Here is a 72,089-nt window from a genome sequence, read left to right on the forward strand (position 1 = left end):
ATTAAGCGTCTCCAATAACTTTGTAGCAGACCTTTGCTTGGGTGAGGCTTTGGACCGGGCTGGGAGGTTGTTCTTTTTTTTTTTTTTTTTTTGTATTTTAAAAAAACTAAAACTTAGATTGCAGTAATTGTGACTATGTATGTATGCAAGCTGTACTTGTGATTATTTCAAGAATTTCAGAACTCATGAATGTAAAGTCAGTGTGATTAAGTAGCAGTTCAATAAAAAAAGTTGATCACAAAAAAACTTAAGTTAAAAGCCAGCATAAAAAAAGTTCGTTTTTAGCAGCGATTTAAAACTCTCCAGGGAAGTAGCAGCTCTGATGTGTATGATACGTGCTGCGTGTTGCTTTAGTTTCCTGCAGTTTCAGCCCTAGCGTTGCCTATGTAAAAGCACTGGTACCCTGGCATGGCAGACTTCCATATAAGCGTATATAAGGAGCTGTCAGTTGGATAATGAATGAGTGTTGGTGTTGATTTGTCTGTTGCTGTGGTCAACGGTATGATGTAGTCTCCTACCTGCTGTTCTCATACGTTATTTTAGTCACGCATGGTTTATATAGTCTGCTGCCAGAGGATGTTGTAATGAAGCTAACTGAAATAAGCAGGTTGAAGTTCCCATGCAAGAGTCTAACTTAAAATATATGCTCTGTGGTCTCATATTTGGATAAGTTTAGTCTCATCAAGGGTTATACTGTTTTTGTAGTGACGTCTTGATTGAAATAATATGGTATTTTCAATATACTATTGCTATTATGCACATTTTAATCTATTCATTCCCATGTGATCAAACACTATTTTCTGATCTATGTTATAATGTTGTTTCCTCATCAAAACATACTTGAAGTTTTGTTTTATTCACACAAACCCTGCATATTTAGGCTGGGCTCTACTCTCAAACAGAAAACACTTCTGATGTCATGTGGTACAGGAAATACTCCACTGTGTTTTAAATTCCATACACCTTCACTAGAATCATTTGGATAATTTCAGACCTGGAATCGCCATTCTCGACTAAACAAACGGTAAAAGGAGCTGTTAACTTGAAAACTACCGCTTAATGATATCGCAAAGTAGAACAGAGCATTTTGAGCTTTGGAGATGTAAACTCCAAGATAATAATAAAGGATTACTCAGACATGTGAATGAAACAAACACAACTCCAGGTGTGTTTTTGAGGGGGTAACAACATTATAGAGTCAATTTTGGATAATAAAGCACCTTTAATGTCTGTAATTATTGGGGCTATCCACGTGAAGCAAAAAATGGTAAAAAGCCATGTCTTCTCGGTCAGGAAGATGGAAATGTTTAATGTCACACCGTGGAACATTCCAAGCAAAGCAAAAACAGCCTAGGCTGATTCAAACTGTCTAATGCTGACCTTGCAGCATTAGGATTTATTTTTATTTTTTTTTCGATTGAAACTTTTTTTATTTAACCAATCGCTGCTATTTGGTCGTGACGTATGTTATGCGCTGCTAACTGGGCTAACTGGTATATTAAGCTTTTCCCAAATTCCATAGAAAGAAGGGCAATAACGTCTTTCCCCTTGATAAAATTCACCAAACATTCTCTTTGTTCCGGCTTTAAATCCTCGATCTCGAGAATCTTTGCCAACACAGAATGTATGGCTTCCTCTACATCCATCTCGACCCCTTTGTTTACTGTTGTGCTGCACCACAAAAGAGACCCAGACAGGCGCTTGAGTTTGACGTCATTGCTTCACAGCTCTTCGCTGATTGGCTGGTGCGTGGTCTACAACTTCTGGGGTTCTTGCAAACCGTCTAGTGTATTCCGATTCCTGAGCTAGTCGCTGGAGAGAAATGAAATTGAGTGGAGACACTAGGTGGCACCAGCCTGGCTAATAACCCCTCGCACACACAGAAGTTACACAGTACACCTTTTAATACAACATTATGCTCAAATACGTGTCTAATTTTCCCCACCCATCCTCAAATTAGTCTGTGTCTGTGATGCTCTGAGTGAGTGACAGGTGGATTTAACCAATTACAGCTTTGAAATTTCAAAGACGTGAGGAAATACAGGCAGATATAAACTCCTCGCTGAGACCAATACAGTTTGATTATTTTATATCATGTCTGCCTGCTGAAACCTCTCATGTTTACTCCTTCATTTTGTGGTTTTCTTTGGGACACCGCTTAATATGACACATTTGATTGACAGCTGAAAATTGGAGGATCGTGAAGAGGAATCGAGAAGAAGGAAGCGAGGAAGGAGAAATGAGACGCGGCCTTTTGTAAAGTTTCATCAAAGCGTGCGGTTCCGGCCGACCAAATAAGTAAAGTGTAATCTTCCTTAATATCACTCTGACACACCTACCCACACCTTCTCTCACATCCAGTATTCACAGCACTGTCATCCCTCCCTGACTTTTTTACACTAACCTGCTTTTCTAGCGAACCTCGGGCACAGTGGCTTGTATGTGTGAGCGCCCCAGTTCCCGTAGGAGAGACCTGGAACCATTTCTGTTTACGGGCTTGCTGTGATAACATTTTCCCCTCTGAATCACAGGCTGCGTTCTGTAGTGGTGCCACCTTCCTCCCCACTAGCTAACAGGAACCCTCTGTCAGCATGGCTCCCACACTAAAGTCCCTTTGAAATGCCAGTTTGTTTATGCTACGCTGCTAAATATGCGGCGCGCAGTTTACCGAGCCACGGGTCTGACTGGAGATGTGTGAGCGCCCCCAGCCCCTCTGTCATTTCCAGTTTAGTCCGACTTTTGCTCTGCTGTTTGCGTTAGTTTGGCTTTGGAGGAGCTGTTATCAATGTGGGATGCTCCTCTCCCTCGCCCTAAAGTTAACCCCGGATTTACTTATGCTATGTCCACACACACATGCTCAATTGGGAGGACTATTTTTAAGTTTCTATAAATGTCTCGAGTCTGGGAACACTGGTGGATTTGTGCTAAAAGCGTTTTTAATAGGTCTGTTTATGTTTGATACCAAGTTTAGGGAGCGTCGTTTAAAGGTGTATTTTTTGGTGTAGCGTCCGTCCGACGCTTTTCTCCATGGAAATGTTATTACTTTGTCTGGAATGTTTCACAGAATGGCGTTAAACCTGGAGACCAAACCAGACCAAGTTAGAAGTCAGATCTGTGGAGAGGCGACCCCGCTCACAGTAAGAATGTCTGTTTTTCTAGGTATTTTGGAGCTATACAACCACCTGTAATTGAATAACTGTGAAGTAGAGCTGTTTAATGTCATACTGAGGGACATTCCAGGCAGAGCAATGACATCTCCTAGCCTGATGCATCAGCCGGTTTCACTTTGTGGAATCCGTCTGACCTCGCAGCATTAGGATTCGTTCGCTCGACGATAGGTGGGTAGTTTTTTTATTTAACCAATCGCTGCTATTTGGTCGTGATGTATGTAATGTGCCAAATCCCGTAGGAAGAAGGGCAGTAACGTCTTGATCTCTTGATTACATTCATCAAACATTCTCTTTGGTCTGGCTTTAAATCCTTGAGCTCGGGAATCGTTGCCAACACAGAATGTATGTCTTCGTCTACATCCATCTCGACCGCTTTGTTTAGTGTTGTGCTGAACCACAAAAGGGACCCAGACAGGCACTTGAGTTTGACGTCATGGCTTTCCAGCTCTTCGCTGATTGGCCGGTGCGTGGTCTGCAACTTTTGGGGCTCTTGAAAACCGTCTAGTGTATTCCGATTCCTGACCTAGTCGCTGGAGAGAAATGAAATTGAGTGGAGACACTAGGTGTCCCCAGCCTGACTAGACATGTCCATAGAAACAAGCAGGTGACAGACCCACCACCAGAAAAGTTACACAATGCACCTTTAAGAAGATGTGCTGATAGAAAATGTGCAGTTGGCGATTGTGGTCCAAATGTAGTCATCTAGATTATACTATTATGATATTTACTTTCAAAGGTTGTGGAAAAAAATCGAAAATCAGATGCTACTCAATATTTAAACTATTATCAAAACTAGATACTTATTTGAGCAGGTAACGATACTAAAAAGTTGCATTCACTGGACAGAAATGAACTCTTCCTGAATAGCTTTAGAATTATCTCGAGCTGTATCAGAAGACCATATAGACTAATTTATCCCCAAGGACCACTATGAAACCTACCCAGACAACTGACAGATAAAGGACCACATGGAAATATAAAAGAAAGTACTACGATTTCATATTGAAAATCACATTCTGTTGATATAAGAATTTGACATTTTTAGATAATTGGAATGTGACAATAATAATAATGTTGTAATCTTGCAGTATCAGTCTTAGGGTTAGTGTTGATTTTATTTCTCCTAGTTCATGACAGTGTCTTTTCCTCCCTAGTCTGAACAGTAAAAGTAGCTAGTTGCGTAAAAATAGAACTCAGTGATATTAAATGATACAATACATTTTAAAAGGCATTTTGTTGGATGAGAGCCATAAACAAGCAACCACTGACTTTTTATCCAATCAGAGGATAAAATGTGGAAACAACTGTCTGTGATCGCAGTTTTATCTTCAAAATCAGAATGCGAAAAAGGACTAGGACTGTTTGTGTGGCTAACTCGGAAACTGAAAATTCTGAACTTCCCTCATGGCTGAATATTGCATACAGGCGCTTTAGTGATATTATATTGTGACTATATCAAATTGCAAGCTCCTTTCTTCAAATGCATTTTGTTTTGTTGAAATAGTAAAATAAAAAGGCAGAGGGAACTGCAAATGCCATGGCCAACACACATAAAAATACTGAATATTTCTACAGAATTGGAATTTCTACAAGACGGTTAGCTGTTACCATTATTATTATTATTACTTGTGATGTCATGTGGTAATACAGGAAGTGCTCCATAAACCTGCACTAGAATCATTTGGATCAATTCAGCCCTGGAATTGCTGATATACTGAACTAAAAATGAAAGGGAGCTGTTTTTTTTACTTCAAAACTACTACTTCATGACATCACAAGGTGGAATGGAGCATTTTGAGATTTGGAGATGTAGACAGATAAGATAAGAGTCACTCAAACATGCGTGAATGAAATGAAACACAACTCCACTTATGTTTTTGAGGAAGTATCAACTTTATAACATGACTTAAAACTCACAAGAGTCCATTTCTTTTAACATTGTGATTCAGTTCAGTATTACACTGTCTGGTGTAAGAGTGAATCCTTGTTTTGTGAGCAGGGGGTGTGTCTGTAGCAGTATTCCAACCCTCCCGGGGCACACCTGCTCAGGCCTCACACAAAGGCCAGGTCCTTCTCGTCAGGCTGTGGCTGTTTATTGCTGCGTGTGCCCCCGCTGTCATCGCTCCCATTAGGCCCACAGGAGGAATGTGCTGCTTCCCTGAGACTCTGGGCACCTGCCAGCTCCAATCACCACCGGACCGCTGCCTTTAGTGTGTTTAGTGTGTGTGCCAATGAGCAAGACACCTGCGCTCAGCCTACGCACCATACTACTGCTCCACTAGTCAATATTTACCGTGAGTTTTGAGGGCAAACTCAGGCTGTTTAAGGGGATCGAGCTAGTTGGGCGATGAGTGGCACAGTTGTTGATGCTTCAGCCTCAAAACAAAAAGGTCCCGAGTTTGATTCCCACGCAGGGCAGGCACTCTGTGGGTGGGCCCATGCCATCTGTGTAGGTTGCATCCAAGGGTTTCATAAATCTCTTGAAAATAGGATTCTGTTGGGACTATCCTGGTTTAAATAAAGGGTAGGAGGAGTTTTGTAGTAATTAATATGATCAATAAAACTTAACAATTTATTTAAAACAAATTCTGCTTCTAGATGACAAAAATGTTGCTTTTTTAACACTTTGTCAAAAAAGCAAAAAACAAAGGTTATGTAAAAACTACCTTCAAAACTTACAAAAAAATAAAACAAATATAATAAAAATCTAAATGTCTATAGACCGTGGGTGTAGGTGGGAAGTAATAAAGTATTGACTACAGCCCCAATACCATTATGATAAAACACACAGTTTAATTACACATTTTCAGTATGTTTGGACTTAGAAACTGGAGCAGGACTGAACCCACTTTGTAACTGATCCTTGTTTTACTTCAGAAAGAGCCTGACGCAGATGCCTGTTGCCAGTCAGGGGCATCCGAACGCACCACGGAGCATGACATAATCCCCTCGCACTCCGCTATGAAATCCAATCCTCTGCGGGCCGTACAGTACAGACGAGTTTGTTATGAGGGGTAAGCTTAGCGTGGCTGTAGGATGAGAGATCTGCAGAGTACCGGAGCTCCATAGGGACACCAGTATGAGGAATGCTGCGCAGACGTAACCAAGAGAGAGGCTGTCGTGATCTGCGTACGGCTCTCACTCAGCTGATAGATCACTGAGTTACCTAATGTGTACGAGGGTCAGCTGTAGCAATAAATACACAAGCTAGTTTTTTTTTTTTTTTTTTTTTTTTTTTGAGAAACAGCATCAATATCTCCAGAATTAACAAGCAAATCTCTAAACTGTTTAACTGTTATTTATCTCAGGTTAAATAAATTATATTTCTTCTGAATGATAGCACTTTCGAGAGGAGATGTTTTCTACATTTTTTCAGAGACACGTGCTACAAATTAGTGGTTGGACGGTCCCAAGTCCAGACCCTTCTGGATTCTAACAGAATGTAGAAGGGTCTGACTGCTTCGGCAACAGTCTTAACAGGCTTTATTCATTGGTTTCAGCTTCCTGTTATGTGCAACATTTTGAGGACTTTTTCCCATTCAAAAGGTATAATATTTGGTTTTCAATTGTTCATAACTATGGCAACTAGAGGTGTGCATTGCCTTGAGTGAGACGATATGCAAGTCATGTTTCGATGTATCACGATGTAACCTGCTATATCCCGATACTGAAACAATGGATGATATATTACAATTTATCAATAATTACTTGTATTAAAATAGTCAACTACACCTTCATGAGAACACAATTGTATGAAGTCTAGTTTATTAAAAAATGTAATCTGGAGAACAGCGAATATAACGAATGAAATTTTGGGATAAATATTAAAAAAGTGATTCTGATGTATTTTGAAAAGATTTGATAATTGTGCGATGAATTATCACGATATATCACCGAATCGATTTTTTCTTACAGCCCTAATGGTAACAGTTCCAATTTTTCATCATTACAAACCCATGGATACATAATACTAGAATATTTGTAGCCCTGTTTGCCACCTCATCAAATTTGGACCAAACCGGGACTTAACCTTGAACTGAACTTAGACTAGATCATGACTATTCCCGGACTAGAACAGGACCACATTAAGTCTACACCAGGATTAAACTAGGATCAAACCATAAACACAGTTTGATGCATTACAGGCCGCTCTTTTCGTTTTATTATTTTGTTATACACAGTTTTAAGACCAAAACTTGACTATTTAAGCGTTTCCTTTTTTGAACGGTACAGTTACTTTTATAGGTTTTGTGTGACAGAATGAGCAAAAGTGTAATTTGTTATAGGTAAACGTATTATTACCCACCTCTGGACTTTACCCGGCCTGTCAAACCCACAGCTTTTGATGGATTCTTGTGAGAAACCCACATCTTGTCCCTCTCAAAACTGTGTGATTTCCAGTGAACTCGTGTAGCTCTATTTCACCAAAAATATTTCAACTTTGCCTCCTGTATTATCACAAAAGCTAAATTTCATTGGATTATTAAGCCTTATCGATTCTGTATAAGATGTTTTCTTGATAATATTTGAAAGAGGTAAAGTCACCTGTCATGTTTTAAAAATTTTACAAAACATTATTTACATCTCTTTTGTTATACTTATTTTTTAATCAAGATTTAGACAAAGACAAACTTTATTGATCTACGTGGGAAATTATTTGGACACAGTAGCTCACACATCACAATATATTATAATAACAAAGAGCAACAATATAAATGGTAATAATAAATTGAAAATAAGTAGCAGAAATAACAAGAGACTGGTGTCAAATATGGCAAATGTATATACAGATGAAAATAAATGATAGAAATATAGTAAGACAAAAATACCTCAGCTATATAAAAATGGTAAACTTAAACATATTAAAATATAGCAGATAAAAATGCAGAAAGATACCTGTAATTAAAGCTCTGTGATGACCCTTTTAGAGTCAGATTTACGGTAAATCCACATGAAATTGTATCTGGGCCATGATTATCAGAAAAACTAGAGGTCAGGACAAAACAGGAATTTTTCTGAAGTGACGGTGTACGGGAAATTAAAATACTCAAGCCATTAAAATAGTTGGACTTTATCCTCAGAATGCCAGGAATATGACTGGAATTAGGATTTAATGTGGAGAGATAGGATCAAAATATGAGATTTAGTTGCTCCTTCTATTTTTGTTGCACTGAATTTTTGTGAATATCGTTATGTGTTTTCTGGAAGTAGCACGTCACGATTATGATTCCATGGAAAGTGGAATGACATTTATAATTATTCACTTTGTACTTTTTGCCGCCTCTGTAGGGAGGCCCCTTTGAAACTTCCTTAGAAATGATAAATTCCAGGGATGACACACAAGGAGACTAACAGGAAATCTTTTTTTTTTTTGTAACTTTATTTTTAAGAAGGTTTTAGGGCATACAAAGAATAATGAAGAAACTATAACAATCAAGCAAGATTACATGTACAATCAACAGCTCCCATATCACGATTAATCGTTCATGGATTGTATGTAACAGTCCCATTTTTCCCAATGTTTTTCGCCCTTGTGTCGTTGTGGGCGGAGACCAAATGTCATGGTTTAAACCTGGTTTAGTCCTGGTTTAGACCTGGTTTAAACCTGGTTTAGTCCTGGTTTAGACCTGGTTTAGTCCTGGTTTATTCCTGGTTTAATCCTGGTTTAGTCCTGGTTTAGTTCTGTTTTAGTCCTGGTTTAGTCCTGGTTCAGACTAGGATTCATATTTATTTCATACAATCCTTTTGTTTTATTGATATATTTAAATAATAAATTTTTTTAAGTAAATATTTGTATTGGACATATTGTAGACTCAATGTCGTGACATATTTCAGCCACTAGGGGAGCAGTGCCTGCCCGACCCCGCAAACTCCGCCTATGATCATGACATCGCAAGGTGGAACACAGCATTTTGAGCTTTGGAGATGTAGACAGACTCATAATTATTTACTCAAACATGTGCGAATGAAACAAAACACAACTCTGGGTATGTTTTTGATTGATTGTAACATGTCTTAAAGCCCTCAAGAGTCAATTTTTTGTAACGTTCAACCTTTAAATAAAAGTAAATGCAAGATAGAGGATGTTTTTGCCATACTGTAGATACAACATTCCAAACATAGCAGTAATGTCTCCATAGGAATAAACTGGTAACCCTCCTCCCTCCAGAAAGTTCACATAGTGCATCTTTAAGGAGAAGAGAGCGTTGCGTAATGCATTTGAATGTGTTGTCAGATCGTTGTAGCAACACACACCAGCGCTCATTGAGATCCCAAATATTTAACTCGATGCAGAAAGCGCTATTCAAAAAAACGGAAAAGTAATTATTATGATTTCAGGTTTCTCGATGGTCATTTGAGCGATCACCTCTGGCGGATACGTCGCTCCGAAAACAAACAGCGCCAGCGTGATGGATCATCGGGAGACTACTGACCCCCGCGTGTTTTGGAAGTGTTTGCCTGGCGCGCAGACAATGACTGGCGGCCGTCCAATCTGGCAACCCCCTCAGATACCCCCTCCCCGCCACCAGCCCCCAGCGCCGCCGCCGCCTCCCCCCCCCTCCTCCTCCTCCTCCGCTCCTCCATCAGTGTCCGACGCAGCGTGGCCAGTGCACACATCCTGCCTTTGTGGGCCAGGAATCTCCGGAATCCAGACTGCCCCCCTCGTCCACCCACTACCCACCCTCTGCCCCAACTAGGTGCACCTCTTACCCCCCGCCCCCTCCTCACCAACCCATATATACGTATACATGTAGCACCTGCTTCTGGGAAAAGAGTGTTATGGTTCAACTTTGACCTTGTGCTTTCAACATGTCACATATAGCTGAACGCGGCAGTACGGGAGGAATCAAAGAAGAAGAAAGCCCGTGTTATTAAAGAGCTCCTCGACGTTTAATACATAACGAATGACCTTGTCCTATGGAAAGATTACAGACGGCGAAATGGTCACGAATTTAATCTTACCCATAATGCATATTGAAAAGTAATGAAAACTTGGCATTTGTCCCTTTCACATGAGCTAGGAGCTGTTGAAGTGGCTGTTAGACGATCAGTGGTGGATGAAGTACTTAGTTTTGTTACTTAAGCAAAAGTACAGGGGCACACAGGGACAAAAAGTTACTCAAGTAAAAGTAAAAGTATCACATGAAAAAGTCTACTTCAGTAAAAATATTGCATTACCTGTTTAAAAATGAGTGAAATGTAAAAAGTATTTTGCAGAGATTTTTTTATTTTTTTGAACAATTACAGAGTGAAATGTAGTGATTTTGATAAAGAATTTAACTCATTTTAAGTGATTAAATTGATTTCTTAATTTTTGTAGCTGTTTCCATGTATTTGGTTTGTTCAAAGTTGCAACGGAAACTCAGATAAAATGTGCTAAAAAAGTCTCAGCCATTTCAAAGTACATTTTACTTTTCAGTACAGATCTAAAATGTAGTGGAGTAGAAAGTACAGACACACGTTCTCAAAAGTAAAAGTATCCGCTCTAAAATATAGTGAAGTAAAATACAGATACCTAAAATTTTTACTTAAGTATTGTACTTTTATGTTTATACTTTGTTACCACTGTAGATAATAGATGGTAAATAATCAGTGTTGTTGAAGTGACTCGTACGTTTTTTGAATACAAAATTTGACTAACTGTATTCCGGGACAGTTACTTTTTCATTTGGTAGTATTCAAAGTACATTTACTTCTTCTCTAAAGTTAAAGCAATACTTGGCAGTACTTGCTCATAATATTTAGGCTTCAAACTGCAGTGAGAAAAATTTTAAATACTGCTCTTCTGGTTATGACATATCCATAGAATCAGGCAAGTGACAGACCCCCAACCAAAAAGTTACACAATGTACCTCTAAATGCAACTTCTAATCAGTCAGAATACAGTACTCTGATTGGACGATGTATCGGAATATGTTACAAAATACAATTTAATGCAGGTAGTCAGTAGCCTGATTCATCAGCCGGTTTCACTTTATGGAAACCGTCTGACCTCGCAGCATTAGAATTCATTCGCTCGACGGTAGGTGGGTACTTTTTTATTTAACCAGCCAAATCCCGTAGGAAGAAGGGCAATAACTTCAGTCTACATCCAGCTTAACTGCCTTGTTTACTGTTGTGCTGTACCACAAAAGAGTCCCAGACAGGCACTTGAGTTTGACGTCATGGCTTCACAGCTCTTCACTGATTGGCCGGTGCGTGGTCTACATCTTCCAGGGTTCTTGCAAACCTTCTAGTGTATTCTGATTCCTGACCACTGGAGAGAAATGAAATTGAGGCACTATTTGGCACCAGCCTGGGTAGGTATTCAGTATTTTGTAACTAAATACATTTTCAAAATATCCTTCCCATCACTGTATATAATAGCCAATAATTATAAAAAAAAAAATGTGCTTTTTACTTTCTACTTTTAATTTTTATTACAGTTATTTCAATAAGAATGAATGATTAAATACAAGTGAGAGTGAGAGGTACTTATATAACCCCATCACTTTTTCTAGTATCAGTTTATTTAGACTCCTCATTTCCTAATAATTCAAACACAATATTTCACAGTACAATGCACAATGCTGAATTGGATAGAAGGTGTACAGTATACACATAATTCATCACATTTGTTTTCATTTGGTTCTTGCATAACAGGCTGCTCAGCTAATGGCTTCTGCATGGTACTTTTTTTTTCATGCGTGTGGATATTTGGACATTTTTCATGTTTTAGTTCTTCATTCATATTATTCCATATTTTGACCCCACAAACACACAAACACAAACTTTTCGTCATTGCATGTTACAGAGTTGTTTCCTCATATCAAACATACCTGGAGTTTTGTTTCATTCACACATGTTTAACACTGTTCCACCTTGTGATTTCATGTGGTTATACAGGAAGTGCTCCACTGAGTTTTTAAACTCCATACACCTTCACTAGAATCATATGAATCATTTCAGCCCTGGAATCTCCACTAAACTAAATGTAAAATTTTGCTGTTAAATTGAAAACTACTACTACATGACATCACAAGGTGGAACAGAACATTTTGAGCTTTGGAGATATAGACAGACTAATAATAAAGGATTACTCAAACGTGTGAATGAAAGAAAACACAACTCCAGGTATGTTTGATATGAGGATGGCTGCATTATAACGTGGTTTAAATCTCACAAAAATACATTTAGTGTAATATAGGACCTTTAAAGTTGTAAATGCCTCCTAAAAAACTTCCTAAAAAGTATCGGGCATATGTGTCAAACATATTGGCAAAATGTCTGTTAAAGGTACATTGTGTAACTTTTCAGGTAGAGGGCCTATCAGCAGCTTGTTTCCATGGAGACGTTATTGCTTTGCCTGCAATTTTATAAAGTACGGCAATTATCAGTCAATCCATAGAGACAAGCAGGAGCCGCCACAAAGCCAATTTACAAGTGAGATCTGTGAAGAGGCCACCCCACTCAAAGTCAGAATGCATGTTTTAAAGTTATTCTGAACAATAAAAACACCCATATATGTTTAATACCATATTCTGGAACATTACAGGCAAAGTAACAGCATCTCCATGGTGGTGGATTCCTAACCTGAAATCTTGGGCATTGCACCTTTAACACTTACACATACACTTAATTCTTAGTAAAAATAGTTTATTTGAATAATTACAGGTTTAGAAATTACCATTCATTTAGTATTAAGTCCTGCTGTGAACTTTAATAAGGCCAATTCAGATGTTAGTTATAAAATGTTAGAAAAGGCGGTAGCCAAAACACTGAAAAATAAACAAAAGAGTCATGGAACAACTCCTATGACTGCTGGGTGACTATTGGTAAATGAATTTATCACACTAGAGTCAGAATACTTTTGTGTGAATGTTAAATCCAGTAGTTGGCTTCTAAAAATCTCCATTTCGTTTCCTATTTGGCAGACTGGAAATGTTGTGGTGTCATGACAGAGTCCCAAACACTACTGTTGATTATAAAGTGAATTATATAGCAACAAAAAATAAATAAATAAACTGATGATTATTTGGCTCATAATTTAAATCACAATTATTTGAAATGATTAATTCTATAGGCTTACTTTCGAAATGAACCTGCTGAGAAAATATAGTTCTATATACTTTTATCACTAATGTTTTGTGACACTTGATTAGAAAAGTGATTATGAGTTTGTAAGAGTTTTGCTGTGATGGTAAAGCTAACAACAACTAGCATGCAAATTGTGCACTTCCTGAATAATGAACATTAAAATGCTGACAGTACACAGTGGACGCATTTTGACGCACATTTTGTTAACATAATGTTTGTAACTGAATATTGTTACTAAAATCACAATTTTAAATTAGACTAATGAACTCTTGTGAGTTACGTGAGCAACGTTACAGTGTTGTTACCTCATCAAAAACAGTGTTTGTGTTGTGTTTTATTTCATTCACACATGTTTGAGTAACAATCCATGTATTATTCGTTCATTCATTTTTCAAAATAAAACCAATAAGAAAACAAACACACAAAAAAAACTATTGTTTTCTTCATTATTTGCCTCCATAGCCAAAATGAAAAAAAAAACAAAAAAAAAAAAAACGGATAACAATTCCTTTTTCTGTTTTTGATTTTGTGTTTAAATAAATAAAGGAAAAAACAAATAACGGCCGTTTCCTGTTTTCATGACTTAAACTGCGATGCTGGACTTTTGCGACACATACGGACTGAACAGGACTAAAATGTTTTCAGTCCAGGTCTGGTCCCAGTTTCAGTCCCGGTCAGGTTCCGGTCTGGTCTCTGTCCTGGTTCAGTCCTGGTTCAGTCCGTATGCGGCGCAAAAGTCCGGCACACAAAATCGAAAACTGAAAGAAACGAACGTTATCCATTTTTTAATTTTTGTTTGGGAGACAAATAATGAAGAAAACTGTTGTTTTTTTTCGTTTTGTTATTTTTGGTTTTATACTGAAAAATGAATGGACGAATGATACATGGATTAGTAACCCTTTCTTATTATTTGTTTGTCTACATCTCCAAAGCTTAAAAAGCTCCGTTCCTCCGTGTGATGTCACCTATTGGTAGTTTTCAAGTTAGCATCTCCTTTTACCTTTTGTTTAGATGAGATTGGGAATTCAAGGGCTGAAGTCATCCAAATAATTCTAGTGAAGGTGAAGAAGAACTTCCTGTATTACCAAATGACATCCCAAGGTGGAACGAAGTGTTTTCCGTTTGAGAGAAAAACTCAGTTGAATATTTGGTTTGTGTGTTAAACGTGTGTAATTTAAAAAACACAACTCCAAGTATTTTTGATGAGGAAACAATATAACAGTGTAATATGGGCCCTTTAAATATCAGTAATGTCCAACACAAGTAACATATCCACATTGGTTTTCAAACTGTTAGTTATGTAATCAAGTCCCTGAGGAAAACATCCATCTAAACTACATTTCCCATGATTCCCCACAGCCCCTGTAACAGAGCTCTCCCCGTTCTCCACACTAACATGCCCCTGGCTGGACAAAGGCAGTGTACTTTTTCCTTGTTCCGAAGAATGAGAACTAAAGCTTGTGTTTCCTGGAGCGAGGCCGAGGAGGAAAGAAATGGAGAGAAACAGGAAGTCCAGAGTACAGTGGACCACAACAGCAGGAGCGGCCCTCATCACCACTTCCCCTGTTTAAATAGCAAAGTACAGGACGGGATTCCCTACGCAGCTTTCCTCCCACACCTGCTCGGCTTGAAGTTTCCCAGAGACATGATGTGCAGTAAGTTTGACCTGGAATAACCTCTTAAAGGACTGTTTTCTGATCTATGTTGTTTCCTCATCACAAACAGACCTGGAGTTTTGTTTTGTTTCATTTGCACATGTTCAACACATTTACGCTAAGTTTCTCTCATACTGAAAACGTCATGTATTAATACAGGAAGTGCTCCACTGTGTTTTTAAACTCCAAACACCTTCACTAGAATCATTTGGATGAGTTTAACCCTGGAATTGCCAATCTCTACTAAACAAAATGTAAAGGGCAGCAGAATTTTGAGCTTTGGAGATCTAGACAGACTAATAATAAAGAACTACCAGCTCAATACTGTCTTTTAATTACTCAAACAATGTGTGAATGAAAGAAAACACAATTCCAGGTATATTTTTGTGGAGGTAACATTCTGACACGGCCAAAGCTGTTTTGCGTAATATAGAACATTTATTGAGACAGCTATAGTTGTGTGCAAGAAAATGCCAGTCTGTTTTAATCAATGTCGATTTGATTGTGAGTTTTCCATGATCTAAGCTTTTCAATGTGGCAGACATCAAAAACTAGACAATTAACTGACATCAGCTTGAATCATTTTAATCAAGAGTTCAACAGACTAACTCCTGTCAGTAAAAACGTGAGCACTGATTAAAAGTCTGTCTTGTTTATATTCATGAAATTAATATTGTTTTTTATTTTGTCTACGAAAATAAAAGATCAAATCAAAAATCCAGATCAATGAGTTCCAGGGGGAAAATTTGTGATTAAAGCTTTTATATGATCAAGCCCTACTTTCAGTGTTTGTCTCAAAAGACTTAAAGGTGCACTGTGTAACTTTTATGTCGGAGGGTCCGTCACCTGCTTGTTTCTATGGATATGTCATTACTCTGCCTGGAATGTTCCACAGTATGACATTAAACAGCTCTACCTTGCATTTATTCAATTAGAGGTGGTTTTATAGCTCAAAAATACACAGCAAAAAGTGGAGTGTTAAAACTGACTCTCACAGAATCAATTTTAACATTTTCTCAGAGTTTATAGTGCTGTCTGTTCTATTGAATATTTTTGGAAATGTGAAATAAGTAACACTGGACTGAAGTTCCTGTTTAAGTCCGAAATCAAGAATTATATTAAGATTTTGAGAGTAAATGGAAAACACTTTGTAGGGTTATCCTGATTTAGCTAAACTGCACACAGACTTGTTTTATTTTTACACTTTATTTTAAATTTAAGATAAAATTATGTACAAAACTGGTTCAAACTGGTCTTCTCTCGTGGGAGTTTGAAGTGGTGGGTGAGAGGTGCCAAATTAACACTAAGAGAAGTTGAATGAACACTAGTGGAAGTTGAATTAACTTCAACCATATCAACTCCGGCAAATAACCCCAACTCAAAGCCCCATTTAAATTTCAAATAGTAAAAATAACACTTTTTGTATTAAAAACAACTCTGAAATATTTCACTCTGAAATTTTAAGTTTTTGCTATGTACCTGTTACTTGGTCTGGTTTGGTCTCCATAGAGAAAAGTTACACAATGCACCTTTAACTAAACAAAACAAAAAGCCTGTCTTATGTTATGTGCTTATTTCTTACACTTGTCAAATGTTACCAGAGGTGAAAATATGTGTAGTTTGGCTGTTTTATTATAAACTAAACACATTTGTTCATTTTCTTATTCATAAATTATTTGATTGTTTAACTTTTAACCATTTGATGTCATTGTATCTTACCATTTTCATAACTTTTATTAAAAAATGTCATTACAAAGTGTCATAACCAACTAAAAACAAGCTGTATACAGCTTTAGATTTTTTATTTGCTCCTTTGCTCCCTGATTGTAGGAAAGATGGACTGGTGTGGGTAAAGTTGTGTTTTAGTTTTTGGTTTTCCTCAAGTGATGCAGTGATGTTCATGTATGTTAGCTGTTCATTATTGGTAATCCATACTATCCCTATTACAACTGCACATCTGAAACATCCGAGCTCCTAAAGACTACACCTTTGTTCAAAACTATGAATAATACCATTTATACACAATTACACATCTCTCCTCTTCGCAGACACTTTGGGCCTGGTGATGTCACGGAGTGGGCGGGGCCTGTGTGTCCATAAGAACAAGGCAGCGTGAAGGGAAACCTCTGTGTGAAGTGAGAGTCGAGGAGCTGAGAGAGACTTTTGACTACCAGAGCAAAAAACTGACTAGACTGGTGTACTCCTCTGTGCACGGACACTCAACTCTGGATAAACTTTTACTCTGAAGGATCTTATTTAGGCACAGAGATTCCAAAATGTTGCTTTGTCTAACATTGCAGTGGATTATTTCATCTCTGGTTGTTCTTTGCAGTGCAGCTGTGTTGGTAAGTTTTAGCTCTATTTCCTTGAGTAACAATTTGTACAATTTTGGAGCTCGCTACTCTTTTTAAGCAATGCAATTTGGAAGTAACAAGACAAATTTACTGGATGCAATACTTTTTGTTTCTCAGTTCATTTTTATTTGGAAATTTGCACATTAATTGACTACAATAGACCACTCCTGAATGAATGAGGGATAATAATTTTGATTAAATTAATGTAACAGTGACAAAGTGCTCACGTCTGGTCTGTCAGATTACAGATTGCATAACCTATACTATAAAATGTCAGATTATGATAGTACTTTTATTATTATTTTTTGTATTTATTCGATTATTTCATTCGTTAAGTATAAAAAGAAATGAAGAAATGAATGAAAAGGAGCAGAAAGAAGAGTAATCTTATGTGTTTTGCCCCCTTTTCCAGACTCTACATTAACACTGATAGTTACTTTAAAGCTTTTCAAAGCAATACATTTCATTTCACAAATATTAATCAACTGCTTCACTTCAGAACAGTAATATAAAAAAGGTAACCTGGTCATTTATTTAATTTGTAATAGTGGTGATTACATGCTAATTAAAACATCTGGAATTCCATTTTATTCCATAGAAACATAATGAATCCTTACCCTGACCCTAACCCAATGAAGACTGTAAATGGCTTAGTTAAACATGGCTATATAATATTTTCTTTGTAATAATATAGAAACATATATGCTTTCTATGGTAATTTTCCTGGTTTTTGCATAAAAATTGTTCTAACTTTATTTCGATACAAAGGAATAGACTCAGTACCTATTCTGATATCACAATGATAACTAAAAACACTATAATATCATGTAATTTTTCAGCATTAAATCATAGTATTTTATTTTATATTACCATGCAGTCCTATATCTATGCAATCCCTGAGTGGTCCAGGTGGGTTCTATAGTGGTCCATAGTTCATTTGGCTTAAACTTGTTCTGATACAGCTCTTGATTATTCTAAGTATCTTGTTTCGATAGTCATTTTAGTATCAGTTATTTCTCTACTTTTGACAACCCTGCTGGTTTTAATCAGTACTTGCTTTTACTATGCTATTCCCATCCAATTACCTCATTACTACAGTGCTGTCTAGTGCAATCTCAGTAATCATTTTTGGACATTTAACTCACTTCCAGTGGTGGAATGTAGCAAAGTACTAAAGTAAAAGTACAGATTTTAGGTACCTGTACTTTACTTAAGTACATTTTACAGTGCATACTTTTTACTTTTACTTCACTACATTTGAGAACTTGTGTCTGTACTTTCTACTCCACTGCATTTTAGATCTGGACTGAAAAGTAAAAAGGACTTTTCTTTATAGTTTGAAATGCTACTGAAATAGCTGGGACTTATTTTTAGCACATTTAATTTGAGTTAATGTCCCAACTCTGAGCAAACCAAACACACAGACACACAAAAACAGCTAGAAAAATTATCAAATCAGTTGAATCACTTAAAATCAACCAAAGTTTTTTTTATCAAAATCACTACATTTCATCCTTAAATTGTTCTAAAATCTCTGCAAAATACTTTAACTTTTTTTGTTCCTAAAGTACACTTTTAAACAGGTACTTTAATACTTTTACTTATGTAGATTTCCTCATGTGATACCTCAAAAGATTATTCAGTTAAAGATTACCTTCAACTGAGTAATCTTTTGCCCCTCTATATGTACTTTTACTTAAGTAACAACATTGAGTACGTCATCCTCCACCACTGCTCACTTCTGATTGTCAGTAATTGTGTTTGTATCAGTTTTCCTTGTCTGTCCAGTCAGTACTCCTTCATATATTTATAATACATTTTTGGATGTTTAACTCATTTCTGATTGTCAATTGTCAATACCTGTGCTTCATTTACTTTTACTGTACTTCAATACTTGCACTATCACTTTTCCTAATGTTGGTGTTGTATATCTATCCACAGGCGGAGAGCGAGTGCCCAGCAGAGTGCACCTGCCCCCCCTCTCCCCCGGCCTGTGCGCGGGGGATCAGTTGGGTGCTGGACCACTGCGGCTGCTGTAAAGTCTGTGCCAAACAGTTCAACGAAGACTGTAGCCCCACAGAGCCCTGCGACCACATCAAGGGGCTGCGCTGCCACCTGGGGGCTGGAGGAGACCCACGCAGAGGCCTGTGCAGAGGTCAGTGGTCTTTTTGTTGGATGTTTGTTTATAGGTGAATTGTGTAACTTTTCTGGTGGAGGGTCCGTCACCTGCTTGTTTCTATGGATATGTCATTCCTCTGCCTGGATTGTTCCACAGTATGACATTAAACAGAGCTATTTTATGTTTATTAAATTACAGGTGGGTTTATAGCTCAAAAATACCTACAAAAACATTTAGCCAGGCTTGCGCCACCTAGTGCCTCCGCTCAATTTAATTTCTCTCCAGCGACTAAGTCAGGAATCGGAATACACTAGATCACAGGTGTCAAACATACGGCCCGGGGGCCAGATCCGGCCCTCCAAGACCTTTAATCTGGCCCTCGGCTGATTTTCTACTAAAATATTTTAATTATATTTTCTATTTAAATATTGGTAATTTTCTGTGGTGTTTCACAGCAGCGTCTCCAGCGTCTCTGTACGTGGCCCCTCCCACCAGAGCAGCACAAATGAAGACTTGTCTCTTTCCAAACGCACTTAAAGGACGATCGTTTTGACTGTTGACCGTGACACCCTCATCAGAAAAATGTCACAAATGAGAAAAGCGGAGCCGAGTGCAGGATTTTCCAAGAAAAAATGACTTATTCCTATTTGTATACAAGTTAATGTTAAAACATTATGTTGAAATTGCATTTTTCTTAAAGTTTTAATATTTTGTAAAAGAAAGAGTTCATCAATTAAAAAAGATTTCTGTAATAGATTTGCATTTCTCTGCAGAAATATTTGAACTTATTGTTATTTTTGGGGTTTATATGACATGAGTTTTCTGATCCGGCCCCTTTGGGATCAAAGTAGATTGGATACGGCCCCCAGACCAAAATGAGTTTGACACCCCTGCACTAGATGGTCTGCAAGAACCCCGGAAGTGGGAGTCCAGGTATGAGCCAATCAGCGAAGAGCCATACATTCTGTTTTGGCAACAATTCCCGAGATCGAGGATTTAAAGTCGGAGCAAAGAGAATGTTCGGTGAATTTTATCAAGGGGATACATTTTTACTGAATTTGGGAAAAGCTTAATATACCAGTTAGCTCCGTTAGCAGCGCATTACATATGTGCAGCAGCAATTGCTTAAATAAAAAAAAGTACCTGCCTACCGCTGAGCGAATGAATCCCAATGCTGCAAGGTCAGATGGTTTCCACAAAGTGAAACTGTCTGATGAATCAGGAATCAGGCTAACATACATTATGACTGAGCTGTAACTTGGTCTTGTTTGGTTTAGTACCACTGTGAAACATTTTAGACAAAGGAATAACAAATCCATTTAGGTATTTGACGAGAAAAGTCATGCACCTTTACGTAGCGAGGTGTGATGGAAAGTTTTTGGCTGTTTCATGGTCAGCTTGGTCCAGTCAGTGTATATTGACACTTTGTGGATACATAATATTTCCTACTCCTCTAATGGTTTAACTGTCATAGAAAAGCAGGTTAAGAAAAACAAACATGCTTTAGGCTTGACTGCAAGTGTGCACTGTGTAATTTTCATTCCCACTTAAAAGTACATTGCATAACTTTTCTAGTGGAAGGTCGGTCACCTTCTTTACAGGTGGTTTTATAACTCAAAAAAACTAGCATTCGTGCTTACGGGGGTATTTACGGGGTTGCGTCTCCACAGAGCTGACCTGTAACTTGGCCTGGTTTGGTCTCCATGAAGATAGAAAGGGTCAAAAGGATTAGTGTCATACTGTGAAACGTTCTACATAAAGCAATAACATCTCCATGGACAGAAATATTTGATGGACCCTCCACTAGAAAAGTTACACAATGCACATTTAAGTCAAAATTTAAAGGTGCTTAGAATTCAACTATAACATAAGTAGATCATCTTTTTACCATTTGTTCATTGTTAACTGCAATACCTGGAACAGCCTGATCACAGAAGTGGGATCATTGACTTCCTGTTCAAAACTGCCCTGCCTCTTCATATTCACATTTCACTTTAGCCAGCAATGGATTTTTATGTACTTGTTTTTATTCTTGAAAATGGCTATGTGACATTAAACTATGTATTACTCAGATTCTTAATTTTGAAAACAACTATGTGCAGGGATGTGGGCAGATAGGGGAAAGGTGAAAACAGGAACTTGAATACAGGGCAATATAGAATTACTAAATCATGTGCAAATCAATCAAAATACAACTCGAAGTAGGTTAATGATGAGACAACACTGTTATAATATGGTTAAGAGATCATACACGTTCATTTCACAAAAGATGTCTTCTTTAAACTAACACAGTAATTGCACCTTTTTTGAGAACCACTGCTACAGAAGGTACAATAAAACTATAATTATAGCAATCATGGCCATTTGCTTCCATTTATGAGATTGTACATTATCCATTTGTCTAAATGAAAGCTGTTTTTCTTTTTATAAACCAAGCTCACTCATAATTAAGAACAAAAAGTAGTATTGTTGAAAGCCTGACTCTTGTGTTATCTATAATCTCCTCTGACCCTCTTAACTCTGTGCTGTGTTGTGTTTGTCTGACTGACAGCTGAGGCCCTGGGTCTGCCCTGTGAGTTCAATGGGCGCATGTACCAGCATGGGGAGCACTTCCAGCCCAGCTGCCAGCACCAGTGCACCTGTATGAACCGCGTGGTGGGCTGCATGCCCCTGTGCCCACACCAAGTGCCCCTGCCCGACTGGCGCTGTTCTCGGCCACAGCTGCGCCAGCCTGAGGGCAGCTGCTGCGAGGAGTGGGTCTGCGAAGACAACAACCACATCAGTGAGGAGCCAGACGGACCAGGGCTAACCACTCTGCCAGACATGCAGCCCCTGCCCAACCACATCAGTCCACTGGGGCCAGACCAGCCCCCTCTGAGGCTGCCCGGAGGGAACACTTACAAAGGTACATCAAATAAATAGTCTTCCACAGTGTATGCACACTAAACCTTAATGGGTGACCACAAGTGTTTCATGTTTATGTACAAAGACAGGAAAAGACATCAAAACTGTACTGGCCAAAGTCATTTACTCAAAGTTGGTCTGGATCAAGTCCTGTTTAAACCAGTTCTGAACAAAATTTATTAGTTCAGAGATCAATCTGTTGGTTCTGTCGCCTGAATACTAAACACATGTCTCGAGATTCAGTGAAAATGTGACAGGACACATCACAACTTTATTACAGAGAATATGTACAGTGTTAGGCTGAAAAAATATGGAACAATCACAGTTTGTAATGTCGAATGTTTGGCACTTTCTGATAAATATGAATGGAGTTGTAAACTATTTGATTCATGTATGTTTGAATAATCCTGTAATTTCACCTACCCCCTGTCCCCGCCCATAGCTTTGTACTTACTTAATAGCATAGAATAGTTTGCTTTCACATGCCTTTAGTTTGAGCTGAAAGGCAGGTCAGAATTTTATGGTATAATTTATGTGTCAAAATGCAGATGTCGTGTCCTGGTTTATGGTGCTTAATATCTCTGTAATTAGTCACAATATCTGCGTGAAAGTTCTTCTCTGACAGCTGTAGCAAAAGTGAAATATTTTTTTCTATAATTGCTTCAGAAAGATGTGATTGTTCTCAGTTAAAATCACTTTAAAGATGCATTGTGTAACTTTTCTGGTAGACTTTTCTCCATGGAAACTTTACTGCTTTGTCTGGAATGTTTCATAGTTTGGCATTAAACCTTTTTATATTAATGGAGACCAAACCAGGCCAAATTACAGGTGAGATTTATGGAGAGGCAGTCACAGTCAAAATGGCTGTTTTTCCAGGCATTTTTGAGTTATAAAACCTGTAACTGAATAAATGTAAGGTAGATCTATTTAGTGTTATACTGTGGCACATTCCAGGTAGAGCAGCGACATATTCACCAGAAAAGTTACACAATGCACCTTTAATCCATGGTCATAACATGACAAGTTTGTAGAGTCAGTCCCTAACAAATGAATCTCCCATATTTGTAAACTCCTGGCCTCCATCTGAAATTATGACAACATAAAATTCAAGAATGTGAATACAAGCTATCTACTGAGTTCAGAATGATGAAAAATTAGGCCGTTACCCTCGCAATTAACGGATAAAGTCCTCAAATGTTGCATATAATATGAAGCTGAAACCCATGAATTGGAATTTTGACAAAAAAAATAATGTCTAAGTTTATTACTAAACATAACAGAAAAAAGCAAGATGTGCTCTCTTTCAATTCTGCATATTCAACACCATTGATTTCCAACCAGTTTGATGGAGAAGCTGACTGTTTAGCTATTTATTTAAAGGTGCACTGTGTAACTTTTTGGTTGGGGGTCCAGCACCTGCTTGTTTCTATGGAGATATCATTGCTCTGCCTGGAATGTTCCACAGTATGTCATTAAACAGCTCTACCTTACATTTATTCAATTACAGGTGGTTTTATATTCAATTACAGGTGGTTTTATAGAAATATCTTGAAAAACAGATATTCTGACAGATCTGACTTGTAACTTGGTCTGGTTTGGTCTGCTTTTGGTCTCCATGAAAACAAAAATGTTTAATGCCATACTGTGAAGTATTCCAGACAAAGCAATAACATCTTCATCAAGAAAAGCATTTGATAGACCTTCCATCAGAAAAGTTACACAATGTACCTTTAATTTAATTATTAAATACTAACTTTTCAAATGTAATAATTGGCAATTTTTGGAGTATCCGGAGCAAACGTCCAAACCAGATAACACACTAAAATCCACCACTATTGCAAATTCTCTGGTGCCAGAAACAGTGGCGTGGACATTAAAGGTGCATTGTGTAACTTTTCTGGTTTAGGGTCCATGAAATGCTTTTCTTCATAGAGATGTTATTGCTTTGTCTGGAATACTTCAGAGTATAGCATTAAACCTTTCTGTCTTCATGGAGACCAAACCAGACCAAGTTACTGGTCAGATCTGTGGAGAGGAGACCCCACTCACAGTCAGAATGTTGTTCTTCTAGGTATTTTTGAGCTATAAAACCAGCTGTAACTGAATAAATGTAAGGTAGAACTGTTTAATGTCAAACTGTGGAACATTCCAGGCAGAGCAGACCTATCGATAGAAAACAAGCTGGTGATAGACCAAACAAAATAGTGTACCTTTTAATAGCACAAGTACTCTAGTGCTCCAGGTACTCTAAAAAACACAATTTTAAACTACCATTTGAATGATCCAGTGCTCTCCTCCTAATGTGCCCAGACGTGACATGCCTGTGCTCTCTCCTCTGCAGAGATGTCGTCCCTGCCGAGGTCAGAGGTGCTGCTTGAACCCAGCTGTTTCCTGCACTTGTCCCCCTGGAGTGAGTGCTCTGTGACCTGTGGGATGGGCCTCTCCTCCAGGGTCACCAACCATAACCCCCAATGCCAGCCAATCAGAGAGACCCGGCTCTGCCAGATCAGGCCCTGTGAACAGCTCCCCGCAACGCTCAAGGTAAGAGTTTAGTCGTAAGGAGGCTGTGGTAGTGTAGTGTGTTTGTAGGTCATTCTGTGCTTATAAGTTTTGTCTTTTTATTTTCATTTAAATTTCTATCTCTGAAAATATATCTCAGATCTATATGGGATAATACACATTTGTTACAAGAAAATTAGAAATCAGATCTGCCACTGATATAGATAACACTATTAGAACCTCTCTTCTCCTTGTATAAAGAAAAGTCTAGCAAGACATTTCCTGTGAGAGTGATAAATTGGATTGTGGTAGATTTCAGGGCATCTTCACATTTTACACCAGAGCTTGCCCCAAGCTTTGAGTTTCAATGTGAAAAAGCAATTATCACTGCCTTTTTACATGCCCTTTTTTTCTTTGATGGAACCGTTTCACTGTTTTTGAACATTAACCATATGACAATCCAATGTTCACTGCATATAAATGACTTATTCATCTATGGCAGGCAAATGACTGTGATGTTTTTTGTGTAAAATGAACATTGTTTTGTGAAACACAGTTTAAAATGTTATAGCTGCTATATACACATGGTACCTTTTTGTGTTTGTTTTATTGCAAATTGGTTTTAGATTTCGAATCTAGGAACCCAAACTGAGGAGCTCATTCATCTATCTGAATAGAGAATTAACTTGAGAATCAAAACACACCTTTTTCATCATGTGAAATGATTTTTGTATCTGTAAACATTTTATCAGTAAATTCAGTGTTTTATTTGAACATGTTTATTTGGTGAGGACACAAATAAATCATATTAATAGAATACTTTACAAAGGTCCCATATACTTGTAATTGTTAACCAACTGTTTGTGTGCATATTCCAGAAAGGAAAGAGGTGCCAGCGAATGAGCCGACCCCAGGACCCTGTCAGTGTGACATTTGCAGGCTGCTCCACAGCCCAGCGCTACAGGCCCCGCTCCTGTGGGGCGTGTGCAGACGGACGCTGCTGTTCCCCCTCCATAACCCGCACCGTGCGCATGCGCTTCCACTGCCCCGACGGCGAGGACCTCCTCCAGAACGTCATGTGGATCCAACGCTGCAAGTGCTCTCTCAACTGCCATGTCAACCCCATCCTGAGCATATACAACGACATCCACAACTTCACACACTGAGAAACTGATTATAATAGATTGTGTTCACGACATTCTAGAAAGTTCTATCATCATTTCAGACGGAGGGCAGGGGGCTATTACTCTACGTACAGGAAATCCAGGACACGCTCCTCCTGGTTAAATAAAGGTTCACTACACAGAAACTACTAAACTACAAAAAATGGTTTTAATTGTTTATTAGAGATATGGTTCATAAACTTGCTGTAGTATATTAATCTTGTGGCTTTAAATTGTTTCAACTGACATTTGTGCCTGTGTGTTTGAATATTGTTTATCCATTTGCATCTGTAAATCATCATTGGTTTAACATTAGGCTAACTGAAAATTCCATGATGTTTGATGGCCCAATCCTAAGATCAACAGCTAATTCTACCGGAGAGTTCTGCCCTGCCCTCCAGCTCAACTATGGACACTTCAGAATGTTGTCACGTGACAACAATGTGAACCCAACCTATTGTCTGAAAAACTTGCCAACTTAAACCAATTACATTACATTTTTGGAGAGGGAGGTGGGGGTTTCTGTTCCTCCTTCCAAAAACAACCATGAAAATATGTTCGCTTGCACTTTAAGTTTCCTGCCACGAAATCGGTGTGCCTCAACTAGACGTACCCAGCTTCTAGAACGGGCTTTACTGAGGACTAAAATGGCACAAAATGACTGAAACTACTATTATTTATTTAAAACTTCCCTCTGAGTTGATAGGGGGCGACGTAGAGTGACATAAGGACAAAGATATGGACGAAAAGGACTTATCAAACGTACATATGCATCAGTGGTTTTCACAAATCACTGTTAGAATACACCTTTCTGACAAGTGTACCAATTGTACATCATGCAACTGCCAATGCCAACAATAGTGAAATCTTTAGTTTTATAGACTTCACTCTTGAATGTGGAGTGAATATATTTAGGATCACCTCATTTTTCGGGGTGTGATTTTGTGTGTTTTTAGTGTAAATAGTGCCTTATTTGAACAGTGAATGTATTCTTTCTATGTATTTATGTTATTTTTTAAGTTGTTGTGCATGTAATAAAACAGTTCAACAAGTTACATCAATTGCCATACTTTATTATTATTTGTTTTTATTCAACTATAGAATATAAAAAGGTTTAATGCCATACTGTGAAAGATTCGAGGCAAAGCAATGACTAATATTCATTTCACCGTCATCATTTCCTTTCATCATCTTTTCTCTATAATCTTAAAGGATAATTTTAAAGGTATTTTCCCCCTTTCAATCCTTTTTTTTTTCATAATGAATCATCTTTTTCTATATATATAAAAATTATGAATTCTCTGTGTTTTAAGGATTACTTTGTTTTATGTCATTGATATTTTGTGAGTTTTCTTGTCCATGAGCTCACGAGAAGCTTTCAATCCTTCTTGCTGTGAGTCTATAGCACAAACATTACGACTTGGCACTAAATTCCTCACTTTGTCCTCTGTCTCCTTCTGAGCAATGAGGGCTCTGATTGGCTGAACCATTCTTACTTCCTGTTGTGAGTTATGAATCTTAACGTTTTCGAACAAATTGTCTTCTCTGTACATTGATTTAATGGAATAGTATGTAAGATTTTCATTATAAATTTCCAATAGCGGAATGTAATGAAGTAAAAGTAGAAAAGTACTGAATTTAAGTACATTTTAAAGTGGATACTTTTACTTTAACTTCACTACATATGAGAGTAGGTATCTGTACTTTCTACTCCACTACATTTTGAACAGGACTGAAAAGATTTTAAAATAGTTTGAGATCTGCTGAATAGTCTGAGTTTTTTTTTTAATTTTTTTAACATGTTTGTAGTTTGAGCAAACAGAAATTTACAAAAATAAAAATGGCTACAAAAAACTACTGATTCAATTAAACAAAATCCAGCACAAACCTTTATCAACATCTTTAAATCTGAAGTTTCATCAGATGTCAAAATCTGTGCAAAACACTTCTATTTTTTACTCTTTAAGTACATTTTTTAATATAGTTTAACTTTTACTTGAGTATTTTTTTGCTCCAGTATCTGTACTTTTACCTAAGTATCAAAATCGAGCACTTCTTCCACCACTGTAAATTTCATAAGAATGACTTAGACATCAAGTATTGATTTTACCTAATATACATGATGGTATGCTGTTTTATTCTTAATTACAAAAACCTTGGACATGATGGCCAATTTGTTGATTATAATTTGGTGTTTTGGTTCTCACAATAATCGTCCAATCAGAAAACAGAATGAGCCTCACATGACTGTCATTTGGGTTTCCATTTTCAATTCCGAAATCTTTAAACATAAAAGAATCATTCAATCATGAGTCATCAGTGCTAGTGCAGCCTCTGCAGCTCACTGAGTGAATTGTGGAGGTTCAGAGCTTTCACATGAGGCTGGTCTGTCTGTGTAATCTCAGTACAGAAAAAGGGATAAGGCACTTGCGTGATCCCAGATTCAGATGAGATATAACAGGAGCACAGGCGACATGCTGTTTCTTTACAGGTACACTGCGTAACATTTCTGGTGGTGAATAAGATGTCATTGCTTTGCCTGGAATGTTCCAAAGTATGCTAGAATATGTTTATGCATTTAAATACTGGTGTTTTTACTGCTTAAAATACCTTGAAAACATGCATTCAGATAGTAAATTAGTTTAAAGTCATACTGTGGATTGTTCAAGACTAAGCAATAAGCACAAGCATGTTTTTTTTCCATTCAAATTCTAATACATTAATCATTTGGCATTTTTAAACTTAAATGTGCACTATGTATCTTTTTGATGGGGGTCCGCTAGCTGCTTGTTTCTATGGATATATTATTATTCTGCTTGGAATGTTCCACAGTATGACATTAAACAGCTCTACCTTGCATTTATTCAGTTACAGTTGATTAAATAATCCAAAATACCCAGAAAATCAGGCATTCTTACTGTGAACATAAAGTGAAACATTTCAAGACAAAGGAATAACATCTGCAGAAAGGTTACACAATGCACCTTTATGTGTATGTAAATATGTTTAAACGTGTGAGAAAATATTGTAATTATATTGTATTTCATTTCATCTAATTCTGATAAACATAACTGTAAATGGTTGTTAATGAATGTTAATTAATCTTCACTGAGTCTGTTTCACTTTGCCAACTTCCAATCTCCCTCAGCAGTCTCACACAACTCAGCAGAATGGTGTTATCTTTAGAACACTATAAACTGACCCTGCTCCTCCCCTACTTTGCAGAAACAGAATTAGAATCTGTTTTGACATGTGATACGAATCAAACATAAATTGGACTTGGATAAAGCTGTGATAATAATCAAGGTGACTACTCTTGACTCAACAGTGAAAGAACACAACCAGCTGCTCAGCTCTGGACCAACGCCTTCAAGAAACGAAAACATAAATAAATACATCTATTTCAAAATGCTGACTTAACAAACTTGAAGTCAGGGTAATTTAGACCATTTTGAGTGGCCAATTAACCTAAGTGCATGACGTGAGAAGGAATAGCTGTAGCAGTGGAAACATGCAAACTTGAGGCTGAGCAAAAAGTCATTAGACATCCAGCTGTCAGGGTAGTGTGCTTCATCTGTGTACCTGGCAAAAGCTGAGAGAGGCCAGTCACAATCTTATATGACAAGGTTAAAGGTGCACTATGTACCATATTTTCCGCACTATAGGGCGCACTTAAAAGCCTTTAATTTCATCAAAAAATGACTGTGCGCCTTATAATCCAGAGTGTCTTATATATGAATTTATTTGGGTGTCTTAGTACGACTTTATTAACTACAAAGCAGCACCACTTGCAGCATTACGGCTCCCGCGGAGTAATACATACTGTGATTTCTTTTAATATCAAAATGCACCTGTCAAGAGACACGCTTACAACGGCCACTTTAAACTCAAGATTATTATAAAATTAAACTGTGAGCTGCGTGGGAGCAGTGGATGAGAGAAGGTGAACACACATTCACCAAGACAGGGAGACAGCGCCGGGCGACTTATGCCACGATCTGCCAATGGATCGTGGACGCCTGGGCTAAAGCATCAATATTAACTGTGATCCGAGCTTTCATCAAGACCAGAATCATCACTGAACTGCCAGGAACAGCAGGATGCTGTAATCGCCCAACTGTTTGAACAATTATGAGTTATTGTGAACAATTTAACGCTCTCAGACAGCACTTTTTTACGCGTTACAATTGAACAAAGTTGAGAGTTATTGTGAATGCATTAAATAAAGTTTGACTGACTTATCTAACTGTTGTTTCATTTAATGCGCCTTATAGTCCGGTGTGGTTTATATGTGAAAAAAGTTCAAAAATAGACCATTCAATGACAGTGCGCCTTATAATCCAGAGCGCCCTACAGTGCGGAAAATACCTTATTTCTACGAAAATGTCATTGCTTACTTTGAATGTTCCACAGTAATGATAAGAAACAGTTTTACCTTACATTTATTCAATTACAGGTGGTTTTACAGCTCAAAAATAGTTTGAAAAACAGACATTCTGACTGTGAGCGGGGTTGCCTCTCCACAGATCTGAGCTGTAACTTGGTCTTGTTTGGTCTCCATGAACATAGAAATGTTTAATGCCATACTGTGAAAAATTCCTGACAAAGCAATAATAGAGAAAAGTTACACAATGCACCTTTAACCGTGTGTTATTTTGCATATTTACCTAAGGTCATTTTCAATCGCGCTCTCAGCCGGTTCACATGGATTCCTGTCCCGTCCCCCCGCCTCACGGGAGCCGCTGAGCACACAGGACATATATACGGCCGTTGCCATGGAGACTAATGCGCCAGTTAGCGTCACCGGCCCGGGACAACATGGGTCTCAAAGGCTCTGTTTGTTTGTAAGACTGTTGGGCGCAGGTGTCATGACGCTAGGAAATTGGTTTACAAGTGAGTCGTTAGGGTAAGTATTCCAATTTAGGGCACTTCAAATTCTCCCTTGTTTTGGTCAGTGGTGGAAAAGTACCTAAATGTTGTCATCAGGAAATATGAACACATCTGGAATAGCCCTAATAGTATTGTAAGTAGTATGTTTGGTTGAAAAGTGTTAAAGCTGCATTGTGCAACTTTTCTGGTGGAGGGTTCGTCAAACGCTTGCCTCCGTGGAGATGGTATTGCTTCGTCTGGAATGTTTCACAGTATGGCATTAAAACTTTGATAACACTTTATTTAGCATCATTGTAAATGGTTAATTTGTCATGAATTAGTATTTATTCAGCCCTCATTAATGCCTAATTTTCTATAAGGTTATTCTGCCATTAGTTAGACATTTACAAACACTTTCCTATTAATGCACTCCTTATTCCTGCTTAATAATATGACAGTAGGCCATTTTTGTCCATGAATTACGATTCTAATAAGCTTTTAGCGCAAATAAGTAAAAACTACATTTCTTGTGTAACTAGTTCTTAACACCACCAGCTTATTAGAATCATAAGTCATATACAAATATTGCCTAGTATCATATTAATAAGCAGTAATAAGGAGTGTATTAATAAGAAAGTGTTTGTAAATGTTTAACTAATAGCACAATAAGCTTATGTGGAATTAGGCATTAATAAGGGCTGAATAAATACTAATTAATGACAAATTAACAATCTACAACTATGCTAAGCAGGTAGTTAGATGTTAATAAGTGTATTCTAAAATAAAGTGTTACCAAATCTTTTCTATCTTCTTGGAGACCAAACCAGACCAAGTTACAGGTCAGAGCTGTGCAGAGGCAACCCCACTCACAGTCAGAATGTCTGTTTTTCTTGGTATTTTTGAGCTGTAAAACCACCTGTAATTGAATAAATGTAAGGTTTAATGTTTAATGTTATACTGTGGAACATTCCAGGCAGAACAATGACATATAATGACATATAAAACACAAACAAAACAAGCATGTGATGGATCAAACAAAAAGTTGCACAGTAACTTGTAATAGTTCTTGTAATAGTTTTTTTCCCCCCGACAAAAACATACACCAAAGATCAACAAATAACTTGAGGTGCTTTTTAGCAAAATTTGGGGTAAAAGTTATGCAGTGCACTTTTGATTTTTGTTTTTAGAGACTAATATAATTTGGGAACACTGACCACTATCAAACTTTTCTGATTGGTTAAGAATCCACACTGAGATTTGATATCTTTGCTTGAAAATGTCCATAGGAAGAAAGCTTCCATCTGTAATGAGGCTGACTGACCCGTCCCTGTTGTTCTCACACTTCACCACTAGATGCTACCTACATTACTGATGTCTGATTGTGTGCCAGCTTTAGTCTGACAGAAGAAGACCAGAGAGGACATGTGAGTCTGAACAAAGACCAGGTGAAGGTAGTGGAGAGGAACCAGTTTCATCTACTGGTGAAAAAATAAAAAATAAATAAACATGCAGATGGTAGCTTTAAACTATTTTTACTGCAAAAATATACAAAAAACATGGATTCTTGCTTCTCCACAGATTTCATTTGTAACACATGTCACCCAGAGGTTAACCAGTAATAATTAAAGGATTAAAAAAATAACTTTGAACCTGCTTGTCTTCATGGAGCTATAATAACATTAATCTCACACTGTGAAACATCACAGGCCATGCAAAAACATCTCAATGGAGACAAGAACATAGTGCACCTTCAGCTGTCGTTCAAATGGTCTTAGTGGTCTTCAGGCATCTTTGGTTCTCTACACTTCTCACTGACAGCACTTGGTCCTGTGAGCTCCTGCCAGTCGCTCTGCTCTGATGCTCCTCTGGGGTTTACTTTGGCGTCGAACCCAGACACAAGCTACAGGTGCCACTCTATCTCCCCCTCCTCCACTTTCTTCCCCTCATCCTCCTCCTCCTCCCTCTCCTCCCCCTCCTCCTCACAAAGAGCTGAGAGTCTGACACAGGAAGAGGAAATGTGGAGGAAACGGACAAATCTTCAGAGAGCGTCAGGTCCCGTCCAAAAGGAAGCGGCCACTTTCCCTTCAAAACAGAGAAAAACAAACTGTTGAGTTGTTATTGGCTTGTCCGGGTTTAACGGGTGGAATATTTCTTTTCAAACTGACAGGAGTTCACTGGAGCAGAGTCAACACCTCCACAAAGGGTTAGTTTAGACAAGAAAGGGGCCTGACGTCAAGAACTGTTTAAAGGGCCCATATTCCACTGTTTTCTGATCTCTGTTCTAATGTTGTTTTCCTCATTACAAACAGACCTGGAGTTGTGTTTGTTTCATTCACACATGTTTAACACACAAATCCTGTATATTTTTTGAGTTCTTCTCTCAAACAGAAAACACTCTGTTCCACCTTGTGATTTCATGTCATTATACAGCACATGAAGTGCTCCACTGTGTTTTTAAACTCCATACACCTTCACTAGAATTTTAAATTTTAAACTCTGGAAATGCAAATCTCTACTGAACAAAAGGTCAAAGGTAGCTGGTTATTCAATTTAACTTCTCCACTAGTAGTTTAGCTTGAATAAAACTTTAAATATTGAAACTACCCAAAACACCTAAAACTAGTAAAATGATCAATGCCCAATAACGAATCAATACAATATTTAAAAATGCGTATGACAGGTTGGACTACACATTTTACTAAAGCACAGTTAAGATCATTCTATTCAAGATATTACTTAACATTTTACTCTTTCTATCCCAGTGTGGACATTTTTTTCGTTTAAAATTTGACTTTCTAGTTGGAAATCATTAGCCATTCTGGCGCCACCTAGCGCCTCTGCTCAATTTAATTTCTCTCCAGCGACTAGGTCAGGAATCAGAATACACTAGATGGTTTGCAAGAACCCTGTAAGTTGTAGACTGCGCACCGTCCAATCAGTGAAGAGCTGTGAAGCCATGACGTCAAACTCGAAGCGCCTGTCTGGGTCCCTTTTGTGGTACAGCACAACAGTAAACAAAGCAGTCGAGATGAATGTAGATGAAACCATACATTCTTTGTTGACAATGATTCCCGAGATCGAGGATTTAAAGAAGGAACAAAGAGAATGTTTGGTGAATTTTATCAAAGGGAAAGACGGGATTTGGGAAAAGCTTAATAATCCAATTAGCCTTGTTAGCGGCGCATTACATGCGTCATGACCAAATAGCAGCGATTGGTTAAATGGAAAAAGCCTACTGCCTACCGTCGAGCGAATGAATCCTAATGCTGCGAGGTCAGACGGAAACCAGCTGATGAATCAGGCTAGGAAATCATGACATCAGTAGAGTAAACCAAAACTCGCCTAAAGTAAACAGAGATAGAATGTCTCTTTTTAAACAGTGTGGCTTTCCTTTCCATAGAAAATTAAATAAGGAAGAATCAAATACTTTTATAACGTCTTGTGGTGTGGGAAAAGGGATATTTTATTTTATTATTCTGATAACAATATTGATAAAAACATATATTTTTACATTTTCTCATTTTATATGGAAAATATTTTATTCATTGCAACTGTCAGTGGAATAATACCAATTCTAATATCTTTCAATTCAAATGCAATCTACAATATTATTTTAAATCATTAGAAAACCTTCCAAGCTAACTACATGCCATCAGGTTATCAATCTGGATCATTTAACTACCACTATGTCTGTACTTGTCAAGTATATATATAATACATTTTAATGGAAATGTACACAGGAATTATTTGACTAATAAAATGATGAGAAAACACCTTTATTTTGTTCAAATCATGTTTAAAGTATCAGGAAAATAAGTTTTGTAAGTTTAAATTATGCCTAAAATTTGGACTGCCATCAATATGACTCTCTACTTACAGTTATTTTCAACATATTTTTAAACTGTTCTTCACACATTGCTTCTCGATTGGTGTAAAACTGTAATTTATATTTACAACAGATTATACTTACACCAAATTACCGGTAAATAGAAATTAGAGAATCACCAAAACCTGTCAAACGCACATTAAAAGGATCGTTAGCTCCATAAACTGAAACACTGTTGGAGATTCTAAGATTCTAAGAAGTCACAGATGTCATAACAGTGATTATAATCCAACAAATACACAGGAATAGGTTAACATAATATTTTGTGCTCAGGAAGTAAAATTTCAATAATTATTTCCTTTACCTCACAAGAAAGTATAGCACCTTGTGTAGCTCTGTTACTAACCACAGATTTCCAAACAAAACTCTGAACTAATCACATTTCAGCTTCCAGTTTATAGTCGCAATTTCAAGACAGATTATTTTGTTGTGAATTGTTAATTACTATGGCAACAGTTCTGATTTGTTGCACGTATATTATAATGTTTCCTCATCAGAAACATACCGGGAGTTGTGTTTTGTTTACTTATTTAGGCTGAGTTCTTCTCTCAAACAGAAACTACTGCAAAAAAAAAGGTAAAAGGTAGCCATTACGTCACAAGGTGGAACATTTTGAGCTCTGGAGATTAAAGGAATTACTCAGGCATGTGTGAATGAAACAAGACACAACTCCAGGTATGTTTTTGAGGAGGTAAGCACATTCTAACATGACTTAAAGCCCACAAGAGTCTAAAATAAACACTGAATGCATTTATTTTAAGTAAAAAAAATTGACATCATATTTGGTGGAAGCAAAATTAGGTTTTAATAATTATTTCCTACCTCACAAGAAATTAGCACATCATCTTGCTATGCATGTCTGTTGCTAACCACAAATTTCAAAACAAAAATCCAAACTAGTTACGTTTCAGCTTCCACTTTAGAGTCGCCATTTTGAGGACTTTTCACCATTCAAAAGATAGGACATTGTGTTTTGAATTGTTAATTCCTATGACAACAGTGCTGATTCGCAGTGGTGAAAGGTAATGAAGTACAAAGTAAAAAGAACTTTTCTTTAGTTATTTTTAGCACATTTCTTCGAGCAAAACAAACACAAAAATACACAAAAACAGCTAGAAAAATGAAGAAATCAATTTAAATCACTTAAAATCTGCTAAACTCATAATCAAAATCACACCCTGTAATTGTTGTGAAACTCTCTGCAAAATACTTTTTACTCTTTTAGTAAAATAAATACTTTCACATAAGTATATTTTTTCATGTGATACTTTTACAATACACTGTTTTGGGGGAAAACTAAATGAACTCATTTACAAGAGAAGATTAAGGTAACGCGGCTTTAAAGGTTTTTGGTTGGGGGTTCGTCACTTGTTTCCGCAGTGTGACATTAAACAGCTCGCCCTGTAATTGTTCTGAAACTCTCCGCAAAATACTTTTACTTTTACTTGAGTAATCTTTTGCCTTGGTGTCTGTACTTTTACTTAAGTAACAAAACTGAGTACTTCATCCACCACAGCTGACTCATAGCTTCTAGCAGCACTTTCTTTCTTTCATTCAACAGTCAATCAAAATGTCTGGCAACTGTCTGTGAGCTGGGGCCACCAGAGCAGTCACATTACATAAGAGACCACACTGACAGCAGAGACTTGGGGTTTGAATCATTTGGATCATTTCTGACTCGAGCTTTACCTGAAATCTGCCTGAAGTGACTGACTGTTCACATGCGCCAACGTCAGACCGGAGTTTGTCCAAGTCAACAGCCTGCTCTCTGTCATGGAGGGAGGCGTTACTGCGTGTCAACTTTTGGAGGATAAAAATATTTCCACGATGAAAAAAGGTGTTAAAAGTGTTTGGCTTCGAGCTACGTGGGGATTTTTGTATGGGCGGCGGCGTTGATACTGACGTTATGTAAAGGTGCACTATGTTATGTTAACTTTTCTGGTGGAGGATATGCCACATGTTTGTATCCATGGAGATGTTACTGCGTTACTAGTATGTTCCACAATAAACTATTAAACTTATCTTTGGCCATGGAGACATGATGTCACCAGGCCAAGTTACAGGTCAGCTCCTATATGGATGATTATACTGAATAGAGATTTAATTACACTCTTAAATGGTTTGTAGATCAAAATAACAGAAAAAATAGAAATGCAATACAGTCAGGATTCTTAATAAAAACATTACAGCTTACACCATATATGGAGTAACTTACAACTTATTCTTGTATATAAGATAAACTGCTAAATGGTGCCCTCTACTGGATGCCACCTGGAAATACAACACAAGAAATAATGGTTCTTTTCTTTTTTAGACAGACAAATATTGCTTCTAACTTGCATGCATACTTGTCAAGATTACATCCACTCTTACAACAATAGAACAACTTCAATTTGACATGAGCTCCTACAGATATGTTCCTATGCCCTTAACATGCAGCTGAATAGGTTGTGTGGGCTTGTTAACAATGTAAAACAACGAGTGGACACGCGTGTATTTATGACATTGATTGTAAGTGCCCTTAATGCTACGTTTGGCTCTTGGTGTTCTGGCTGCAAAACAACACTAAATAACAATGTACCGTTCAAGTGTAGGTGGGAAAAATAGACGTCTTGCCCTGATTGCATTGCTTTGGTTTGGAGACTTCAGGAAAAGTTTGTGATAATGTTTTTTTTTTTTTTTTAAACTGTTACAATAGCTGTATAGTTTACAATAATACTGTAAAAATATGAGATAAACAAACAATATAGTTCTGCTGGAGGTTGCACAAGACAGTAATATAGATTGGCCCAGCTGACAAACAAAAGAAAACAATGAGTATACAGAATTTTAATTAATATATGCTATGTGATTAAATTACAATTTCATAACTTGTTGTAATCTATTATGTTTGTGTCATCATTAAGTAACTGCAAGAATTTCCTGATAAAAATGTCCTTGATTTGAATCTGACCTCCAAAATGTATTCTGTTAACATTATACAGCAGTTAACATTATACAGGAGTAGGGTCAAATTCAGAGGACAATATACCTAGACATAATTTTCTTGTAAATAAAAAAAATGTTAGGCTTTGTTGTTCAGAATTGAGTTTGTATTTGAATCAGTCAAAATTGCAATATTAATTTTCACAATCCCAAAAAGCGATCTGATATTGATTTTTGAGACAGTCCTGAATTGTTTTTTAAGATGCTTGAACGTGACGATGATGACAAATCATTGTCACGTTGATTTGGTACCAGATGGGGGCAAGAGACAGTTTTTCCAATTGATTACATTCTATTTTGCCATGAAATATCTCAAAAGTAAGTTCACCCATTTTGATACGGATCATTTTTTAGTCACTAGAGCCCAGAACTCACTGTATCCCCACAGAAAGCTGCACTTTAACAGTATTTATTTACCTGCACCCATCTGTATTAAATGTTATCGGCCTATAGAATGTTGTGATGATGATAGAAAGAGCCAGCTAAATATTTTGTCCTCTATTAGTTATGGTTAAAAATAAATAAATAAATGGATAAACAGGTGAAAAAATAAAAAAAGTCTATTCAGTTTCCAGTCTAGTCCTACATACCGAAGTACCATTTTTGTCTAAATGTAGTAACAGCACTTGGTCTGGGCATGGCAGCACAACCCACTCTTTTGCCATCTCTCCCCTTGACTTACACAGTGTCAAAGTATGTCAAGTATAAATCGCGCCTTGTAGCCTACTATCATTTGTTTTTATAGCTGCTTTCCATTTGGGACTCGCACACGGACACGTTGTGAAAACATGTGGGCAGCTTTTTTGGGAAGAGCCGTGAACGCGCACATTAATAAGCCACTACAAACCCATAAATCATCTTGACTCTGGCCGCGCCCCCGTCGGCTCCCATTGGCTACGGCGCGCCTCAAGTCCGCTACGTCCCTTCTCTATAATTTAAATAGCTCCTTGCGCAATTTGATGAATAGTGTCGCTGACTGTCAAAGGCGCTCGGAACATCTGAAGGAGCGATTGTACGCGCAGATCAAACAGCGATGCGTCACGAGTGCTCTCCAAAGCGACTTGTAGTTTTGGGTTTGTTTTAAGCGGGATTTTCAGGGACTTTTATCAACTATTGCCCCCGATCTCCGTGTGTGCTGGTTTTGCTGCTCCAAGACCTACGAAATGCCGAGTTTAAGCGGGGTTTTGAAGCTGTAAACTGCGGTTGTTGTCGTGATATCGCCCTCGTTACAAACTTCACCGCAGGAGCAACACGTTTGGCTCGGAAAGGTAACGTGCCAATGTTTTTTTTTTCTCTCTCTCTCTCTCTCAGCGCGCGCTTTGGCAAATGGTTTTCCATGTTCTTTTTACGCACAGCTTGGCCAATGCACGCGTTATGAGGAAGCGTTTTTGGATCAAGTTTGTGCAGTCGTCCTTCATTTTTAATCAAAACTGCATTTTCATTTCATTATTGGCATATTTCCAAAAGTGCCATTTAGTGACTTTTTAACCCAATCTCTTTGTAAAACTCGTGCATCTTTTAAGCGCCAAGTTTGTGCTCATTTTCAAGTGCATAACTTTTAAGTGCGTAAGTACAGTGATGAGTCTGCACCGCATGTTTGGTTACACCTATTAATCACCCTTTGTTTATTATTTTTCCACCTCTGTTCGGGAATTGAGTATCTTATTCTGCCTTCCTCACTGCTTTGTGTGAGAGACTAGAGTGGCAAGCAAAGTTACCCCAAAACTGCTCTACTGAGAAACCAACCTTAACAACGTGCCATAATGATACAGCAACATTATAGAATTACTTAGTAGAATTAGAAGAATATAATTAGTAAACCTATAACTGCATTAAATTGGCAATATTCAAAAATTAAAACGCGTTTAAACAACCCAGAATCTAAAAATACCGCTTCTTACTTGCATGCGTACTTGACAAGCTTAAATCCGCTCCCACAACAGTAGAACAACTTCAATTTGGCACGAGCTCCTACAGATATGTTCCTATGCCCTTAACATGTAGCTGAACGGATTGTGTGGGCTCGGTAACAATGCAAAACAACAAGTGTACACTCATGTGTTTATGACACTGATTGTTAATGCTACGTTCTGCTGTTGGTATTCTGGCTGCAAAACAACCCTAAACATGTAATAACAATGCACCGTTCAAGTGCAGGTGAGAAAAATAGATGTTGACTGCCCTGATTGCATTGCTTTGGTTTGGAGACTTCAGCCAAAGTTTGTGATAATGACTAAACACACACACACACAACACACACACTAACAAAAACAACACAACTTGGTTTGACTTTATGTAACAGTAAGTAATTGTATTTAAAATAGCCAAGATTTAAACATATTCCATTGTTAGAATGGCTATTTACAATATAAGGTATGGAAATGTGAGATAAAACAAACAAGATAGTTTTGTGCTGGAGGATAATAGTCTACATTGCACCAGTTGACATGTACTCTGCATTTTTTTTTTTTTTTATAATTAATACTATGATTGTGTAAACAGGTGTGCAATTTTGAAATAGTTGTTGACTCGAGTCACAGGGTTATTAGTCACAGAGATGTCAGTGCCAAGTTTTAGTGAAGATAATTACAGTTTTATTTATCTGAAATTATAATAATTACTTGTATCGTAGAAGGAAACACTAGTAAATGTTATGAACAACTTTAAAACAAGTTGAGCTGTTGAGTTTTTCCTGTCACTCTGCCTAAAACAACCTTTGAAACTATCGTGACGTTTATAATTGGAAGTAATAGCATCCAAATTAAAATTTCTACACACTCATGCAGTAATAATTATGAAAATATTTGTTTTCATGCCAGGTGCCCTTCCTGTTGACATACTAACCAAATTAAAATGGCCAGATTGAGCAATGTGGGTGAAGTGTCTTGCCCATGGACGCAACCTCTTGAGCAACCTTTGAACCTGCTAACCTAATACAACGCCGTCTGCTCATCTACGTCTACAGCAGCGTAAAGAATACAATGTCTGGTAACACTTTATTTTAAGGTGCACTCATTAGAATCTAACAAGCTGCTAATTTGCACTCATATACACGGTTAAATCAATGTTAATTAGTATTTTGGTCTTATAAGCTTATTCTGCTGCTAAAAAGACATCACTAACACTCTCCAGTTAATAAACTAGTTACATAGGGGTTTGCAATATTTACGTGTAGAAGCATTGTGGACCTAGCCCTTAACAGCACCCCTACCGAAGCCTGTTAGGATGATAATTCATGGTAAAAAAAAAAAAGTCCCTACATCATTCTATTAACAATTAACAAGGAGTTTAATGACAGGGATGTATTAGCCACAGAATAAGGTTATACAGACTAATACAATTGTGAAGCCCAAGTCAATACTAAACACCGAATGAACTACTAATATGTGTGTAAATGAGCAGCCAGCTAGATGATGAAGTAAAATAAAGTGTTATCAAATAAGACTGGAAAATGAATCCAAGTACCACCTAAACCTAAGTACCATAATTTCCTCCATAAACAACAAAATACCCTGACTATTTCTGCATAAAAACGGCTAACCCTCTAGTTTAGATCTGTACAACATGATCTTTGTATTAGTATATCAGTTCATGTTTCAGCCTTTTTTGTCAATTTTCATGTTTAAATTTTGAACTTTGAAAATAATTGTATTACTAAAACATAAATCGCAAGTCTAATGATCAAAAAAAACATTGGTAAAAAAGCCAAATGTTTCAGGCCCATTACAAAATTTCTATATTTTTAGCTATTCCCCAAAACTAAAATTGTCTATATTTAAAGGTGCATTGTGTAACTTTTCCGTTGGAGTATCCGTCAAATGCTTGTCTCCATGTTTCACAGTCTGGTTTTAAACCTATCTATCTCCGTGGAGACCAGACTAGACCAAGTTACAGGTCAGATCTGTGGAGAGGTGACCCTGCTCACAGTCAGAATGCCCGTTTTTCTCTGGATTTTTGAGCTAAAAAAACACCTGTAATTGAATAAATGTAAGGTAGAGCTGTTTAATGTCATACTGTGGAACATTCCGGGCAGAACAATGACATATCCATAGAAACAAGAACTATTTTAGGGATGGGACAAGATCTCATGCCAGAAGATTTCGCAAGACAAATTGTTTTGTGCACACATAAGGAATATTTTTTCCCCCACATTTTTACATTTGGATCGTGAAAAAAAGGTTACGTGAAGACAAGATAAATTTCTAGAGAAGCTGTAGTTCCAAAAAGCAGCGCTACAGTGACAGAAAAATATGAAATCAGTATATTAAAAATGGTGAGCCCAAAACTGTGTTGTAATCTTGTATCTCATGTGTCTTGTATCTCAGTGTGTCTTGTCCCACCCCATCCAAATTACAAATTCTACAAATTCCCTTTAAAATACACACAGGCCTGTCATGATAACAAATTTTCAAGTATGATATATTGCTGAAGTAAATATAGACAATAAGCGATAATACTGAAACAAAACCATAAAGTAGAATTATCCCCCAAAAAGTATTCTTAACGTACAACATTGTGAAAAGACTGAGTTGACGCCTCACCCGCAAAGCCATCACAATTGTGAGTGATGTAAGCCACCCCACACAATCTGTTCAGCCTCCTGCCCTCTGGGAAGAAGTACAGGAAGAAGCCTCTGTTCCTGCTCCACCAGACTCAATAACAACTTCATCCACCAGGCTGTTAGGATGCTGAACTCTCTTCCCTTTCTAACCACTGGGCTGCCAAAAAGCTACAATTTCTATTCTTCATATGTTCTGTATGAAGAATTGACAATAAAGACAATAAACCTTTTAGAATTTTGAATTGAATTGAATAAATGGCAGAATACAACCCATTTAACACAATAAAATTATTTAGTTTTAGTTCATAATTCAGACTTCTACAGCTAAAATCATATTGTATTGCTGAAAAAATACACACAATAAAAATGTACTCCCAAAAATGACTGTTCCATCTGTCATCTGTCCTGTATTTAGGCCTGTTACGATAATTACTATATGGATTAGATGGAACAATAAGGTTTGGGAGTCAATATTTGTCCTGGTACTTTTTATTTGTACTAGTGGGGAACCTTTTGTTATTTTTCTGTACCAAGATAAGATTTAAGCTGTAGAGAGCTGGATAAATGACCTCTAGGAATCATTATAGCTTCAAACTAACTACCAAAGTGTTGCCTTCTGCTCTTTATTTCTGTTTGTATGCAGTTTGTATGTTTTTAAACCAAACTGTACATTGTTTTTATTTTTTATTTGGGTCGGGGGATCCTTCTTCAGGGTTTTTATTGTTATAATTTTGGTTTTGTCTATTTTTTCTTCAGCAATATGTCGTATTTCAAAATTTCTTATCATGACATGTTTATACATGTATTGAACAATAGACAATATAGTAGGGATAGGACAAGATGAGGAAAATGATCTTGTAAGATTTTTTTCCTCATATTTTTATGTTTGATTTAGATAAATTTTTTAACTTTGTTGAATAGAGCAGTGCTACAATGACACCAAAACTGTAAAATTAAAGTAACCTTTCTGGTAGAGGGCCGTCAAAGGCTTTTCTCCATGGAGATGTTATTGCTTTGTCTGGAATGACCAAGTTACAGGTCAGATCTGTGGAGAGGCAACCCCTGTTCACTGTCAGAATGCCTGTTTTTCTAGTTATTTTTGAGCTACAAAACCACCTGTAATTGCATAAAAACAAGGTAAAGCTGTTTAATGTCACACTGTGGAACATTCCAGGCAGAGCAATGACATATCCCCAACCAAAAAGTTACACAGTGCACCTTTAAATATTTAAAAATTGTGAATTCAGAATTGTGAACTGAATGGCACTGAATGGCAATCTCGTGACATACCTTGTCCCATCCCTACGATATAGTAATTATCATAAGCAACAGGCCCACATACACACTTTTCTCCACACATGGCGCTCACCTCTCATCTCTTTGTGTTTTTGTTGTTGGCAGTATGGTGAACAATCAACCCTCAGCCCCCAGGTCGTGTGCCGGATGTGGGGGGAAGATCGCCGACCGCTTCCTTCTCTTCTCCATGGAGCGCTACTGGCACACGCGCTGCCTCAAGTGCTCCTGCTGCCAGGCCCAGCTCGGAGACATCGGCACCACCTGCTACAGCAAAGGGGGCATGATCCTGTGCCGGAGCGACTACATCAGGTGAGGGGACAGGGAGGAGAGGAAGAAGAGGAAAGGAGAATTAGGACAGATGGAGACGGTTTTGTTAAAATATTTGATTGAGATATTTTTTTTTATTATTTCACAATTTAGGTTTCTGATTTGGGAAAATTTTTCTAACAAGTATTGCCATTTGATTTGCAATTTGTGTTTCAGTAATAGGATTCTGTTCAAAGTTCACATTTTAATTCACAAAAAGACTGAAATATGAATTGACAAACTAATACAAGAATCACATTTCAGAACATGTTTGAACAGATCTAAACTACAGCAGTTTTTTTTTCAGAAAAAGAGGGATATTTTGTCGTTTTTGGAGGAAATTATGGTAGAATAGCAGCCTTTGCGATTCAAATTGCGATTTTGATTCAACTGCGAAGGAAAATATGTTCAGCTCAGACCTCTACTAAGCATTGCAGTGGTTAGTTTACTAGCAATATAACGTTATTTTAGGAAATTAACTCCATATTTTTATCTAAAATTATTGATAAATGCAGTGAAACAGATTTTCTGAAGTGAGATTTTGTTCAGGGAGTGAATTTTAAACACATCCAGGTAGAAAAACATTTAATAAAACTGAAAACTATGAGCTGCTAAACTGATACCAGAATCACATGCATTTCAGAACACGTTTGTAACAGGTATTATAGACAAAAGAATAGGGGAAAAGAATGTAGATTAATGGTAGGTGATAGGTAGAACTGTTTGAAAATCCTGATGGTCCTGATGGCAATATTTACTCGACATCAGATATGTGATAAAATTTGTCTTCATATGTAGGCCTAGAAGTTAAGGTTTAGTAGACAAATATGAAGTGAATGGCCACAAAAATGCAGAAATATTACTTCAAAGTTCATTTTTACAGCATTAGATAGCAATTACTAAGCATTACAATATGGGTTGGTAGTGTGGGGCAAATTGAGTACTGTACTGTCTCTAAGCAGAATGTAATTTCAGATGACAGTAATGTTTGCCCACTATCCTTAACATTGGCAGCTTGCTCCTCGAAATTTGTAATCCATGCTGTCGTTGTATTCTTGGGCAAGACATTTCACTCAGCTTGCCAATGAAAAATAATACGACATTATCTGCCCCTGCAAATATTTTACAAGAGATTAAAGTTGTTACATAAAAGTAATTGTAAGCGCAGAATTAAAACCCATACATTGTAATTGTTAAACTACATAAATGTTGTCACAATATTAAAAATTCAAGATCAGCTTTTGATACCAGTTATGATATCACAACGATGTTAGACAATTTAATTTCATTTCTAACACAAAATACGAGTAGGAGTACAAAAACCTAAAGAAAAGTCCCAGTTTTGTTCTATTTATGGAATTTTGTATCTGGGTATCAATAATTTTGCTATTATTATTATTTTTATTATCTTATTATTGATACATTATTACTTATTATTCATTACATTATTACTTATAAACACATTTTTCAATTAATACTATACCATGAGATGTGAATATTATTATCTATCATCATTACTGCTTAAAGGAGGGTCCGCCACCTGCTTGTCTCCATGGAACTGTTATTGCTTTGTCTAGAATGTTCCACAGTATAGATAAAGCCAGTTACAGCAATACGCTACATTACGATTCAGATCTGTGGAGAGTCACCCCTAAAGACAGAAGGAGTTAATGTATTTTTGAGCAACAGAAAGCCCCGTAATTAATAAATGCTAGAAGGATATGTTTAATGTCATACCGTGGAGCATTCCAGGCAAAGCAATAACATCTCCATGGAGACGAGCAGGTTACAGCATTACGCTACATTACGATTCAGATCTGTGGAGAGGCGAGCCTATTCACGGAAGGAATTAACGTATTACTGAGCAACATTAACACCAATAATGAATAAATGCTAGATGGATATGTTTAATGTCATACCATGGAACATTCTAGGCATAGCAATAGCATCTCCATGGAAACAAGCACCAGAAAAGTTGCGCAATGCAGCTTTAATAGTGGTACAGTCTCTTTGCTTGTTTGACATTGCGGGTTAGGCTAAAACATGCCTGAAAGCTTGTTGTGTTATTCTGTCTGCAGACTCTTTGGGCACAGCGGGGCGTGTGCTGCCTGTGGCCAGTCTATCCCAGCCAACGAGATGGTGATGAGGGCACAGGGAAATGTTTACCACCTTAAAGTAAGTCCCCCCGATTTCCCATCAGCCACTTCTGTCCCCTGCTGCTCGTTTGACAGCAACATCTGGGATTTGGAGCCGAGACAGGGGAGATGGAGAGACGCTTCCCCTTTAACTGCATTATGCCATGCTCTGCTTATTCATTAGCTGTACACATTATGTCTTATAAAGCGAACTGCAAGGGCTGAGTGATTTGGGGAAATATCAAATCATGATTTTTCAAACAAGAATTGTGGTAATAGGGGTTTGTTCGAAGTTCATATTTTAATCGTGTCCCGGAGAATTTCCAAAAAAGACTGAAATATGAACTGACAATCTAATACAAGAATCACATTTCAAAAATAAGTATTGTCAATTTAAGTTCCTTAACATTTTCAGCTTGTTCCTTGATATTTGTAATCCATACTGTTGTTGTGTTCTTGGGCAAGACACTTCACTCAGCTAGCCAATTTAAAGCAATTCAGATCTGAACTACAGGGTTAGCAGTTTTTATTCAGAAAAAGAGAGACATTTTTGTGTTTTTTGGAGGAAATTATGGTAAAATAGCTGCCTTTTGATTCTAATTGTGATTTTGATTCAATTGCAATTCATCTTGTAGCCCTACTATCTGCGTTATTGAATCTAAAATGTACAAGAATAGCTTTCATACAAACAATTACGGAAACATTTTCAGCTCAGACGTCTACTAAGGTACTGCAATCGTAAATTTACTAGCAATCTAACTTTATTTCGGAATGTTAACTCCATAGCTTGGTCTGAAATGATTGATAAAAGCAATAAAACGATTTTGAGATACTATACATATTTTCTAATGTTTTAAAGTATACACAAATACAAACAGTTACAAAATATTATTTAAAAACAGATGCCAAACACTGGTCCTATCTTGCAATGGCAAAGAAGTAAATCATGGACCTGGAAGTAAAAAAAAACAACCTTAAACGATCTTTCTGATATTATTTGGTATTCAGTCAATATTCTACCTTGATTAGTTTAATTAAATAACTGTCTAATTGAAAATGTTACAGTGTCTTACAAATATGCAGTTTTGTCCTTGGCTTTTTATTCATAAAACATAATCCAGTTATGATCGAAGTACTTGGCTAACAGCATTCTTCACATTTCACTAAACTTTGGCATGGTGCTATAATGTTTATTCTAAATTCCTGACTCCAAAAGGCATGCCTTGCTTTGTGGCTGTGTAATTTTTAATGCTATTAAGCTGAATGGCACAACAAAGGACCAAGGGCGCATTGTGCTTAGGTTTTAAAAGCTGACTTGTTTCCCCCGGCAACATTAAATAAAGCGAACGTTGAAACTTTCTATTGAAAAATATGTGTATACAGTTTCAGGGAAGTGGTAAGGTCAATTTTCAGTGAACTCTCAAATCCTTTGCTTTGACAAAATATAATAATAATAAATAAGTATGCATTCTTACTGTGAGCTGGCTCTACAGATCTGACCTGTAACTTGGCCTGTTTATGTCACCTACTTGCCTTCATCAAGACAAGTTCTCAGGCAAAAGCAATAACATCTCTAATTGTATAGACAATATGTATGTTAAATTGTCTGGAAAGATAAGTCTATCCCTTTTACAAATGGAGTCTGCAAAACAGTTTTGTATTGATTTTATTTTTAGATTTTATTCAAAGGAGGGTCCTCTGACAGTCATAAGTGAAGCAGTACCAGCACAAATCAGTGGCTAAAAATATTCACTAGGAATATTATCATTTGGATTTATGTTTCCAAATAAAGATTAATACTATAACTATAGAAAAAAATGCATTGGACCATCCTGTAAAGGTTTATGTAGTGGTATCAAAAAAAGGTACGACAAATCTGTATTTATTAAGTACTTGCAGTAGAGATGATTCACACAATTCCCTGTTTAATTTAAAAATGTAAATCTAGAATTGCTTTTAAAGGAATCGTCCCCTACAATATTTAAAGGTTTTTATAACAGCATACAACTCAAAACTCCTAGTCAGAATGCCTGTTTTTCTAGGTATTTTTGTGCTATAAAATCACCTAGAATTGAATAACTGTAAGGTAGAGCTGTTTAATGTCATACTGTGGAACAAGGACATATCCATAGAAACAAGAAGCCCAGCCAAAAAAGTTACAGAATACGCCTTTAAATCAAATCTATATCTTTGTCTGTCCCTGTGCAGTGCTTCAGCTGTGCCACCTGCAGGAACAGACTGATGCCGGGCGATCGCTTCCACTACATCAACGGAAACATCTTCTGTGAACACGACAGACCCGGAGCCGCCCTGCTCTCCAGCCACCTGCCCCCCCTGCAGAGCAACTCAGTGCTCACGGACCAGAAGGTGAGGACACGGCCATATATGGCTTCTTTTTGGAGGTTTAATGGAGCAAGTGAAATTTAGAAGTACGGCTGGGAATCACAAGGTTCTTCACAATTTGATGATGCACTAAAACTGGCCCACACCACACTAATGTCTCAATATATATAGCTCATCATATTCTGCAATAAAGGAAACTAATACAGATTTACAACAGAATTTCTTGGTTAAACCTCAACATACGCATTCTGTTAATGAAATACATTTAAATATGTTCATATATTCATAACTGTGAATATTCTAACTGCTTTACATAATTATTAAATGTTTACTTTCTCTAAATAAGCAACACAATATAGACATTAATAGATAGATAGATACAGATGCAGCTTCTCAATACAGAAACAAAAAAGCCAATTAACAGTATAACACAAGATATATATATTTTAGAATAGTGATTCCAAATGTTTTACATAAGCACGACCTCGGAAAATGTATGACTTTCAAACTATCACCTTAAATGTATAGGAAAATTGCAAACCCAAGACTAGAGATATGAGCTGAATCTGTGTTGCCTGGGAACCAAAATATACACTTCTTCAAAACAAATATGTATGCTTATGAGGAAAAAAGAAAGGAGAAAATAGGGACTGAAATACCTTGCAAATTTGTAAATCAAAAATGAGTAGTGAGCCTCTTCATTTTACATGTCAAATGAAAAAAAAAAAAAAACACAGAGGGAGTGGTGACCAGACTGATATCACTGTACAACACATACAGAGCTAAATAATTCTGGATTTACCATGCTACTGAATCTCTAACTGACCCAGAAATAAACGAAGATAAAAACAGGACCAAACTGGTGAAACTACAAAAAATAATGACCAAAAAGAAGACCAAGAAAATTTATAAACACATAAAATTGAAAACTTTTTAACTTCATTTCAGCTTTTCTGTCTGCTTTTCAGTTTTTCAAGTTTTTCTTCTAAAAAAAACAAAAACAAAAAAACAAACTGTGCTGATTTTCCCAGAGTGAAGGCAGCCACAGCAGGGCAGATCATTAGTAACAGCCAAATGCTCTTACTATGCTGAAAAACCCAAAGTAACAAGAACATACAGTGTGTAATATAAAGGCACAGCTTGGGGGTACTATTGCCTACTGTTGTTGTGTCTCTGGGCATCGCACTTAATTCCATTTTTCATTTTCATAGGTTTTGACAAAATGAGTTAGTTAGGGCTCTGAAAGACCTGACTCTGGGCTGTTTATAGAGGGTCATAATGCAAAATCAACTTTCTCCCAGGCCCTATTTGAACCTACTCTGATCCATCAGCCACCTCGCAGTGGTAGAATTCGCAGTGGTAGAATTCGTTTGCTCGATGGTAGGCGGGTACTTTTTATCATTTAACCAATCGCTGCTATTTGGTTGTGACATATGTAATGTGCCGCTAACGGGGCTAACTGGTATATTAAGCTTTTCCAAATTCCTGTAGGAAGAAGGGCAATGACATCTATCCCCTTGATAAAATTCACCAAACATTCTCTTTATTCTGGCTTTAAATCCTTGATCTCACGAATCGTTGACAACTCTGAATACATTGGCTCTTCGCTGATTGGCTGGTGCCCGAACTTACACTTGTGGGGTTTTTGCGAACCGTCTATAGTATTTTGATTCCTGACCTAGTTGTTAGAGAGAAATGAAATTGAGTGGAGGCACTAGGTGGCGCCAGCCTGGCTAATTTGAACCGTCATTAAGGCCGAATTATAGTTCTGCATCGACTCAACGCACACTGCCCCCTTCGCATGGATCTGCGTCGAGGTCTATGTGCCACAAAATAATTCACTGCCACAACGCTAGGAGGCTAGGATTTAAAAATGGCGCTTATATATACAAAATTAAGTGGGGAAGCAGGAGTACTGAAAATGTATGCAGCGTGGTGGTAGAGAGGACCAATCCCAGCCCTTATTGTCTGCGTCGATTCATCATGTAGTTAGAACATTTCGGAAGTGGAGGGAATTTAAGACAGAGACGATTTGACGCACAACCATAAATTGGGCTTTACAGTTAGCAGTACGATTCTGTTCAATATACTACAACTTCACAAACCTGATACAATGTGATAATGTTCTGAAGGAGTTGTGAGTTATATATAGCATTTTCAAAATAACAGATAACAGGTAACATGGTGAACTTGTTATGTATTAGCAGATAATACCCCATAGAGGTGTAATATTCCCTGTTTAAAATCTATTAGTGTTTGGACCTTTTTAAAAATTTCTTGTATGGAAACCCTCAAATAAATCATCAAAATGAGTCAATATCTCAGCTAATTTTAGAAAAAAATGCAACTTGGAAAGCCAAACATTCCCTATAGCGTCAATGTATTAAAAGTTTGACAATCACAGGTTTATATAGTAGCCTTCAAGTGAATGGAGGTGTCTACAGAAGCCAATCTATCAACTATAACTACACCTGTGGGAAATGAAAAGGAAAGTAATAATAATTTTAGAACCGTATACCGTAGGTTATAAAAGGCTTAACTCATTTCAATAGTTGAATGAAATAGCATATAGAGAAAGTGTTGACTTAACGTGACTGAATAAATAAGTCACATGCAAATAAATGACTTCACTGGAACCAATCGATCAGCCAAATTGGTCCCATGAGATACAGGAGAGATGATCATTTTGGAGATGTCAGCTGTAGGTGTATTATGTATGAGTGCTATGCGAGCTAATGCGTTACTGATAAGTAGCAATAGCACAGGGATTGTAAAGGCATTTGGGCACAGTTGAAAATATGTTATAATGTCTACTGATAAGAGCTTGTTCATCTTTTATTCTATCAAACCCGATCTGAACCTGTTTTTGAAGGTCCTATAGTACACAAAATTGATTCTTGTGAGCTTTAAGCCATGCTATAATGCTGTTAAAGGGCCCATCTCATGCAAAATAACTCTTTTTGCATTGTATCTTATGCACATATGCAAGCACAATTTGGGTTTTGGACCATCCATTACACAATAGCTATGAAATCTTACTGATTTCTTGGAGTCAGTCACAGACCACGAACTATGAAAGGCCAGCTATTGCTCATCCCTCCGTCCGTCCTGAGGAAGCACAGGCTCCGCCCTCCAAACGTGACGTAGTCTCAGAGTGAGCTGCCCTTCCTCCGCCCATCTCAGGCAGGGAGGGAGGGAGAGACAGGTGTGCACCCTGTGGCATAAGTGTACAGCCCTGCAGCCACACAACCCGTTTAGCAGTCAGCTAGCGGTAGGAATAAACCTTTATTCATCATGGTGATACACCGCGTTCAGCCTTAAGTGTTGGACCCGAATTCAGACGAGGACAGGGTGGAGGTGGTGGAGTGGGGGCGGGTGCAAAGCGCTTTCTCCTATGTCAACATGTCGTAGGTGTAGCTGGCCGCGTCATTGTTGTAGCAGCTTTAGTTCGATGTCACGTGGGAGGGTGGCAGAAATACGCTGCAATTTGTTAAAAAAACACTGAATCAATCTAAAAACCACTTCAGCGACATCACTCTTAGAAGGTAGAAAGGTGCACACATTTGGTTCATACATTCACACTATCTATATCTCCAAAGCTCAAAATGCTCTGTTCCACCTTGTGATGTCATCAAGTGGTCGGTTTCAAGTTAACTTTTACCTTTAGTTTAGTAGATATTGCTAATTCCAAGGCTGAAACCAGATGAATGATTTTAGTGAAGGCATATGGCACAGTGCAACACTTTCTGTATTACCAAATGACATCACAAGGTGGAACAGAGTGTTTTCTGTTTGAGAAAAGAACACAGCCTAAATATGCGAGGTCTCTGTGTTAAAAAAAAAAAAAACATGTGTGAATGAAATAAAAAACTCTGGGAATGTTTTCATGAGGAAACAACATTGTTAAAATGTCACTGCCAAAATTGAATTAGTAGTGTGTCATTATACACTTTATTTGTCACCATTTTTCATAGTTTTCTGGGTTAAAAATGTCTAGTTTTGACAGACAAAAACATCAAAAAAGAAACTGCTGACTAGTCGACTACTAAAATAATCTTTATTTGCAGCCCTATTAACAACTATTTATTTATAATAAAAAAAATTAAAATTAAATTTAAAAAAAAAAGTTTGATTTCACACTACCCCAATACTAACTATCTACATTGCCTTCTTTGTTATTCTTTTACAGGTCTGCTGAGCGAATACAATTTTCTATCTCCAGCCATTTTCCCCAACCTCCAAAACTTCTTCTGCTACTATGAAACGTGGGCCTCCATTTTGGCTCTACACACCCTTGTTTTTCCGAAGAGGACGCACTTGCCACCACAACAAACTCCTACTACTCCAATCATCTTTCATTTAATTTGTGTTCAATGTTTGGAAGTCGTCTGTGCAAATTTTCGGGGACTAGAGTTGCAAAAACGCTCCCAGTAGACTCGACTAAAGCTGGAGCCGAAACAAGGACTATAATAATGATAAGAGGCTAACGCTATGAGCCGCCGAATGGGGAACAAAAGATGGTTCAGCTAGCGTTTGATGGACTGCTCTGAAATGACTGTCAAAGCTTCGCCATGTGGCATTATTTCCCCCGAGCTTCACTGTTTTTAATGAACTCCTGATCTCTCTGTTGTCTATGTTAATCTGAGATCCTACGCACTGAGGTTGCCATATTAAAAAAAAGGAAAAAAGAAAAGAAAAAAATACTGGGTGTAATGCAACAAAATGTCCAGATGCCATAACAGTGGATAAAAATGGTTGGACTATTACAGTGATTCTCAACTGGTGAAAATTTGGGACCATATTACTGCCTAAAAAAAAAAAAAGAATATTAGAAGGCCTACATATGCATTTGGGGTACCAGATTTTTGCAGTCCAGTCATTCCTCACTTCCCTAACACATTCCTAATTATTCACCATGATGACTATATAAGCACTTTACACTTTCAGAAGCCAGAGCGGAGTTCTAACTAACAACAGCTAGCATGCTAACAGCACATTTCCTGGTTTGCAGAGGGTACCATTCTTGAATTACAATTAGACGCAAACAGCACACAACAATAACATTTTGACCCTAAGAGCTGCTTTTACAACATATCTATAATGTCTATAATTTTACTTTATTACAAGAAAAGAAAACGGATACAGCCTTTTTTAATATGCCTGACTCATCAGCCGGTTTCACTTCGTGGAAACCGTCTGACCTCAGAGCATTAGGATTCTTTCGCTTGACGGTAGGCAGGTACTTTTTTTATTTAACCAATCACTGCTGTTTGGTCGTGACGTATGTAATGCACCAAATCCCGTAGGAAGAAGGGCAGTAACATCTTTCCTCTCGATAAAATTCACCAAACATTCTCTCTGTTCCAGCTTTAAATCCTCGATCTCGGGAATCGTTGCCAACACAGAATGTATGGCTTCGTCTACATCCATCTCGACCACTTTGTTTACTGTTGTGCTGTACCACAAAAGGGACCCAGACAAGCGCTTGAGTTTGATGTCATGGCTTCACAGCTCTTCACTGATTGGCCGGTGCGCAGTCTACAACTTCCGACAACACTGAATATATGGCTCTTCACTGATTGGCTGGTGCCCAAACTTGCACTTCTGGGGTTCTTGCAAACCATGTAGTGTATTCTGATTCCTGACCTAGTCTCTGGAGAGATTAAATTGAAGCACTAGGTGCCGCCAGCCTGGCTACATTCAAGCCCCATAGCGAGAAGTTTTTGGGTTTGATTCCTGAACCTTGTGGAGCCTTTCTGGAGTTTGCAGATACTGGACCAAGCGCGCAACAACATGTATTAGTTCAGAACATAAATCAACCAGGAAACTCTTTCTCTTTGTATTCTGTAGACTAGTGTTGTCATGATACTACAATTTCAAACTTGGGTATTTTTTGATAATCATTTGATTTAATCATTAGGTGTTACATTGAAAGACAATCTATTCTAATTTATTGACACAGAAGTGCATATGAAAAGTATGTATTACACTGACCACCAGTTGAGAACCACTACTATCACACAATATTATTTTCACCAAACCATAAAACAGATCTGACATTTTGTTGTTCTTGTGTAGAGATTATATTCCTTTTATCAGATGCCTGTCGTCCAGTGTGTGAAATAAACATTGTGAAAATATCCTATTAAACCAATTTTGCTGGATTGTGTCTTGACGCATTGAACGAAAGCTGGGTCAGTTCTTAGCGGTATTAACAGTGGCAGTGCGTTACATGGTACCTACTGGCATTGGCTTCGGAGATCTCTCTCTCCCTCTCCCTTTCGCTACTTATCCGTGTATGGTGAAAATATGCCTGATTACCCCAAGGAATGGTATTAAGGGGGTCTGAGCTTTTGACCATTTACAGACGCAATTAAACATGACCCTTGTGTATCTATGGGAACGCCTGGGAGGCAAAACTCAGGGCATGTCCCGTGGCTGGCTGGTTGACTAGTTGGCTCCGTGCCCATATGCTGTTAATAATAATAATAATAACGGTATGGCCTAATTAAAGGGGAGGGGCCGCCTGCTTTACTATCCTGGGCATTAGAAGCAATCGGATGTGTTTAATATTTACCATGCTGCAATTAAACCCCCCACACAAGTCTTGAACTGGTTTAGTCCACATTTGGTCACGGTTTAATCTAGTTTCCATCCTGGTGTAGTTCAAGTTCATCCATATAGTTTATTTATTATTTGGTCATTGTATTCATGTGTTTCAGCTTCTGCTAATATGTAACATTTTCTATTTAACCTAGGCACACTATGTCACCAGGCCAAGTTACAGTTTGGTTCTGTGAAGAGGCCACCCTATTCACAGTAAGAATGCATGTTTTTTAATCAATAAATGTAAGATGGGTGAGTTTAATGCCGTAGTATGGAACATTCCGAGCAAAGCACTATCATCTCTATGGATACAAGCACCAGAAAAGATACACAGTGCAGCTTTAAACTGGGAATCACTGTGGTAACCCATGGCCAGAATTAATTTAGCTGTCAAGTTCAAGTCTCAATTCACCCTACTAGTCCTGGTTTAGTTCTAGTGGAGTCCAAATCGTAAATGACTGTAAAAAAAAAAACATTCTCCTACCTCTGCCAAGGCCTTACGGGTCTTGCTAATATAATGCTTATCTGGCTTCTGATAATAATTACTAATCTGAAAGCAGCCTAATTAAAGGGGAGTGGCCTGCCCCCGTCCTGGGCATTAGAAACAATCTGATGTATTTACTGTTTACCATGTTGCAATTAAAGCTCCCACAGTAGCTTGTTTGTTTTCCCATTGCAAGTGCTTTGTTTTCCACCGCACTGGTTTTAAATAAAGTTGAAGTTTGTATGTAGCAGAGGTTACAAATGTATTTAGGACGTAGGAATGTAAGTGAAATATTGTGATATTATATACCGTTAAATTTGTCAGGTTCATTGTGAAACTTTTCTGGTAGAGGGTCAGTCCGTCAAATGCTTTTCTCCATGAGATGTTATTGCTTTGTCTGGAATGTTTCACAGTGTGGAATTAAACCTTTCTATCTATCTTCATGGAGTCCAAACCAGACAAAGTTACAGGTCAGATCTGTGGAGAGGTGACCCCACTCAAAGTCAGAATGCCTGTTTTTCCTGATATTTTCGAGCTATAAAACCACCTGTAATTGTATAAAGAACTCTATCTGAATTATTTGACATTAATATAGCCCCAAGTCAAAGCTTTTGGAAAGAAAATGTGGCATTTTTTCAGTTCTGTAAGCATCTCTACAATATTGCAATAATATCGTAATGTTAAATGAATCTCGTAATTGTATCATACCGTGTGACTGACATATTATATCTCTTTTAGAAGGTGCAGAATTCGAACTGCAACTGGTACTAAAACTTTAAATTATTACATCATGAAGTGTTTTTTACTGTATTGGACTGCAATGTTGACCAACCAATGGCACTACTTATTATGGTAAATATGTACAGATTTATTATTCAGTACATGCACAAATTCTGCCATATACACAAAGAAGCTAAAAAAATGTATACTGGTCAATGGAGATGGGACCACATCCATAAGAATACTATGAGATTGTGGTGGAAAACAGCTATCTGACTTCTATTCTTTTTAATTTAATTTTATTTGAACTTTATTTGCCACTAATTTGCATCAATATTGACCTTCAGGAAGTTATACAGGCGCCAGCAGTCTGATTCTGGTTTGATTTTTGCATAGGGCTGCTAAGCTCAACAACAACTTCGAATCAGAGTACAAAACCATTTTCAAGGTGCATTGTCAATAAATCAACCTACTTTGTATAGTATTTTCTTTTCTCTACTCTATTCAAATGAAGAGAAAACCAGTTTACCTGAATAGAAAGCCAACACAAACAGAAGTGCGTTTAGTCAGAAGTAAAAGTAGGCAGAGTAAGGTGGATAGTAGAGCTGGGTATCTTTAAGAAGTAGCGGATATGGCACATACTTCGATACATACAGTATGCGATGATATGATATGTTTATCGATACAGTGCACTACGATTCAATACAATATAGTGCAAATTGATTTGATATGGTTCAGTAAAAAACAAAGGCTTTTATTAAACCACTAAGTGTGCCAAGTTAATATGAAAAACACCCATTTTACTTATAAAAACTGTGAAAATGTATTGGATAAACAAGTTTTCTTTCTTCAAACCAAACAAGCAAGACAACTGTAGCTCTTCCAGAAAATAATCTAGTAAAATAAACCAAAAAAACACTTTTGGCAATATATCGATACACCAGCCCACAATATCGATACTGTAACATCAAATAAAACCATATAATATTTTAATTATTTTGCACATTATACATTATATTTGACTGTTAATCTGTATTTTTGGTATGGAATTAGCAATTTAAACTAAGGTTGTGTTGTATTTGTTTATCATAATATTGAAATCTCTCCTGGAAGGCCTAATCTCTTCCCACTTTATAGTAGTCACATTTTAGTCCTGGTTTCATTTTGGTTTAAGCACTACGCAACTTTTCTGGTGGAGGGTCTGCCATCTGCCTGTCTCCATGGAGATGTCATTGCTCTGCCTGGTATGTTCCACAGTGTGACATTAAACAGCTCTACCTTACATTTATTAAATTATAGGTGGGTTTATAGTTCAAAAATACCTAGAAAAACAGATCTGACTGTGGGCGGGGTTGCCTTTCCACAGATCTGATCGGTAACTTGATCTGGTTTGGTCTCCATGAAGATAGAAAGGTTTAAACATCATACTGTGAAACTTTCCAGACAAAGCAATAACATCTCCACAGAGAAAAGCATTTGACAGATGCTCCACCAGAAAAGTTACACAACCCATCTTTAACATATAGTTCAAATGCAATCCTGTTTAGTTAGGATATTTGTTTCTAAATAACTTAAACTCTACCCACGCCAAGGCCTTACATTTCCTCTGGGTACAATATTATTATAGGCTGCTAATAATAAAATCCTAATCTGAAAGCTGTCTAATTAAAGGGGAGTGGCCTGCCTCTCTGTCCTGGGCATTAGAAACAGTCTAATGTATTTACTGTTTACCATGTTGCAATTAAAATCCCCACAGCAGCTTGTTTGTTCCCTATAGTGCAAGGCCTTTGTTCTCCACCACTCTCTCTCTGTCTTAAAGTAAAATAAAGAAATAAATAAATACTATCTACTTCTAACTTGTAACGTAAAAACTTCATGATCTTAGTTGGGGAGGTGATCTTTTGTGATAGAAGCGATGAAGTTGAAGGCGGGAGTCACAAAAGAAGATAGCATCTGTTGGTTTCTCACCTTGCCAGGGAGCGTAGTTCCATCAAACTTGCACCTTAATGCGCTTAGCTGTTTCAAAAAAAAAAAGAAAAAAAAAGAAAAAGTCCCACTTGTCATGGTTAGGTGCTGATACTGCATCAATTATTTATTCCACGTCTGATCAAGGAGCGTCACGCAAATTCATTAACGTATGCAAATGATCACAATTACAATTATCTTTGTATCGAGAAATAAAAATCTCTGCAACGTTTTTTTTTTTTTTTTCTCTCCCTCACGTCCCACAAGTTACACTCTGCATTCAAACTAATCAAGCCTCATCTGCCTCCTTCTAATTAGGCAGAACGTTTTCAGATGCCAATTAGCAGGTCTGCTGAAAAGGCTCCATGCCACGAGGCGTTGTCTTTTATCAGACCAATGCAGGTGCGCGGCTCACCATGTAGCCCGTGTCATAGGAAAGTGTTTATTCTCGCTAATTAATCATATTAACACATGCAGATGAGTGTAATTGCCTGCTCTCCTCCACCTCTCACTGCGCCAACGGAGACACAAGACGATGCCAGGATATTTTTACATGATGAGGAGGATGAAGATGAAGAGAAGCGTAAGAGGCCATGCAGGCAGGGTCCCCACTTTAGAGAGGCGAAGGCTGTGATGTAGATCCAAGATGGCCACCGAGGTTACTGTTGACAATCTGGTGGAGAGGAGGGGTTGTTTTTGTTAAAGAAGTAGTATAGTACTGTACGGCTCAAGTGGTAATTCAAATGATTAATCAATTTTTTTCACGCTATATAAACTACACCTTAATTAGCCTTAAAGGTCTTTCAATATATTATGCTAATTTTTACCTAATGCTAGAATGTTGTCATAAAAACATATCCATATTAATTTTGTTTCATTCACACTTTGAGTAAACCTTATTTATTAGTCTGTCTCCAAAGCTCAAAATGCTCTGCTCCACCTTGTACCATCATGATGTGGTAGTTTTCAATAGAGATAAGTAATTCCAGGCGCAAAAGTTTCCAAGTGTATGGAGTTTAAAAACACAGTGGAGCACTTCCTGTATTACCACGTGACATCATAGTATAGTATAATAGTGAAACTGCATGTTATCTGTCTGAGAGAAGAACTCAGAGAAAATATGCAGAATTTGTGTGTTAAACATGTGTGAATGAAACAAAACAAAACACAACACCTGTTATTTTTAAAGAAAATGTGTGTGAAAATCTGATAATTAATTTTACAGTGGTCCAAAGTTATTCCTCACTTTGCACATTCCGAGAACCCTGACTATTCAACGCAGTTTTTAAGCACACTTCACAACTTTCAGAGGCCATAGTGGAGTTTTCCTGTCACAGCAATGCTAACACATATTAGCATGCTAACAGAGCACTTCTTGATTGTTGGACAATTAAATACTTCACGATTAGATGTACAATTAGCACACAGCTGTCCTGTTATCTTAAGATCTGCAGATACAATATTTCTGTTCTAGGGCAACACTAGTTTTGCTCAACAACATGGGAAAAAATCGAGTACAGCCACTTTAAGAATGATTCAGGCTTAGTAACAATTTAGTCTAATTAAGGCATTAGGAGTTACAGTATTAATTAAGGAGTTAGTAATAATGAATTCTTAGAAAAGGATTTGTTCAGCTTTAGTAAGGCTAATTAAGTGTAGTTAAGTGTTACCCAACCAAGGAAAATATCTAAATAAATGACTTTACTGAAGGAACACTACTTCTCGTTCTCAAGTTCTGGGTATTATACATTTATTTTAAAGCTATTTTGATTTAGTAAGTCAGACAAACCATATACAATAATGCGTATATAGTACATTCACAACTTTTATTATCTAAAACATCAACCATTACAGCCTATTTTACAACTTAATTAACCTAAATGCAAACTTCCATCTTCATGGAGACCAAACCAGACCAAGTTACAGGTCATATCTGTGGTGAGGCAACCCCGCTCACAGAATGCCTGTTTTAATAGGTATATTTAAACTATAAAACCATCTGTAATGAATCAATATAAGGTAGAGCTGTTTAATGTCATTCTGTGGAACATTCCAGGCCGAGCAATGACACATCCACAGAAACAAGCACGTGGCGGACCCCCAACCAGAAAAATTACACAGTGCACCTTTAAGTTCAAGTATAAATAAAACTACTTGAAGTCAGCTCAGTTTGGTACATTATGAAACATTCACATGTTTCCAGTGTAGAGAAGACCTCCAGTGTTCATGATCCAGTGATATCATCCATGTGCCACTCATGCTGTCTCTCTATATGAGTAATTAAGCACATTCTGAAGCAAACTTAGACGTGTTAATTAGAATTGCATACACGGTAAAGACTTTGTACAGTGTGAGAGCAGTCAAGAATGTACTAAAGCTGCCACTTATCCAACAGCATATCATCTGCCTATACACAGTAACTAACATGCAGTATTTGTTAAAGAGGCCATCTGCTTGTATCCATGGAGATGGTATTTCCTGAAAATGTTCCACAGTACAGCTTTAAATGTATCTTGCGTTTATTTGATTATGGCTTTCTCTTCATAGCTCGGAAATACCTTGAAATTCATGTTCTCCAGGCATGAGTCCACACACCATAAAGAGTATTTTATTAACAGCCCCTCCACTTCATGATCTATTTATGATTCAAATACAGAAAATATTTAGCATGCTGCACAGGAATTACTATGAAATTCAAATTAGTACATAGTTAGTTTAAAGCGTATTTCACAACCTTCAGAGGCCAAAGTCTCACGGTACTGCTAACACACATTACTATGCTAACAGCACACTTCCTGATTATCGGACAATGAAACCCTTTATGATTAGATGTACACAGCATCACACAGCTGTCCTAGCTTTATCTTAAGAGCCGCTTATATAATATATTTGTTCAGGCTTAGTAGCAATTTAGCCTAATTAAGGGATTAGGGTTATGATTCAGAGTATTAATTAAGTACTTACTAATACATAATTCTTAGTAAACATTAAACATTAGTTCATTATGAGTTAAGTCTTGAATTATTAGTGGCTACCAAAAAAACACTTATTTAAATACTAGAATGTCATTCTGAACATAAATCATTTTAAGGCCCTACTACTAATGTGGCTGCCAATGCTTCTCTGACCACTACCATCAATCACTCAGACAATAAGATCACTTTAATAAGAACTAAGTGTTTAGCCCAAGGACACAACAACAAAATGCACCAGCCGGAGCTGGGATCAAACTACCAACTTCTCTGTAGTTCCTTTAAATAGAAGCAAAGAATGCTTGGAACTTTGCGTTGCCATTTTCTAAATAATAGTTGTGTTTTGTCTCAGCACCAGATGTGCGGCGTGTGAACAGCGGGGGACAGGGGCTCAGTTTACACTTTAGTTAACAATGGTGTTAAACTTTTAACAAGACACCAGTGACTTTTACTGTGCGTGCTTGGCCATGGTGGGAGGTTAAGTGAAAAATCAGAACCAACAAAGACATCCAGAGCTACAACATATTCTAAACTTGCAAATGTGTAACAAAATCAAAGTCTCCTTATCAAGTTGTCATGCTTAGGAGTTGCCTCACCAGTCAGTCCCTCCTACATTCTGTTTGAATCTGTCTGAATTGACCATAGAGTGTGACATAGAAATCTCCTTTGGAAAAATTTCGTAACCTTCAGAGCAAAATATATAACTTCTTTTATCTGAAATAAGTAATAGTTTGGTGCTTAGATTGTTGATTCTGTAAAAATCTGCACCGTTTCTCAAGCCTTTATCTAGATTATCTAGTATTTTATGTTTAAGCAGCTATTTGTTTTTTAATTTTCAGTTTAATTTTGACGCAAACTGAGCATGCATGTCTCTGATTGGTTAATCCGCCTGTCAATCACTCAATTTGAAATCAGGGAGACAGGATACAGCTCCAGATCCACTTTTCTTTGTAAAGTTTTGTCAACGTGTGTGGTTCTGACTGGTCAGGTAACATTAAGAGTGCCTCGTTGTTTACGTTTCAGGTTGCTAGAGGACACTAGAGTACCCCAGTGGGCACAGGGAGAACATACAAACTCCACAGAAAGACCCCACCACACAAGTACAATTGGGGAGATTACAGTTTTCAATTAATTATGGTTTAAAGGCAAGCTACCTGTTTTTTACAGACTTAAAACTGTGAAAATCTGAACTAGCCCATTTTAAACAATTTGCAATGGTCAAAAATTATTCACTTTCTTAACTTCTGCATTCTTAGCATCCTAATTATTCACTACAATGAGTTTAAAAGGGCAAATAATAAGTAGAATGGAAATAAATGCAATAAAATGCTTTCTAATTAACATGCAGTAGACATATTTTTACCTTAAGACCTGCTTATACAATATATCTGTACTGGGGTAAGACAAATTTTGCTTAAATACTTCGGAAAATCAGGCACAGCACCTTTAATTTAGTATTAAGTTTATTCACATTATTATAATTCACCTGCAAGTGCTTTTAACATCATACCAGCTAATAGCTTCAGTATTCCAACAATGCTAATTAATCCAAAATGTTAAATAGAAAACAGACTCACCATCTGACCCCAGCTCTCAACTCGCCTAGACAAAATACAAGAAAAACTGTTAGGATAATTTAAAAACAGTGGGTATGTAACTTTTACCATACAATGCATAACCTTGAAACCAGTGGAATGCAATCATACAAACCCATTATGTCACTGTACTTAATTATTTTGACAATTGCAACTTGATAACAAAAACTTCATAACGAAAACATATTTTAGAGGGTGCATAACCTTGGAAGTTACTGTATTGTGTGTCCTTGCATTTGTATTGTTTGAGTGTATTCTGAAGTGACTACAATTGTTGTTGAAATACATAATAATACAATACCTCAAAATTGATAAGAATTAATAAGAAAAAAGTCAACGACGCAGTGCAGATTTGAAAATGTATGCTTTTACATTAATTCATGTGTAGAGTTTGTATTTTCTCCTCCAGTAAGTACTCTGGCCTGAGATTCTGCTGTCCTATTATTACTGATGATACTACTACTACTACTACTACTACTACTACTACTGTGGCTGTTTCTATAACAACTGCAAACACTACTAATACTACAACTGCAACAACCACTACTACTGCTACTGCTGCTATACTACCACTACCACTACAACTGCAACCACTGCCATTACTATTACTACACCTACTGCTGCTACTACTACTACTACTACTTCTCCTACTGCTACTACTACTACTACTACTCCTACTGCAATTACTACTACTACTGCAACTGCAACCACCCCTACTACTATTACTACTACTACTACTATCACTACTACTGCTACTACTACTCCTACTGCAACCACTACAACTACAACTGTTACTGCAATCACTACTACTACTACTGCAACTGCAACCACCACTACTACTATTACTACTCCTACTGCCACTGCTGCTACTACTACTACTACTACACTGTACTACTGCAACTACTATTACTCCTACTACTCCTACCGTTACTACTACTCCTACTGCTACCACTACAACTACAACTGTTACTGCAACCACTACTACTACTACTACAACAACTTTTACTGCAAACACTACTACTACTACTGTTGCTGCTTCTACTATTGCAACGACTACTACTACTACTGCTACTGCACTACAACATCCTTTCCAGCTGCATTGCTGTGTGGGGTGGAAGCTGCACTGACCACAACAGAGGAGCCTTGCAGCATGTAGTGAACACAGCCAGGAAGATCACTGGTGCACCACACTCCTCCCTGCAAGACCTATACATCATCCGCCTCACCTGCATATACACCACCCGCCTCTCCTGCAAAGCCATCACAATTGTGAGTGATGCAAGCCACCCCACACACAATCTGTTCAGTCTCCTGCCCTCTGGGAGGAGGTACAGGAGCCTCTGTTCCCACACCAACAGACTCACTACCAGCTTCATCCACCAGGCTGTTAGGATGCTGAACTCTCTCCCCTCTCTAACCACAGGGTGGCCAGGAAGCAGGAATCTGCATCTTCCCAAAGAAGATCACTTGGACTTTTCCATTTATTATTATTTATTTATACACTTGGAAGCGAGAAACACAATTTGATTCTTAATATGTTTCGTATGAAGAACTGACAATAAACTTTTTGAATTGAATTGAATACTGTGGCAGGTGCAACTACAACTGCAACCACCACCACAACTACTACTACTGCTACTACTACTGTGACTGCAACCACTACTGCTACTACTCCTATGACTATTACAACTGAAACCACTACTGCTACTACCACTGCAAACACTACTACAACTGCAACCACTATCACTACTGCTGCGGCAACTGCTAGTACTGCAACTAAAATTGCTGCTGCTACTATTGTTTCTGATGCTACTACACTACTACTACTACTACTACTACTACTACTACTACTACTACTACTACTTGATACACAAAGCAATCAGTAAAAATGTCATAGTATAATAATAACAAAAACACTCCTCCCATTGGCTCATATATTAGTACTAATTTGAACAGAAACAGACAGTGATAGATTTATAGTTCTACATTATCTCTAATCAGTTCTTGCACTTACTCACTAACCTAACATTATCAATCACACCTGTCACACGCATATTTACACATATCCGCTGCTCTGACTTCTTAATGAAAATTGTTGCACAGTTTGTCAGAAGTTAGCGGAGGAAGGCTAACCTGCTGGACCAGTTTTGTCCAGCCCCAGGCACAAAGCACAAAGTGTTAGCGGTAAAAGGAGCCACCTGGATGTCAAAATCTCCTCCTTGTAAATCTGCTGAGTGATGTAAATGGCGTATAGTTATGCGGGCAACCCTTCTGTGTAGTGTAGGCCTGTTAAAGCTATTAATGGGAGCAGGTCTTTGAGAAACTGAGTGCTACAAAAACTGAAAGATTATGAACTCAAAATCAGGCTGGGTAATATAACAGAAAAATAAAAGTATTTTTTTTTCTCTTGTTTTGATAAACATAAAAAAGACAGACTTTTAATCAATGGCATTTAACAAACAAAAAAAAAAAGTTCAAACAAATATCATCCCCTAATGTCTGAAGTCTGCTACTGACAGAGGATTGGCTGTGGACCTTTTAATTAAAAAGACCCAAGCTCATCATTGACAAAACTGTATTCATTACACAGCCTTACACAATATTGAGATACTGGTTAATGCAAAATACCTTAGCCATACTGCAAAAAAAAACAAAAACAAAAACAAACAAAAAACTATGTTGTATCCTGCCTTTGTTATTAAGTTGTAATAAGGGTAGGATTCTTTATTGGAGAGAAATTTGTTTAATCTACTGTGGAACATTCCAGGAATCTCCATGGGACAAGCATCCACCACCAGAAAAGTTTAATTAAGAACCTTAATTAAAACCTAAACTTTTAGGGCCCATTTTACACTATTCTCTGTAGTAATGTACAATGTAGTTTCCTCATCACTTACGTACGTGTAGTTGCGTTTGGTTTCATACAACACACAAACCCTGCATATTTAGGTTATGCTATTCTCTCAAGCAGAAAATAGTCTGTTCCACCTTGTGTTATCTTGTGGTAATACAGGAAGTGCGCTACTGTGTTTTTAAACTCCATACACCTTCACTAGAATCATTTGGATAATTTCAGGCCTGGAATTGCCGATCTCTACTGAACTAAAGGTAAAAGTAGCTGTTCACTACCACTACATGACATCTAAAGGTGGAACAGAGCATTCTGAGCTTTGGAGATGTAGACAGACTAATAATAAAGTGTTATTCAAACATGTGTGAATGAAACAAAACACAACTCCATGTCTGTTTTTGAAGAGGAAACAACATTATAACATGTCTTAAATCTCACAAGAGTCAATAAATTAGGACCTTTAATCCTAATCTATCTTTATTTTGATCTTGGTTTAGTTGTTGGTAAGATCTTATATTTGACTAGTAAATAACATACAACGTGACTCTAAATCAGTTCAACTGTACCAGCATGTACAGTTTCTTGAAGTAACAGCAAAATGGGTTTCTAATAAAACCAACAGGTGCAGGGGAGGGAGGGGAAGAGTTTAAATATTTTCCCGCAACTGAAAATGTGTCTGGGTGTGACAAATTATTCACATTTATTCCGAGAAAAATATTTTAGGTGTCATCACTCACGCCCTCAATCTGCTCTTGGCTCTTGGAGTTATGCAGCATTACAGATGGAGTGTCAATGCTAACAATATGGCCTTTTAATATTTTACACATTTTCATCAGGTCATCATTTAGATCTCTGTCGATGCAACATACATTTTTGAAAGGTATATTTTGTATAGAGCTGCACAGTTTGGGTAGAAAACGATGGATGGGATCTTTTAGAAAAGTTTTTTTTTTTTAGAGAGGACTGAAGGTCAAAGCTACAGAGAACCTTCAACCAAATTGCAGTTAAGTTCTATTTCATAACAGCGGGAACTCAAATTGTGATTTCCGTTTGATTGTGATATATTGAGCAGCCCTAATCTACAGGGAATTGGAGAAACTTGTAAGGGGTTGTAGGCGACTAGTTAGCAGGAAGATTAACCAAATATAGTAGTAAGTTGAAGTGTATAACAGCAGCTAAATCCATGCTTCTTTGTAATGTTCTGTACCAACTCACTGATATCACTTATTTACATTAGCTAGCCTACGATATTCTTTGAGATAGTTCTTCCCAAGTACATGACTTAAACGGACAGTCCAGAATTTTGGACATTGGACCTCATTTCCTAGTGAGCCAGAGTGTTGGAGACGCGTGGAGACACTTTTTAAAATATTCCATCCAGTCCTTGTATTTGCAGAGATAGCCAGTGCTAGGTCAATGGCCATAGTTACTCTGCCACTTACCTACTCCCCAGTGCACCCACGGCAAATCTATTATTACACCAGACTATTGATGTAAATGTCTGTGTCAATAGAATAATTCTGAAAGTAAAGTCAACTTTGCATTTAAAGGATTTATGTCTGAGCAGCAGCAGTGAGTTGTACTTCCTGATAGAAAGCTTGGCAGCGGTGGACTGATATCACCTAGCACCTATTTTACCGGCAAAGTAAAATTCCACTGCTGCTGAGAAAACAGCAACGATTCATGAGATGCAAGATTAGTTTTATTTCAAACATTTTATCAACACAGGTATTTACATCTAGCCTGATTCATCAGCCTGTTTCACTTTGTGGAAACCGTCTGACCTCGCAGCATTACGATTCATTCCCTCGACGGTAGATGGGTACTTTTTTTATTTAACCAATCACTGCTATTTTGTTGTGACGTATAATGCGCCAAATCCCGTAGAAAGAAGGGCAATAACGTCTTTCTCCTTGATAAAATTCACCAAACATTCTCTTTGTTCCGGCTTTAAATCCTCGATCTCAGGAATCGTTGCCAACACAGTATGTATGGCTTCGTCTACATCCATCTCGACCGTTTTGTTTACTGTTGTGCTGTTCCACAAAAGGGACCCAGACAGACGCTTGAGTTTGACGTCATGGTTTCACTGCTCTTCACTGATTGGCCGGTGCACAGTCTACAACTTCTGGAGTTCTTGCAAACCGTCTAGTGTAATCTGATTCCTGACCTAATCGCTAGAGAGAAATGAAATTGAGCGGAGGCACTAGGTGACACCAGCCTGGCTAATTTACATCGACTGTCTGGCATGTCGGGTGCTTCCCCGCAAGTACCTGGACTGAATGGAATATTTAAAAAATAATAATAATAAAAGTGTCTCCACAGATCTCCAACACTCTGGCTAACTAGGAAATGAGGTCCAAAATTCCAGACTGTCCCTTTAAAGGTCCTGTATTACGCAAAATTGACTCTTGTGAGCTTTAAGCCATTTTATAATGTTGTTACCTCCTCAAAAACAGACCTGGTGTTATGTTTTGTTTCATTCACACATGTTTGAGTAATCTTTTATTATAAGTCTGTCTACATTTCCAATGCTCAAAAGCTCTGTTCCACCTTGTGATGTCATGTAGTGGTAGTTTTCAAGTTAACAGCTACCTTTTAAGTTTTGTTTAGTAATGATTGGCAGTTCCAGGTCTAAAATAATCCAAGTGATTCTAGTGAAGTTCAAAAACATGGTCGAGCACTTCCTATTACCACATGACATCACAAGGTAGAACAGACTGTTTTCTGTTTGAGAGAACAACTCAGCTTTTTACAGTGTTTGTGTGTTAAACATGTGTGAATGAAACAAAACACAACTCCAGGTATGTTTGTGATGAAGAAACAACATTATAACATAGGTTCAAACATAGGATAATATGGCCCCTTTAATATAAATATCAATGGAAGAAATCAATTAAATACAGAGGATGTGTTAGCCTTGGAGCCTTGTGCGTGTTGCAATCTTCTTATGTTTTTACTTGTCACATCTGGCATATTGGGGAATGTCTCACATGCAAGAGATAGTGAATTAATGTGACTTGGCAGTAAAAATGATATATACACTTTGAAATCTTACAGTTAAAGGGCCCACATTACACTATTTTCTGGTCTATGTCATAATGTTGTTTTCTCATCACAAACAGACCTGGAGTTGTGTTTTGTTACATTCACATAAGTTTAAAACACAGACCCTGCATTTTTAGACTGTGTTCTTTTCTCAAATTAAAAACACTCTGTCCCACCTTGTGATGTCATGTGGTAATACAGGAAGTAACTACGGCAACTGCTGCGCCTCCAGCCACTACCCTTAAAGCTGATCAAGTTTGCGGACAACACCACTCTAATTGGGCATATTTTCACACGTCTCTTACTTCGCCAGCCAGAAGCACAAGCTTTGACAAAACTTTACAAAAACGAGTTGATCTGGAGCTGTGTCGTGTCTCCCTGATTTCAAAGGGTGTGATTGACAGGCGGATTAACCAATCAGTGAGACGTTCAAATCAAAAACAAACATGGCTTCTTACACATTAAAAATGAGAAAAATCGGTATAAAGGCTTGAGAAACAGTGCAGGTTTTTACAGAATCAACCATCGAAGCACCAAATTATTACTTATCTCAGGAAAAAAAAAAAGTATATTTTGCCCTGAATGTTTCGAGAGGAAATGTCTTCCGCACTTGAGAGACATGAGATAACAAATTAGCGGCTGTGGCTGAATCGGCTCAAATTTGAACTGAGGTTTTTCACGCTCTATGGTCCTCTTCCCTTCTGGAGTCAAACAGAATTTAAAAGGGACTGCAGGTCAGATCACAGCTGACCCTTCTCACCCTGGACACAGACTATTTGTGCCGCTCAGATTCTGGATCTCCTACTGATGGTAAATAAACTTCTCCAGCGCTAGACTGAATATCTTGCTTATTTCTATTTATTACAGTTCTCTACACAGACACAGACCCATCCAGAATCTCCTGCTTATTTTTATTTACTACCATTCTCTACTTAGACCCAGACTGACATAACACACACACATATTACATCAGCCTTTGAGAAACATCCGTGTAACGCACTATAATGAGTATTTTGCTTTGCTTTGAACTGCATACCTCAGATTGCATAGGAGACAGCTTTCAAACATGAAAACTGCCATAACTCCAACACAACCTCCCCCCGTAATAATGACAAAGAAACGACTTTTACAACAACTCCCTCCCAAAAAAAAAAAATACTCACGCCGGAATGTCAGGGAGGGGAGTGGAGGGAGGCAAACTTCTCCTGGCCAATCGTGAAGCTTTGAATAATTAAAGTGATCGGCTTAATTAGCTCAATTACGTTAATTTGACCACGGAACACGGCCATATGGTGAAAGGAAACAAAAGAGGGGGGAACTAATTAAAAGTAAAATAATGAGGATTTTAATTAACTAGCTCCCTAGACAGTGGAGCGCGGGGATCAGGAGCCTGCTACCAATAATTAAAGTGCTGTAACGCTGGCAACATCTCCTCTCCTCTCTCCTCTTTTTCTTATATCTGTGAGGGCTCTATCCATCTAATTAAATCTGTAAATAAATTAGCAACATTGAGGGTTCTTGCTTGACTTAACACCGCGTGCAATTCACAATCCCCGCCACCCCCCCCTCGCCTCCACCACCACCCATCAACAACACAACCTCAAGAACAGGCTCACCTTACTCCCAGCACAATGCGGCACCCATATGTAAAAACAAAGGTGGGGCTCAAGCAATTACAAAGGCTTAGAAATTGTTTGGTTGTATGTGCTTATTGTGCTTAAACATACATCTGTATCAATACCCACTGTGTGTCTTGCTGTTGTGGTCGATAATGGATAATATTAATCAGTAGTAACGTATCAAAAATCCTTGATACGATATTTTCACAATATGCATCTTCATCTCATATTTATTGCAATATATTGTGAAGGCTTACATTGTGAATATGCTATTTTTTTCCCACATTACAGTCCCGCATTCTATTGTGCTGAAGACTTGGGGAAAAAAACAACCTCCACCTCGAGAAAATGCAATGGAACGACCAATCAAATCGGGGTTCCAAAACACAAACTCGGGCTAGTTCAAAGCAGACTTGGTTGGATTACGTCACAGTAAAATGGCGGTCCACACAGTAACGGTAAAGAGAATGGTCTTTTCATCATTTTGATATGTTAAGTTGTGTATGTTTAGACAATGTGTCTTCTAAAAAGTTTTTTTGTGACATTTAGACTTTCTTTCACATCATTTGACAGTAGACACAAGTTTTTTTCTGAATATGTAATAGTCAAACTGCCATAATCGAGTCACCAACACCTAACGTTAGCCAACAGACTCTGTTCATATGTCCATTTGTTAGCAGGAGCTGGCAATACATTAAGTTTTTTACGTTAAGATTACATTAAGTCCTGGAGTAGTTTATGTATGCTGATGTGCCTTGCTTATGGTATTCATAAGCTAACAAAACAAACATTAAACTTTCTCGGGCATTCATGTTTTCAATGGAACGCATTTACAACGGATGTTGGGAGAACTGACTCAGATTTATGGACTACCAACATTCAATAGAATGCAGAGTTAATAACAGTTATTTCTTCATGTAGTCTGCACTGACAACACCAAAGGATGATAGTCTATGTAATTCCCGCTGCACAATTCCTACACAAAGCAATTCAAAGAGCTTGAAAACCATTACAATCACAAAGGAAGACATAAAAAACACATAACACTATTCATTTAAGCAAAAAGGCTTGTAATTCGATATATTGTGTTGGTCCGCAATATTATAATGCGACTTGACAAAACAATATCACGATATTTCGGGTATTGTTACATCCCTAATTACAATCGATATTAATATTTCAAAAATTATAATAAGGCTCATAGAAGTCATTTCAGTTGAAGTTTTAGTGATAAAGACAGTCCTTGTGAGAATAATTTTATTTACTTAAACCAACACCGTGTAACCTTCTGGAGGTGGCATGTCAGCTGCATGAATAAAACCATACTTCTGAACATTCCCCGTGAAGATATGCCATACTGTAGGATATTATAGACAAAGGAACAGCATATTCATGGCAACAGGCAGGTAGGGGCCAGATAAAGAGTCAGGTTTGTGAAAAAAGGCAATCCTGCTCACAGTACAGGCGTATGTTTGTCTACGTCTTTCAGTGCAATAAAAATATCTAAAATGAAAAGCTTTTATTTTCGTCTATTCTTTGGGCTAAGAGTTAACTGGTGTTTCTTAAAAAAATGTTATTGCCTGTTCTCAGTATAGTAAGGAACAAACAGAAAACAGAAAAGATATTATACCTTTTCTCAATCTGCCCACTTTGGCGGTGGTAGTGCTAACTGACATGTATCACAGGAGGCCATATCCAAGGTGACAACAGCGGCACCTCTATGTGTGATCCCTGTTTCAGTTACATACATGTTCAATAGCAGCCATCTGGACCATAATACACCTCTTAATACAATGTGCTGCTGTCTCCTCAGCGTGACAAGAGGGAAAGTAGAACAGCAAGATGTGACAAGATGTCTATTCAAACTTGAACCAATTAACTTACTTTGTGTAAAAAACTTTCTATTA

The 72,089-nt window shown here is 37.5% G+C and overlaps 2 protein-coding genes across 2 annotated transcripts; both read left to right on the forward strand.

Annotated features, from left to right (window-relative positions):
* Positions 1–17,044: 17,044 nt before the first annotated feature.
* ccn1l2 (cellular communication network factor 1, like 2) lies at positions 17,045–26,985 on the forward strand. The gene is made up of 5 exons (XM_020918664.2): positions 17,045–17,247; positions 19,198–19,411; positions 21,927–22,280; positions 24,621–24,820; positions 25,657–26,985. The coding sequence occupies exons 1-5, from the start codon at positions 17,179–17,181 to the stop codon at positions 25,942–25,944; spliced, it is 1,125 nt and encodes a 374-aa protein (XP_020774323.1). The 5' UTR covers positions 17,045–17,178; the 3' UTR covers positions 25,945–26,985.
* Positions 26,986–38,653: 11,668 nt separating this feature from the next.
* LOC110154649 (LIM domain transcription factor LMO4.1-like) lies at positions 38,654–52,767 on the forward strand. The gene is made up of 5 exons (XM_020918658.2): positions 38,654–38,949; positions 43,644–43,847; positions 45,923–46,019; positions 48,188–48,346; positions 52,512–52,767. Exons 2-5 carry the CDS (start codon positions 43,645–43,647, stop codon positions 52,518–52,520), a joined length of 468 nt encoding a protein of 155 aa, XP_020774317.1. The 5' UTR covers positions 38,654–38,949; position 43,644; the 3' UTR covers positions 52,521–52,767.
* The last annotated feature ends 19,322 nt before the right edge of the window (positions 52,768–72,089 follow it).

This window comes from Boleophthalmus pectinirostris, unplaced genomic scaffold (assembly GCF_026225935.1).
Source record: "Boleophthalmus pectinirostris isolate CB_2022bp ecotype Guang Dong unplaced genomic scaffold, ASM2622593v1 HiC_scaffold_4, whole genome shotgun sequence".
Classification (NCBI taxonomy): domain Eukaryota; kingdom Metazoa; phylum Chordata; class Actinopteri; order Gobiiformes; family Gobiidae; genus Boleophthalmus; species Boleophthalmus pectinirostris.

Excerpts from the sequence above, each read along its gene's own strand:
- ccn1l2 (XM_020918664.2), top strand. The coding sequence starts at position 17,179 with ATGTTGCTTTGTCTAACATTGCAGTGGATTATTTCATCTCTGGTTGTT. Across the intron at positions 19,412-21,926 it reads ACGCAGAGGCCTGTGCAGAG|CTGAGGCCCTGGGTCTGCCC; the intron begins GTCAGTGGTCTT and ends TCTGACTGACAG. Across the intron at positions 22,281-24,620 it reads CGGAGGGAACACTTACAAAG|AGATGTCGTCCCTGCCGAGG; the intron begins GTACATCAAATA and ends TCTCCTCTGCAG.
- LOC110154649 (XM_020918658.2), top strand. The coding sequence starts at position 43,645 with ATGGTGAACAATCAACCCTCAGCCCCCAGGTCGTGTGCCGGATGTGGG. Across the intron at positions 43,848-45,922 it reads TGCCGGAGCGACTACATCAG|ACTCTTTGGGCACAGCGGGG; the intron begins GTGAGGGGACAG and ends TTCTGTCTGCAG. Across the intron at positions 46,020-48,187 it reads GAAATGTTTACCACCTTAAA|TGCTTCAGCTGTGCCACCTG; the intron begins GTAAGTCCCCCC and ends GTCCCTGTGCAG.